Raw genomic sequence first — 72089 nt, 5'->3', positions numbered from 1 at the left:
TTAAATAATATTCCACGCGTGTTAAGCAGCTTGAAATTATCGATAACTTACTTTAAACTAATATTTGCACAAAATTGATTATCAAAAAATAATATATTTTATTATATTATATAAAAAATAATGATTGGTTTTTAATTCAAAATAGTTTTTGTATTTTTAGAAAAAAATAAATAAATAGAAACTATCCATTTTTTGTACCGAAAATCAACTTTTTTGTTTTTGTACCTATAAATAAATAAAATATCATTTTTGGAATCCAAAAATTGTGGCTGGAGAGTGTTTTTTTAAAGAAGGAAAACATAAAAAATTCAAAAATTGATGATTGTAAGGGTTGAACCAGCGCCCTTTTAGTAAACAAGCATGTCCCAATCCGCTGGGCTACACCATCAAATTTATAACTGTATGCTTCGTTGAATATATATACAGTATATATTTTAAATTTTATAAATATTACCAAGAGTATTTAAGTAATGTCATATTTTTGGGGGTGGGCCGTGGCCCTCCCCAGCCACCCCCTGGGTCCGCTAGGTATCCACTATCAAATTAATTCAAGGGTCAAGCTATTACCAATAAGATGTTAGTGTGGGAAATTGGTTAAGAAAATCAAAATACATAAAATTATATTAAAAATAGTGTTTTTTATAATTTAATTCCGAGCGTTTCTCTATTCTCTTTTATGAACTACCTCTGAGAAAAAAAATTGATTTGAGTCAATATTTTATTTGGTATGCTAATCCATCCTTCTTTTAAGCCTTCCTTTGATTTTAGTTGAACAATTTATGTTTATTATATTAATGTTAAAGTTATGATTTTTTTAAGTTCAAAAGATGTTTATGTTATGTCTATCTATTATATCAAACATCTCTATTTCATATTGTGTTTAAAAAATATACAAAGAAAATAATAATAATTATAAAAAATATGTCCATTAAGGAGAAAAAGATGAAATAGCAAATTTTTGGAGGACTAAAATCAAAATTCTTTATTTTTAGAGACCAAAAATCAAAATTCACACAAAACATCTTATTTTTATTTTTAGAGATTAAAATACAAATTCGATATGCTTTTAAATATTATAAACTTAGGTAACCCGAAATTATTTTATTATAAAAAAAACCATATATGTGAAAAAGAACAAGATAAAAATAGATGCTTTGTAAGGCCTCTATGTGATAGCAACTGGGTTGGAAGTCCTCTCATGAACAAATCTCTGAGCTATACGTTGCAACTTTGACTTTCATCATCAATTTAATCTGGTTCGGAGATCAGTTCAATTAAATTGCAACTTTGATAGAACAAAGGACTTACAAACCTCTTTGTGATGTGATTGGAGCAAGACTATGCTTATTAACTAACCATGATTTATCGATTATTTTAAATGTATATATGCGTTAATAATAACTTTCAACTTACTTTATTTTTGCATGAGAACTCTCACCTTACTTTATTTATGCATTGTCACAAAATATTGCACAAGATAAAAAATTATCCAATAATTTAACGGGTGTCAAGGGGAAAGGATTCCTTCCACTGCACTGTCCACCGGATTCTCTCCAATTTTAATGATAGCCATTAGATCATTCTGCCTCTTATTTTTATATTTTTAAATTTGTTTATTGGAAGGTGATGATTTGACTGGATGAATTGTTTATGGGAGACAATTCACTCCCGGGTGTCAAGTGTTGTTCTGTGATTCTGTCTATTACATATCTATTTGCAAATCAAACGAATCTTCAATAAAATAAGAGAAATGCAACTATAGACCAAATGACACATGTTATATGTCTAAAAAATCTTTCGTTCAATTTCTTAAAATTTAAAAAATTTCATTTTAATACATTTTTTTTTACTTTTAGATTGCTTAACATGTGCCATAAAATAATAAGATATTTTTCTCATTTTAATTGTGATTTAAAGTAGGATTTTAGTGGTGATCTGAGTAAGAAATTGTCAGTAGAGTTTAGTTTTTGAAATTTTCTAGTCACACCCAAAAAAAAATTAGTTACACCTAATTTTCATTAAAATTTAATTATATTACCAAAATTGTCCTTCTTTATTTAATTTTTTAAAAACCGTGTTTTCATCTTTTTTATGTCTCGCTTCAAAAACTCCATTAATGTGTTAACAAACTCACAAACTTTATTAATGTGTCATTAATCACAATGAAATATTGAATTTTTGAAAATATTCTGTTAAGACTTTATTGCATAGGTTAGTGAATTTATACTTTTTCAAAATTTAGGGCACTCCCTTTTTCATGCGATTTCATGTTTGTCATGCGATTTCATGTTTGTATGTGATTCAATCGTTAGTAAATGTTAGAAATAATATAAAACCATTGATATGGCTTTATCCTAATACCTTAAGGTTTTTGGATAATCGGTTATTTGACATGGTATCAGAGCCTCTGTGACTAAGTGGTCTAGAGTTCGATCCCCGCTCCCCTCACTTTCTAATTAAAAAGTGGAATTTAAGCATATGGTAGGTGGGTCTATGCATTATCCACGCTTCAAGCCCAAGTGGGCTCTTGCGTGAGGGGGCGTGTTAGAAATAATATAAAACCATTGATATGGCTCTATCCTAATACCTTAAGATTTTGGGATAATCGGTTATTTGATAGTAAATGTAATCTTCTAAGTTAAATGTTTACGTGAACTGCTAATGTAAATAAGATCATATACTAATAAAATAGTTTTCAAATCATACGTAAATTGAGTTTATATAACCTGAGTAAACTCAATTCACATAGCTTCCATAAATTCAGTTGACAAGTTGACATGAACTTAAGTAAACTCAGTTTTAAACTCAGTTTACATTTACATAAACTGTTTTTAAGGATATTTTTAGCAAATTTGGGATTTAACCAGGTTTTCTTGTATACATGTCATTCCGAAATGATCTATTAATCTGCTAATAAGTCGTTTAATTGCAATTCCACCTATCATGTTATTGTGAAAGACGATGAGGATTTTTGAATATATCGACACATGTATTTCTAAAAGGTCTTTAATACTTTCTATTCTCTTAACTTAGTAAAATATCTACTAGTATATATGATTTAAAATCAAATAACGCATCACATTTTTTTAATTCAAATTATTTCCAGAATTCTAAGCAAATCAAAGTTTATTCTAAAAATAATATACATGAAGCAGGAAGCACACCACAACACACCTACTGAAAAACTAGTATTACTATTTTCATTCATGTGTGTTTGGTTGGATGGAATAAATTGGGTTTTCACATGTCTGATTTTTACACTATCACATGTCACCGCATAGCTTTTTCACATGATGAAGTAACTCGATTTCATGCAAAACGTAACGTGTCATGTACAATACCTATATTGTACCACTCATAACAATCTACAGGGACTTAATTAGAGAACATGATCTAAGCCGTAAGTCCTCTTTCTCTTTTTCTGAATGATATTTAGATTCTATCTTATGTTTTGTCCTATCTGTGATTAATCCTTGTTTTTCTTATGTTTAAGGGTATTTTTCTTCTTATGGTGGTGCATTTTAGGGGTTCTAGTTTATTGGAGTGTGCATTTTTGTTCCTTGCAAGTTTATTTGTCTGTTTTTTTTTATATAAGTAAAATTTGAATTATAAGGAATACAAGGGGTACTCAACCCTTACAATTCAAGATTAATCACAGTAAATACAATCAAAGCAAGCTAACGAATTATTGCACCATTCTAAGAAAACAACATTAATATTACTACCTCGGCCTATGAACCAAAACCAAAAAATATAAATAATCTAGTTACCTATGGTACTCTTTGTTTGTTTGTTTATATTTCTTACCTTAATGTTCATTGAATTCTGGTGTAGTGTACCTATGGTACTCTTTGTTTGTTCTTTTAAATATTTTTATATTAATATATAATATATTTGTCATTAAAAAAATCATTTTTATTATAAAAAATAATTAAAAAAGAAGATTACTATAACTCAATCCGTTTTTTTCGTAAACAAAAAAAACAAAAGGCATATATATAAGATACATGAAGAACTACTCCCTCCACATACACCCACTATCCAAGAAAATTTTAAAATTTTTTGAACATAAATTATGGCAAATTTTATGGTACATGTAATAATTCTTAATGTACCAGTACATCAGGTAACTAAATTAATATGTAAATGAATATATTTTAAAGGAAATCATTTTTCTTATCATTAAAATGATTATAGTAACTAAATAATATTATTCATCAAAATTGTCAAAAATATTAAAATTGATATTTTTTGAATTTTTATTCATCATTATAGTCAATATTGAATTTTTTTTTTCTAAGAAAATATTAGAAAAATTAGTATCATGCTTATAAACAATATATTGTATTTTTTCTTATGATATTATCATTTTTAAAATATAATAATCGGTTAATAGTTTTTTAATTCATAAAAATAATCGTTAATTTATCAATTTACTGACTTGATGTACCGGTACATTCAAATTATTCGAATGTACCGTAGAAGCTCCCTAAAATTTCTCTTCTTACACCGGAGGGAGTATCAATTTTACAGTATCACATGTCTGCTTCTTTTCACATGATGAAGTAACTCGATCGATTTCATCACCAACTTTATTCAAACCGATGGAGACACATAACCACATAGTATAGTCATTATCACATAAAACAAAAAATAATTATAACACAGCATCATAATGAAGGTGCTGCACTGCACACGAAGAATAATTAATATGAAGGTGCTGCATGCATGCAAAACGTAACGTGGCAAAACTCATAAAATTTTTCATGCACTTAGAGAACACGACCTCCCATTACATGACATTTATATTATGAGAACTGCTAAGTGTCAAACTTTGACACACACCAACAAACACTTGCCCATATATTGATGCCATATAATTAAGACAACGTCTAACATATAATGGTAATGAAGCACAAGTAATAAATAATATTATAATAAATATGAATTTTATAAATTTCACCGTTGTATTAAAAATTTATGTTATATGCTAAACAGTGCCTTCGGGGCACTGTTTAAGGAACCAAATATAGTAATATCACATTGAAGTTTGTGCAGTCAACGCCTCGAAAGTGTAAACATTGTTATTTTTAATTTTAAAATTTCTTTTTTTGATTTCCTTAACCAGTGCCCCGGGGGCACTAGTTAGCATGACCCTATAAATTATTCATAATTTTTTTAAAAGAACTTATATGTTATATAGATTATTCATAATTTTTCAAAAAGAAATTGAAAATTATTTGATATGTTATGAAACTCATCAAAATTAACGATATTCAATAAAAAATCATAAACCTAGATTGGGTGCGGTCAAAAGCTTCCAAATCTGTTGAGATTTGCAGGATTCTTTTTATTGAGTCTCTTTTGGTTTTCAAATCTGCTGAGATTTGCAGATTTCTTTGTATTTGGTTTGACCTTTTTCACATCGGCGTTGATGGTTTGGAATCAGATTGCGAGCTAGCTAGAACTTATCTGCCTAGCTTTCTTTCTACCGTTGTCACATCAATTTTGGGCTCACAGAGATACTTTTTGGGTTCTGATGCGCCGATCACTTTTGATTCGAGATTGAGAGTTAAAGTTTCGTGGCATATCTATGAGTTGAGTTTGTGTCTTCTTTGCTAGTCTGGAGGCTGAGGAGTGTCTCTCTGAGAATGAGATTAGATGTAGACTTCTATTAAGTGGTGTCGGTTTTGATTTTCTTCATTGATATTCCGCTTATATACAGCGCCTTTGTTTTTGTAGTCCTGTTTCTCCCGGCTCTGTTCGTCTTGTACATAGACTGATTATTAATAATAGGCTTAAATGCAGTTTTGGCCCCTCAAGTTTCACAATTGCTTGATTTTGGCCCCCCACATTTCAATTGTTTGATTTTAACCCTTTAAGTTTCACAATTGCTTGATTTTAGCCCTCCAAGTTTCAATTGCTTGATTTTGGCCCTCCAAGTTTACCCCCTTTTGCATTTGCTAGCCCCCCGTTGACTTTTTTGACTATAAATTGCTTATGTGACATTTTAAAAAAATTAAAAATATGTTTTAATTAAAAAATAATAATATTTGCTTTTATAAAAATGTATTAAAAATTGTTTTTTTAATAAAAAGTTTAATAATTATTTTTTATTTAAAAAAAAGTTTACAAAGTTTTTAAAAAATAATTCATAAAATGTTTTTTTTACTTTTTTATATAACAAAATTATTTTACAAACTACATATAATAAAATAAAAATTATAATTTAGTTTGTAAAAAACAATTTGTAATTTATTTATTTAGTAAACTCAATTCACATAGCTTCCATAAATTCAGTTGACAAGTTGACATGAACTTAAGTAAACTCAGTTTTAAACTCAGTTTACATTTACATAAACTGTTTTTAAGGATATTTTTAGCAAATTTGGGATTTAACCAGGTTTTCTTGTATACATGTCATTCCGAAATGATCTATTAATCTGCTAATAAGTCGTTTAATTGCAGTTCCACCTATCACGTTATTGTGAAAGACGATGAGGATTTTTGAATATATCGACACATGTATTTCTAAAAGGTCTTTAATACTTACTATTCTCTTAACTTAGTAAAATATCTACTAATATATATGATTTAAAATCAAATAACGCATCACATTTTTTTAATTCATATTATTTCCAGAATTATCAAAGTTCATTCTAAAAATAATATACATGAAGCAGGAAGCACACCACAACACACCGACTGAAAAACTAGTATTTTCATTCATGTGTGTTTTGGTTGGATGGAATAAATTGGGTTTTCACATGTCTGATTTTTACACTATCACATGTCACCGCATAGCTTTTTCACATGATGAAGTAACTCGATTTCATCACCGCATAGTATAGTCATTGATGTCACATTAATTAATACAGCTCATAATGAATTGAAGGTGCTACTGCTGCATGCACTGCAAAAATATTGAAGATGCTGCATTGCATGCAAAACGTAACGTGTCAATTCAATATACAATACCTATACTGTACCACTCATAACAATCTTCAAGCACTTAATTAGAGAACATGACCTACCTTCCCATGACATTTATATCATCAGAACTGCAAAGTGCCAACCGATTTGACACACACAAACAAACACTTGCTCATATATATTGATGCCATATATATAATTAAGACAACATCTAACATGCATAAACCGTTGAAATTTTATATGGGTTATGCTAACCGGTGCCCCTGGGGCACTGGTTAAGGAAACCAAAAAAGAAAACTTTTAAATTGAAAATAATACATTTTAGACTTTCGAGGCGTTGACTGCACAAAGTTTAATGTCATATTACTATATTTGCTTCCTTAAACAGTGCCCCGGCTGTTTAGCATTTTCCATTTTATATATATATATATATATATATATATATATATATATATATATATATATATCCCCTTAAAATTATAAAAAATAGACAAATTTATTTTTTATTATTTTATTGGCAAATATTAGTTGTTAGTGTATTGTTAGAGAGTAGGGGGAATTGTTAGTAATTAGCAAGGTTGTGAAAACCGGACCGATAATCGAACCGGCGAGCTTACCGATTCAAGGTTCAATTGGTCGGACCGGGGTTCAATCGAGTCGGACCGTTTTTAATTAAATATATATTTTTTATTTTTAAATGATGTTTAAAATTATAATAACAAACTAGCCCTTAAGAGAAATGTTACGGTCATGTCATGATGTAGGAGGATTTCTTCTGTATATTATTATTTTAGTTAGATTTAGTTTTATTATATTTTAGGTTGATTTATTTTTTTTATATTTCACCTAGGTTAGTTATTTTTATATTTTAGGAAGATTTGTAATTTTTATTTAGCTAGGTTTGTTGTTTTTATTTTTACAATCTTTTAGGAGATTTGTTAATTTTATTTTTCACTCATATTTAAGCTAAATTATTGTAGCTTTGAAGGCAACCTTTTGATTTAATAAAATTCAGAGATTTTTCTCAAATTTGGTAGATTCCAAATTACTCCTTCTGGTGGATTCCGGAAGTCTAGTGGATTCTAGATTAGTTACTCTTTCTAGTGGATTCCGGAAATCTGGTGGATTCCAGAGCCTTATTTGACAGGTTTGTCACTTGCGAACCTGTGTTTTATTATAGGATTAGCGCTTGCTTTTCCTTCACGCTTCCGTACTGCGTCATGTCACCTCATTTATAACAATCACCCAACATGAGCTATGTTACCTCATTATTTTTAGGGTAGGTTCCATTCTTAAAATTTTTTGAATTAACTAATGAATGCAAACTGTGAACAAAAACTATAATATCATAAGAAAAATAATTGATTATGGTCTGGTACTCTGGTTTTTTTTTGTTTTCAATGAGTTGAGGATCGAACCCAGGATCTATAGCGTACTACTCAAATTCGTCACCACTAAACCAAACCTAGTGGCTTGTCTGGTACTCTGGTTGGCAATATGTTAACGAGAGAATATTAAAATTAACAACCGTTAAAGTAGGTTGGGTTTCATTTTTTTTATGATCGAAATTCAAACAAGATGACACACATATGAGGGAATTTCTTTGTGGGATTTTTAGTTTGAACGTGTTATCATTAGGATTTAGGATAATGAGATGTCAACTGCATATGAAATTGGGTTTGGAGAAGATGAATGGTTAGTAATTAATGAGAATGGGTAGAATAAGGAAAGACACGTGTGCTGTTTAAAATGAGTGTTATACGTCTCAACAATTAATTTTAATTTAAAGGTCAATAATTGTTCCTTTCATTCTCATATATAAAACTCATTCTCATGTGTTCAATGATTCCCTATGAATTGCTCAAAATACAATTGTTAACATTTTCGCCATTTTATACTTAGTTTGAGTATTTATTAATACAATCGCTCAAATATATTGAGATTAAATATGTGTGTGTAATTCTTGTGTTAAGCGTTCTTTTGCAAGAGTATTTATCACATATAACATATATGATAAATATTAGTAAAATTTAATATGTTGTTCGACATTAACGAAAAATATGATTAAAGTAGAAGTTTAATTTCAATCGAATGAAATTTATGAAAATAATAACTTTTTTTTTACCAAATGAAAATACAAGTTTTATTAATAAAACATATGTAAAATAATAATCACCAATACAAAATATGAGATCACACACATTTATTTTTGGATAAAATAGGTGCAAATAGTGAACCGTTTGATTATATACACATCACTTCAAGGCATACTTGAAGATACCAGGAATATGAATATTCATGAAATAATCTTCCCAATCAATAATTTGAGGTCAAAGTAAAACAAATCCATTTCTAAACCTCTTTGTTTTGTAGCTAATAGCAACTTTTTTGTATTCATATTATGTCTTATATATATACTCGTTCCCATGTTAAAATGCGTAAAATTTTCAATGATTCCCTATGTGTTCAATCAAAATACACTTGCTAAATTTTCTCCGTTTTATACTTAGTTTGAGTATCCATTAATACAATCGCTCAAATGCATTGAGATTATTAATAAAACATACGATAACAATAATCACACATTTATTTTTGGATAAAAAAAGGGTGCAAATAGTGAACTGTTTGATCATATAAACATCACTTCAAGGCATACTTGAAGATACCGGGAATATGGATATTCATAAAATAATCTTCCCAATCAATTATTTGAGAGTCAAAGTAAAATAAATCTATTTTTACATTTTCTTGTTTTGCAGCTGATAGCAACCTTTGTGTATTCATATCATCAAAGCTGTGTACAAAATAAGCATTTGTCTTAGTTAATTAATAAATACATTAAACATGTACTATAGTATTATATTTTAATTTAGATGTTAATTAGAATCAATCAACTTACATGCCATTGAAGAATAAGTATGGTAGATAAAGGTCGACCAGCCGCATAACAGTATTAATTTTCCTATTAAGATCGAGGCATATGCCTTGAAAATATTGGCACATAAGTTTATTGATCAGCTCTAATACCTGTTATATATGAAAACTTTGTTAGCACATTGTTGTTATGGAATGCATTACATTCACCATTTTTTTTAACAACAAAGAAATTGAGTACGACTAATTCAATTTAATCCATGTACAACATGGAAACATTACTAAAAAGCTTAGTAACCATTAATTCACATAAAGAGTTTGGTCCTCAATTAACTTTAGCGACTAAGGGTGAGCAAGAAACGAGTTCTAACCCACTCTAGTTCTTCCTTAAAATATGATTGGGTCAATTTGAACATCTTAACCTGTTCCTAAACTAGAACAAACCAAATAATATTTGTGCATTATAGATCTAGTTGATTTAAGACAAAATCGGGTTGACACGAAATATATGTTAAATATTTTTTACTCAGAAAAATAGTTCTTTTTTTATATTTTGCAATATCTTCAAGTTTCCAACCTTCTCAATTTTTGACTACCTTGAACTTAAAAAGAATACTCTTGACCTTTTAGTATAAAAAAAATACAAAACAATGAATATTCCCACTTCTCATTAGCATTTTATCACTTTGCCGCTTTTTATAAGTATTTTTATTAAAATTCCTCATTTTATAATTTATTTGTGTATACAACTATTACTAAATTTTTGTTTGTATTGTATTTATGTGTAAATTACACACATACACTTTTTCTTTAATAAGAAAATATTAGTTGTTATGTTAATGTTTTCTTCATAAATTATGAATACGAACAATTGAAATTAAGGATTTGAAATAAGTACCTTTAAAGGAAGCAAGTAACGTATGAATATGTATCTGCGGAAGCTAGCCAAGTTGTTAAACATAGTACCTCTGGCAACCTTAACCGGTTTTCCATCCCTGTTTATCCATGGTTTTACCGTGAAATATTTAAAGTTATATTCTCTAAAAGTACGGTATGTTATTGGATTTCTAACAGAGGAACCAACATGATATATCATATGATCATCACTAGGTTGATTTGCATGAGCCATCATAGTTACTATAATTGCATTTACCACCATGTCTGCTGGTATCTGTTCCAAATTAAACATAAATTAATGAATCAACATGTCAAATTGATGAAAATTAAGATATATTAATTTCATTTATGGTCTGCATATGACCATCTCTAAAATCTATGTATTTTCAATTTGAATGAATGAATACATATTTTTAGTGAAAAAAAAACCATCTCTGTAATGTTGAGTGCCATCTTCGAAATTTAAACTGTTTATGACCTTTTTTATTTTTATAATGTTAAATTGCACACCATAAATATTCCCAGGATTACCACTCGGTCTATAGTACTATCAATATTTTGCAACTCACCACATCAAAAACAGCATCGAGATCTGCCAAGAAGCTTGTCAATTTTCCTTTACCATAAGCAACGACTATACTGTCTATGGTCCTGAAGAAAAAACATGATAAATAATTAAGGTTCAAAACTATACATGAAAATTTGCAGGTAAATTTCGTAATTCTAGTAGTGTATATTAGAAAAAGTTGAAATATAGACTAAAATTAGAAATATAAATAAAAAAAAAAATTTATTTGTTTTACAAATTAGAAATACAAAAAAAGTTAGAGATTGACTTAATTTTTTATTTTTGTAACTAATTTAACTTTTTCTAATACAATACTCAATCTGATTTGGAATATAAACAATATTTAGTCATTTTTTATATGTATTTGGTAAAAAAATGAAAATCAAATACATCACCTTTCTTTTACCAATATATATATGGTAGTAATATTTAATCTGATGATTTACCTTATGCCTTCAACCCAACCACTGAGAGCTATCCAAAGTTTGAGCTTAGAAATTGAATCAGTACCCATTTCTTCGTGATTGAGCTTCGATTCGTGAATCAGCTTTAGGGTTTCAGTGAGAGCTTCGTGAGAGAGGGATTTTCAGTGAGGATTTTTGTGAGAGTTGCGTTTGAACTTCATGGAAAGAAAGGTTTCAGTGAGAGCTGCGCGAGAATGGGAGACGGCTTCAACGAGGGAATGAGTTCGTGAGAGAGGGAATGAATTTAGGGGTTCTGCGTGTTTTTCCAAATGTGTGTGAGAGAGACTTTATTCACTTGAATGACTTCTTACATCTGAGGATATTATGGTCAGATGAAATATTATTTTAGACAATTTTCAAAGTAATTACAGGATTGCCACCGCGTTGACTTTTCACTTTAGGTAAGGTCAAACCAGATGTAAACAGTAGTGGCTATGTATTCTTTACTTCAGGTAGAATTGAAACAAGATGTAAAAGGTACTCCATATTCCTTTTCACATCTGACATATGATCCACAGATGTAAAGCGCTTATGTAATATGTCATTTTTCTACTAGTGAAACTGTGAACAAAAACTATAATATCATAAGAAAAATAATTGATTATGGTCTGGTACTCTGGTTTTTTTTTGTTTTCAATGAGTTGAGGATCGAACCCGGGATCTATAGCGTACTACCCAAATTCCTCACCACTAAACCAAACCTAGTGGCTTGTCTGGTACTCTGGTTGGCAATATGTTAACGAGAGAATATTAAAATTAACAACCGTTAAAGTAGGTTGGGTTTCATTTTTTTTATGATCGAAATTCAAACAAGATGACACACATATGAGGGAATTTCTTTGTGGGATTTTTAGTTTGAACGTGTTATCATTAGGATTTAGGATAATGAGATTTCAACTGCATATGAAATTGGGTTTGGAAAAGATGAATGGTTAGTGATTAATGAGAATGGGTAGAATAAGGAAAGACACATGTGCTGTTTAAAATGAGTGTTATACGTCTCAACAATTAATTTTAATTTAAAGGTCAATAATTGTTCCTTTCATTCTCATATATAAAACTCATTCTCATGCGTTCAATGATTCCCTATGAATCGCTCAAAATACACTTGTTAACATTTTCGCCATTTTATACTTAATGTGAGTGTTCATTAATACAATCGCTCAAATATATTGAGATTATATATGTGTGTGTAATTCTTCTGTTTAAGCGATCTTTTGCAAGAGTATTTATCACATATAACTTATATGATAAATATTAGTAAAATTTAATTTCTTGTTCGACATTAACGAAATTTATGAAATAATAACTTTTCTTTTACCAAATGAGAATACAAGTTTTATTAATAAAACATATGTAAAATAATAATCACCAATACAAAATATGAGATCACACACATTTATTTTTGGATAAAATCGGTGCAAATAGTGAATCGTTTGATTATACACACATCACTTCAAGGCATACTTGAAGATACCAGGAATATGAATATTCATGAAATAATCTTCCTAATCAATAATTTGGGGACAAAGTAAAACAAATCTATTTCTACACCTCTTTGTTTTGCAGCTAATAGCAACTTTTTTGTATTCATATTATGTCTTATATATATACTCGTTCGCATGTTAAAATGCGTAAAATTTTCAATGATTCCCTATGTGTTCGATCAAAATACACTTGCTAAATTTTCTCCGTTTTATACCTAGTTTGAGTATCCATTAATACAATAAAACATACGTTAACAATAATCACACATTTATTTTTGGATAAAAAAATGGGTGTAAATAGTGAACTGTTTGATCATATACACATCACTTCAAGGCATACTTGAAGATACCGAGAATATGGATATTCATGAAATAATCTTCCCAATCAATGATTTGAGAGTCAAAGTAAAATAAATCAATTTCCACATCTTCTTGTTTTACGGCTGATAGCAACCTTTGCGTATTCATATCATCAAATATGTGTACAAAATAAGCATTTGTCTTAGTTAATTAATAAATACATTAAACAAATACTATAGTATTATATTTTAATTTTTATGCTAATTAGAATCAATCAACTTACATGCCATTGAAGAACAAGTAAGGTAGATAAAGATCGACCAGCCGCATAACAATATTAATTTTTCGATTTAGGTCGAGCCACATCCCCTGAAAATATTGGCATAGCAGTTTATTGACCAGCTCTAATACCTGTTATATATGAAAACTTTGTTAGCACGTTACTGTTATGGCATGAATTACATTCACCATTTTTTTAACAACAAAGAAATTGAGTATATGACTAATCCAATTTAATCCATGGACAATAAGGAAACATTACTAAAAAGCTTAGTAACCATTAATTCACATAAATATTAATGGTTGGAGAAATTAGGCTGACATGACGCTGTTCCATTAATTTGATTCTTGATTAATTTTAGATCACAACTTTAGCGACAAGGGTGAGCAAGAAACTATAGTTCTTCTAACCCGATAATATTTGGGTTGATTTAAGAGAAAATTGGGTTGACACGAAATTTATGTTAAATATTTTTTTAATGACCTCATTACTACAAAACATAGTTCTTTTACTCGGAAAAATATTTTAGATTTAATAATTAAATTCAATAGATACTTCCTTAATTTAATAAGCAATTTTGTTGAACTCTAAATATAGCAGATTCACAATCCTTTAGCTCTAACAAGAAGATAAAGTTTCTTTTCCACAAAAACTACAAAATCACACAAGTAAACAAACATATTGTATATAATTAAAGCATTACTTAGAAGATGACTCAAAAGAGAGTGAGAAATATACTTTTTTCCAAGGAAGCCAGTAACACCAGTTAATAGAATTGTTTTGCCATGAAGAAAATGTATAATGCTTTTGAATTCCATTGCAAATCGAAGTTTTCAAAGGAAAAAGGGAAAAAAGAAACTAGAAAGGAGCTGAAAATAGAACACATGATGCTGCTTATTAGAAGATGATACACTATATGTTTTTATACGCTCATGAGTCATGACAAATGTTACATGTATGCTATTATTATTATTATTATTATTATTATTATTATTATTATTATTATTATTATTATTATTATTATTATTATTATTATTAATTAGTGATTTTTAGATGAGAAAATAGTGAGTCAATTTGAAACTCTTTAAATGGGGGTTTTCTAGTTTTTAAAGGGTTTATGTAGCTGATTTGGTTAATTGGGCTGACGGTGGTTCTGCAAATGCACAGAGTCGCTATCAAGTAATAAAGTGATAAGTTTATCGTTCTCAACAGGAATTGTGCCAAAATTACTAGTTTCGCTTAGGAATATGGATAAATTAAATGACTGAAAATAAATGCATAAATGGTATCTTTGTCTTCACTTTGTTTGTTTAAAAATGTATCTTTGCGGGTACTTTAGTAAATGCAAGAAATAAATGCATAAATTAAATGACTAAAAATAAATAATGTGTGTGACCACACGGGGTGGTTAAGTGTGGTCGGATCCCTCTCTTACTCCTGCTTGATTGCTCTATTATTCCCCTCGATAAGGATTTAGACCGTTGAAAATAAGTTTGAAGCAATATCTGTTCCTATTTTTATTACAAGCTTTTATAGAGCCTAGTTAAAGGTTACCCTTACTTTATTTAGACACCATTGTCCAAAGCTCCACTTTTTCGTTTGAACTTTGGTCTCATCACCCTTGGGACCCCTAAATTATAAGTTGTCACGTGTGCCTAAAACTTGTCCCCTACCCACAGACATACTCTGCAAGGTAGAAATTATCGTTTTTTTCAATCCTATACTAAGACGGCAGATACTGAATTTAATGGTCTCATATAGGCCCTAGTATGTTGTCCTTTGGTCGGGATTACTAGCTTCGTTTCCTATGTGATATCCACTAGATCCTTAGATTTTATTCTAATGTGATCAATATTAAAATAACTAAAACCATACAACAAAAGAGTTTGAAATAGAAATAATTGAAATTTATAAATATTATAAATACTACTACCAAGTATTCGTAAGGGAGTTTCTCGACTCCACCTAACCTAGGAAAAATAAATTACAAAGACATAAAGAAAAGAACCTTATTGGCCTTGGAGTTCCTTGGTCTCCTTGCCTCCTCTTTAGAGTTCTCCTACTCTAGAGTGAATATTCAAAGTATTGAATATTTGGAATGTTTACGAATGAATAATAGTGAAAGAGGAAGGCTCTATTTATAGTTTTACAAATTACAGCTGGGTTTGGGCTTTTTCTATGCACCCATTGTGGTCACGATGGCGTGTATTTTTGCCTCATCGTGGCCACGATGGATCCTATCGTGGTGTGGTGGAAGATATTCTCATGATTTTTTGCGTATTTTTCAAGTCATAATCGTGGCACGATGACAAGCCATCGTGCCACGATGACAAGCCATCGTGCCACGATGGTAAAGATTTTATGCAAATTTTCTTCAATTTTATCCGTCTTCTCATCGCGCCACGCTGAGACACAACGTGGGTACGATGGTGCGCTACTTTATTATATTTTTGCCCTTTTTTTTTTGCTGTTTTTCCACTTTTATTGCTTCTGGTCCTTATGTCTTCATTTTTCCCTATATTTGCTTGCTTTTGGTCTTCAATTACTATAAAAACTACAATAATCTACTACAAAAAACATCATATAATTGGCTGTCATCATGTGTCTATATTTTTCTTGTGTTTGTTGGGACTCGAGTAATGTTTGTTGTTTACTTGATTTTTATTACTGCTTTGAGGTTTTCTCCTTCTTTGTAATCTTGGGAGGTAATTGGTTCCCCTTTTATTAATATATTAATATTATATATTATATTATATTATTTTAACCTATTTAAAAATAAATGTTTGAAACCCATCACTACAACAAAACAAAAAAAAAGTATGAAATGAGGTGAAAAATTTGCAAATTAATGAAGTACAAAATGAAGCACAAATGTATCACTCTTTATAGAACCAATAATATATAATGAACTTAAATAAATAAATAAAAATTATGTATATATATATATATATATATATATATATATATATATATATATATATATATAATGAATTTATTGCATCCTTTACTTCTTTTTTTCTTAATCAATATAGTTTTTTTTTTCTTTTTACCTTGGTACGAAGTTTCCACTACTGTTAATGATGACTAATATCTGTCGAGGAATTTGCGGAATATATAAGGTGGGTTGTCCCATCCAAATTTTATTCTGAGTCGGATATTGACCCATAACCATTTGCTTAAGTAATCAATATTTGTCATCACTTTCACCCTTTTCAGACATGGATTGGTGATAGTTTGTTAGGATATATTGATTAAGTTGTTTTTATTTGTGCTGATTTCCCAATTTATATTATTCTTTTGGATTGACCTGCATTTTTGTTAAGTTTTATTGAATCAAGTTATTCATTCCTCCAGTTTTTTTTTCTCTTGTAATTTTTAATTTTTATTATATATTATTATTATGAGAATATGCTAGATGATGAGGATTTTTAGACATATCGACACTGGTATTCCTAAAAGTTGTTTGATACCCACTATTTATATATATGATTTAAAATCAAATACACATCACATTTTTTTATTCATATTATTTCCAAAATTCTAAGCAAATCAAAGTTCTTTCCGAAAATAATATAGATGTAGTAAAGTGCATGGTCATGAAAATAAAACACAAGGTCGTAATTTTATGTAGAGGTACGTAGTAAAATACAAGGTCAAAAATTCCAATTTGTCATGTACTACTATTTTATTTTTGGATTGTGAGAATATGACTATCACTCGTTTTATTCGTTAATGCCCTCTTGTTGCTTTGTCATATCTATTGTAATCCCTGCCTTCTTCATTTTGAGGGGTATTTTTCTTCTCGTGGTGGTGCATTTGAGGAGTTCTAGTTTGTTGGGGTGTGCAATTGAGGGGTTCTAGTTTGTTGCTTTGTCATATCAGTTTATTTGTTTAGTTGTCTGTTTGTTTACCTGTCTTACCATAGAGCTCATTGGGTTCTAGTGGATTGTACTTCTGGTATTCTTTGTTTTCTGAACCTTCTCATGTACTTTTTTAATTTTCTATATTAATATATTTATATATTTTTCATTAAAAAAACATTTTTATTATAAACAAGATAATTAAGAAAGAAGATTATTATAACTCAATCCTTTTTTTTTTAGTAAAAAAAAAAAAAACCAAAGGCATATAAGATACATGAAGAACTCCTCCCTCCACATAAACCCATTATCTAAAAATTTTAAAAAAATTTGAACATAAACACAGATCAGATCATGTACTATTTTGTATTGATTCTATCAATTTCAAACATACTATTTATAAATACACAAAAGTTCAATTTTTAAAGTTAATTTATTAAATAATGTATCTAGTTAATATTATATCTCAAATATATTCCATAAGAAATGTATTTAGAAAATAAATTTTTTCCTTCGATCCTTAATATAAGAGACACTTTGCTTTTTAGATTCATTGCAAATCTAATGTATCTGGACTAGAAAATGAGCTTAAAGGTGAATAAGTGGATTGTCCGGGATTCGAACTCCGGCTCATGTACAACTATTTTGATACTTATTAAAAAAGAAAATTTATCTAGGTCGTCAGTTGCACCTTATACCTTTCATCAAATTCAAGTCTTCTTGTGAAATGTCTCTGGGTACTATAGTCACCTTTTCAGAGACAAAGGAGTTGAATTTTATACCTTGATTTTCCTTCAGCAATGTAAACAAGTCCTTTCCTATAATCTGCAGAACATACTCAGATTAAACTTATTTTATCTTCTTTTGGTCAAATAGCTATCATTGTACAATCATTATACTTAACTATCCAAAAAAAAAAAATTGTTATATTGGAGCCAATAAAATGTGAACCTAGAATATCTTGAATACTACTCAAAATTTTTACCGACTAAGGGTCCGCTTGCTTTAGTTCTTTTAACAAAAAAAATCTATTTTTTTGTTATAAAAATATATTTTATCATTTTTTTTGTACAAATCATTTTAATAGTGTTTTGTTATAGTTTTTTTTTTTTTGACAAACTTGTTATAGATTTTTTAGAAAATTATTTTCTCAAAAATAAAATGTAACCCCAAAATAAAATCCTAACCCTAAAAAACTAAGGAACCTAAATATAGGGAATTTTATGATAGTAAATAAATAGGAAATAGCTTTAGATTTTTTTTTAAAAAATCTCAAAAGGAATCTCTAAATTGTTTTCAAAACAATATTTTTTTTAAGTTTAAATAAAACACCCTAAATCTGATTCCCTGAAGAGAAAACATTAATTTTATGTACTTGATTGCATATAAAGCTTAAAAAAATAAAAATGCTAAAGAATTACAGTATCTAATATATGAATCAATTTTGGGAGGGGGGTGTATCTTCCAACCAGACACAGTCTCTAGCGCTAATTGGGCCAAAGTGTGGACTACATTGTTACATCGCTAATTTAGAGACATTGTTACAACAAAACTGTAACAAACCTTCCCTAATCTTCTCATCTACAGTTATTATCCTTTTTTTTTTTTTTGTACATGGTTTAGGGTATATATATTTTCTTTAAAGCACGCTTAAAAACATCTACATACAAAGAAACAAAGCAAGATCAAAGAAATATTTTTAGATACAAATCATTCTAAACTTGCAAAATACAAACATTCACCTCATAGTTGAAACGTTGGTTTGCAGATTCACAATCCTTAGCTCTCAAAAGAAGATACAGTTTCTTCACATTTGGCTGAACTCTGAGTATCTTTTCCACAAAAACTACAAAATCACACAAGTAAACAAATTAAACCATGATCTATAAGATGACTTAGAAGAGAGTGAGAGAGATACTTTTTCCAAGAAAGCCACCGGTGACTAGAATTGTTTTGACAATAAGATAACGTTTGACGCTCTTGGATTCCATTACAAGTAGAAAATTTTCCAAAGAAAAAGTATAAAGGAAGTGAGAACACAGAACAAAATGATGTTTGATAGTTATCTGGTATTTGTGAGTTATAAAGGACAGGACAGATTGAAGAATGCTGAGAACAGAATGCTGTTTGAAAAGGGGAAAAATAAACTAGAGGATGATATATATATTTCTTTAAATTGACATGACAGTGTATACTATATATAATATTATTATTAAGTGATTTTTAGATGAGAAAATTTGATGTAGGGTTAGTCAATATTTGAAACTCTTTAAGAGGGGAGTTTTATGATTTTAAGAGGGGTTTATTTAGCTGTTTCGGTTAATTAGGCCTATGTGTTTTCTTGTGTTGGTTAGGCCTTGAGTATTGTTTCTTGTTTTCTCCTTTGTAATCTTGGGAGGTAATTGGTTTACGCTTTTATTAATATATATTATTTTAGCCTCTTTAAAAATAAATGTTTGAAAGCTATTACTTCACGATTTTTCTCTGCAGGCTCAATATCCCGATAGGTGGCAGTAGCGGTCTCACACTGACTGAGGTTACTCAGTTTGTGGTGCTTATCAATTTTTGACTTGTCAACAGCTTATTGCTTTTCGCTTGGAGACTCTTACGCTACAGGTTGTCCACAAAAGTAAACATGGTGGCTCGAGACATCATCTCTCCAGACGCTCATTTTAGTGTATCCGGTTACGGCGGTGTTGAATCAGCTCAACACTTATTCATTTCTTGCAGTTTTTTCGGCTCCCTGTGGTCGTTGGTTCGGTATTGGATTGGATTCTCGTTGGCCGACACTCAGCAGTTATCTGACCATTTTATTCAGTTAATTTCTCTTCAGGCGGTCTCCGTGCGAGACGATCTTTCATGCAACTCATTTGGCTCGTAAGTGTGTCGGTTGTGTGGAATGAAAGAAATCAGAGACTATTCAGAAATTCTGAGTGTTCCCTACCTCAACTGTTGGACAAAATCTAACTTTATTCTTATCGATGATTGAAGACAATGAACTTTAATCTGATCTCAAACTACCATAGTTAGTGGTTGAGCCAGTGTATTTGTTTGGAAGTATATTTGTTTTCATATTGTTACTTGTTCTTGACATTGTGTAATCTTTTTCGGCACGTCTTGTGCTCAGGAGATTATTCGGTTAATATATATTTATTTTTGCCTTTTAAAAAAAATTATAATGAACTTGTTGCATCCTTTACTTTATTTTTCTTAACTATATAGTTTTATCATTTGATTTATTTATTTAATTGCTTCATTCTGTTTTGTCGGACATTATATTTGATTAGTTAGATTTTCATTTGATTTACATAAAATTAATTTTTGCTTCTATTTTATTAATGAAAATACAATGGGTAAGTCTAACCCACAAATAAAGGGACTACAAATTAAAGGGACTACATATGGTATTTTTTTTGGTACAAGAAAAAAAATAATAATTCAAAATAATTCAAGGGTCAAGTTATTACCAATAAGATGTTAGTGTGGGAAATTGGTTCAGAAAATCAAAATAAATAAAATTATATTAAAAATAGTGTTTTTATAATTTAATTCCGAGCGTTTCTCTATTCTCTTTTATGAACTACCTCTAAGGAAGAAAAAAATTGATTTGAGTCAATATTTTATTTGATATGCTAATCCATCCTTTCTCTATTCTCATATTCCACAAACACCAAATTTTAGCATCATTTCTTATTTTATGTAGTTCGCCTTCTTTGAAGCCTTCCTTTGATTTTAGTTGAACAATTTATGTTTATTATATTAATGTTGTTAAAGTTATGATTTTTTTAAGTTCAAAAGATGTTTATGTTTTGTCTATCTATTATATCAAACATCTCAATTTTCATAGTGTGTTTAAAAAATATACAAAGAAAATAATAATAATTATCAAATTTATGTCCATTAAGGAGAAAAAAAAATGAAATAGAAAATTTTAGGAGGACTAAAACCAAAATTCTTTATCTTTAGAGACCAAAAATTAAAATTCACACAAAACATCTTATTTTTATTTTTAGAGACTAAAATACAAATTCGCTATATTTTTAAATATTATAAACTTAGTTAACCCGAAATTATTTTATTATAAAAAAAAATCCATATATGTGAAAAAGAACAAGATAAAAATAGATGGTTTGTAAGTCCTCTCATGAACAAATCTTTGAGCTATACGTTGCAACTTTGATTTTCACCATCAATTTAATCTGATTCGATGATCAGTTCGATTAAATTGCAACTTTGATAGAACAAAGGACTTACAAACCTCTTTGTGATGTGATTGGAGCAAGACTATGCTTGCTAACTAACCATGATTTATCGATTATTTTAAATGTATATATGCATTCGTAAGAACTCTCACCTTACTTTATTTTTGGATAAGAACTCTCACCTTACTTTATTTATGCATTGTCACAAAATATTGTACAAGATAAAAAATTGTTCAATAATTTAAGGGGTGTCAAGTGTTCTTATGTGATTCTGTCTATTACATATCTATTTTGCAAAACAAATGAATCCTTAACAAAATAAGAGAAATGCAATTATGGACCTAATGACACATATTAAGAAACTTAATATATAAATATTGTCTAAAAAATCTTTCGTTCAATTTCTTAAAATTTAAAAAATTTCTTTTAAATACATTTTTTTTTTTACTTTTGGATTGCTTAACATGTGTCATAAAATAATAAAATATTTTTCTCATTTTAATTGTGATTTAAAGTAGGATTTTGGTGGTGATCTGAGTAAGAAATTGTCGGTAGAGTTTAGTTTTTGAAATTTTCTAGTCACACCCAAAAAAAATTAGTTACACCTAATTTTCATTAAAATTTAATTATAATATCAAAATTGTCCTTCTTTATTTAATTTTTTAAAAACCGTGTTTTCATCTTTTTATGTCTCTGCTTCAAAAACTCCATTAATGTGTTCTCTCTAACAAACTCACAAACTTTATTAATGTGTCATTAATCACAATGAAATATTGAATTTTTGAAAATATTCTGTTAAGACTTTATTGCATAGGTTAGTGAATTTATACTTTTTCAAAATTTAGGGCACTCATTTTTCATGCGATTTCATGTTTGTCTGTGATTCAATCGTTAGTAAATGTAATCTTCTAAGTTAAATGTTTACATGAACTGCTAATGTAAATAAGATCATGTACTAATAAAATCAATTTCAAATCGTATGTAAATTGAGTTTATATAACCTTAGTAAACTCAATTCACATAGTTTTCATAAACTCAGTTCACACTTACACTCAATTTAAGGGTGTTCAATTTAGCACATTTGGGATTTAACCAGGTTTTTCTAGTGTGTGATTAGAAAAAATCTAGGTTTTTTTTTTTTTATAAATTGATACGGACATCAACAAACATTCAAACACTCAATTATGTAGAGAAAAATCTTAGTTTTTTTAGTGTGTGATTAGAAAAAAAATCTTAGTGTATGATGAGTGAATTTATACTTTTTCAAAATGCACTCCTTTTTTTCTAGGGGTGAGTATGAATCCGAGACCCGACTCGAAACCGATATAACCGACAACATATTGAAGCATTCGGTCGGGTGCGGGTCGGGTCTCAGGTCAACAAATTGCGAAAAACCGTGCATGAACGGTTGCATACGGGCGGGTGCGGGTCTCTAAAATTCAATCTCTCCATAACCGAAACCGACCGAACAACCATTAGATGCAAATTAATTTTTTTCCTTCTCTCCCTCTCAATCTCATGTACTCTTCTCTTTGTTATTTTTATTCATCTTTGATATAAGATAAAAATGTTATATTTTACAAAACTTATAATTAATAATATGGTGATGAAGAAGGTGGGAAAAATATTCTAATATATATTCTAGATCTATTTTAATTTCTACGTCTCTTCTACTTGATATTTTATTGTGTTTAGATCTACATATTGAAAGAAAGTAACGACATCTAACCCTCTTTGTTTTTTAATTTACTTCGTCTATCTTTTGTTGCATTGTGACGAGGTATTAAATTATTTGAAAATTAGGAATTTTTGGAGAATGGATAAGTATTAGATGTAAACAAAGTTTCGATATAACCCGTAATAACCGATCCGTTCAACCCGCCACCCGTATGACCTGAACCCGAACAAACCGAAGATATAGACGGTCGGAATTGGGTTCAAATTAAATGGTTGCGGTTTTTATCGATTTATAGTGATTTTCGGCCCGAACCCGACCGAAACCGACCGATGCTCAAGCCTACTTTTTTCATGCGATTTCATGTTTGTCTGTGATTTCAATCAATAGTAAATGTAATCTTCTAAGTTAAATGTTTACGTGAACCGCTAATGTAAATAATTATTTACAACAAAAAATGTAATCTTATAAGATCATGTACTAATAAAATAGATTTCAACAATAGTTAAGTTAGGTGAAATAGATAGAAGTTGGATGAAATATATATGCAGGTATAACTTTCAGAAACTTATTCTCTATTATATTTATATCATCTATTTGTGTTGACCCGCACTTTTGTTAGGTTTTATTGGATCAGATTCTTTGTTCCCGAGTTTTTATCTCTCTTATAATTTTCTTATTTTGCTTTTTATTATATATTATTATGAGAATATGGTAGATGATGAGGATTTTTAAATATATCGACACATGTATTTCTAAAAGGTCTTTAATACTTACTATTCTCTTAACTTAGTAAAATATATACTTATATATATGATTTAAAATCAAATAACGCATCACATTTTTTTAATTCATATTATTTCCAGAATTCTAAGCAAATCAAAGTTCATTCTAAAAATAATATACATGAAGCAGGAAGCACACCACAACACACCGACTGAAAAACTAGTATTACTATTTTCATTCATGTGTGTTTGGTTGGATGGAATAAATTGGGTTTTCACATGTCTGATTTTTACACTATCACATGTCACCGCATAGCTTTTTCACATGATGAAGTAACTCGATTTCATGCAAAACGTAACGTGTCATATACAATACCTATACTGTACCACTCATAACAATCTACAGGGACTTAATTAGAGAACATGATCTAAGTCGTAAGTCCTCTTTCTCTTTATCTGAATGATGTTTAGATTCTATCTTATGTTTTGTCCTATCTGTGATTAATCCTTGTTTTTCTTATGTTTAAGGGTATTTTTCTTCTTGTGGTGGTGCATTTGAGGGGTTCTAGTTTATTGGAGTGTGCATTTTTGTTCCTTGCAAGTTTATTTGTCTGTTTTTTTTTTTTTTTTATATAAGTAAAATTTGAATTATAAGGAATACAAGGGGTACTCAACCCTTACAATTCAAGATTAATCACAGGAAATACAATCAAAGCAAGCTAACAAATTATTGCACCATTCTAAGAAAACAACATTAATATTACTACCTCGGCCTATGAACCAAAACCAAAAAATATAAATAATCTAGTTACCTATGGTACTCTTTGTTTGTTTGTTTATATTTCTTACCTTAAGGTTCATTGAATTCTGGTGTAGTGTACATATGGTACTCTTTGTTTGTTCTTTTAAATATTTTTATATTAATATATAATATATTTGTCATTAAAAAAATCATTTTTATTATAAAAAGTAATTAAAAAAGAAGATTACTATAACTCAATCCGTTTTTTTCGTAAACAAAAAAAACAAAAGGCATATATATAAGATACATGAAGAACTACTCCCTCCACATACACCCACTATCCAAGAAAATTTTAAAATTTTTTGAACATAAATTATGGCAAATTTTATGGTACATGTAATAATTCTTAATGTACCAGTACATCAGGTAACTAAATTAATATGTAAATGAATATATTTTAAAGGAAATCATTTTTCTTATCATTAAAATGATTATAGTAACTAAATAATATTATTCATCAAAATTGTCAAAAATATTAAAATTGATATTTTTTGAATTTTTATTCATCATTATAGTCAATATTGAATTTTTTTTCTAAGAAAATATTAGAAAAATTAGTATCATGCTTATAAACAATATATTGTATTTTTTCTTATGATATTATCATTTTTAAAATATAATAATCGGTTAATAGTTTTTTAATTCATAAAAATAATCGTTAATTTATCAATTTACTGACTTGATGTACCGGTACATTCAAATTATTCGAATGTACCGTAGAAGCTCCCTAATATTATATCTCAAATATATTCAATAAGAAATGTACTTACAGTATATAAGATCCAAGAGAGTAATAGATTATTTCCTCCGTTTCCTCCTATCCTTAATATATGAAAAAATTTACTTTTTAGATTAATTAAAACCGATGGAGATTTTAATTAGATACATTAATTAGATTTTAAACAATAAAATTTCTCTTCTTACACTGGAGGGAGTATCAATTTTACAGTATCACATGTCTGCTTTTTTTCACATGATGAAGTAACTCGATCGATTTCATCACCAACTTTATTCAAACCGATGGAGACACATAACCACATAGTATAGTCATTATCACATAAAACAAAAAATAATTATAACACAGCATCATAATGAAGGTGCTGCACTGCACACGAAGAATAATTAATATGAAGGTGCTGCATGCATGCAAAACGTAACGTGGCAAAACTCATAAAATTTTTCATGCACTTAGAGAACACGACCTCCCATTACATGACATTTATATTATGAGAACTGCTAAGTGTCAAACTTTGACACACACCAACAAACACTTGCCCATATATTGATGCCATATAATTAAGACAACGTCTAACATATAATGGTAATGAAGCACAAGTAATAAATAATATTATAATAAATATGAATTTTATAAATTTCACCGTTGTATTAAAAATTTATGTTATATAAATTAGAAGGAAAATGCTAAACAGTGTCTCCGGGGCACTGTTTAAGGAACCAAATATAGTAATATCACATTGAAGTTTGTGCAGTCAACGCCTCGAAAGTGTAAACATTATTATTTTTAATTTTAAAATTTCTTTTTTTGGTTTCCTTAACCAGTGCTCCGGGGGCACCGGTTAGCATGACCCTATAAATTATTCATAATTTTTTTAAAAGAACTTATATGTTATATAGATTATTCATAATTTTTCAAAAAGAAATTGAAAATTATTTGATATGTTATGAAACTCATCAAAATTAACGATATTCAATAAAAAATCATAAACCTAGATTGGGTGCGGTCAAAAGCTTCCAAATCTGTTGAGATTTGCAGGATTCTTTTTATTGAGTCTCTTTTGGTTTTCAAATCTGCTGAGATTTGCAGACTTCTTTGTATTTGGTTTGACCTTTTTCACATCGGCGTTGATGGTTTGGAAGCAGATTGCGAGCTAGCTAGAACTTATCTGCCTAGCTTTCTTTCTACCGTTGTCACATCAATTTTGGGCTCACGGAGATACTTTTTGGGTTCTGATGCACCGATCACTTTTGATTCGAGATTGAGAGTTAAAGTTTCGTGGCATATCTATGAGTTGAGTTTGTGTCTTCTTTGCTGGTCTGGAGGCTGAGGAGTGTCTCTCTGAGAATGAGATTAGATGTAGACTTCTATTAAGTGGTGTCGGTTTTGATTTTCTTCATTGATATTCCGCTTATATACAGCGCCTTTGTTTTTGTAGTCCTGTTTCTCCCGGCTCTGTTCGTCTTGTACATAGACTGATTATTAATAATAGGCTTAAATGCAGTTTTGGCCCCTCAAGTTTCACAATTGCTTGATTTTGGCCCCCCACATTTCAATTGCTTGATTTTAACCCTTTAAGTTTCACAATTGCTTGATTTTAGCCCTCCAAGTTTCAATTGCTTGATTTTGGCCCTCCAAGTTTACCCCCTTTTGTATTTGCTAGCCCCCCGTTGACTTTTTTGACTATAAATTGCTTATGTGACATTTTAAAAAAATTAAAAATATGTTTTAATTAAAAAATAATAATATTTGCTTTTATAAAAATGTATTAAAAATTGTTTTTTTAATAAAAAGTTTAATAATTATTTTTTATTTAAAAAAAAGTTTACAAAGTTTTTAAAAAATAATTCATAAAATGTTTTTTTTACTTTTTTATATAACAAAATTATTTTACAAACTACATATAATAAAATAAAAATTATAATTTAGTTTGTAAAAAACAATTTGTAATTTATTTATTTATTTATTTTTAAATACTTATTTGCAAATTTGGGATTTAACCAAGTTTTCTTGTATACATGTCATTCCGAAATGATCTATTAATCTGCTAATAAGTCGTTTAATTGCAGTTCCACCTATCACGTTATTGTGAAAGACGATGAGGATTTTTGAATATATCGACACATGTATTTCTAAAAGGTCTTTAATACTTACTATTCTCTTAACTTAGTAAAATATATACTTATATATATGATTTAAAATCAAATAACGCATCACATTTTTTTAATTCATATTATTTCCAAAATTCTAAGCAAATCAAAGTTCATTCTAAAAATAATATACATGAAGCAGGAAGCACACCACAACACACCGACTGAAAAACTAGTATTTTCATTCATGTGTGTTTGGTTGGATGGAATAAATTGGGTTTTCACATGTCTGATTTTTACACTATCACATGTCACCGCATAGCTTTTTCACATGATGAAGTAACTCGATTTCATCACCGCATAGTATAGTCATTGATGTCACATTAATTAATACAGCTCATAATGAATTGAAGGTGCTACTGCTGCATGCACTGCAAAAATATTGAAGATGCTGCATTGCATGCAAAACGTAACGTGTCAATTCAATATACAATACCTATACTGTACCACTCATAACAATCTTCAAGCACTTAATTAGAGAACATGACCTACCTTCCCATGACATTTATATCATCAGAACTGCAAAGTGCCAACCGATTTGACACACACAAACAAACACTTGCTCATATATATTGATGCCATATATATATAATTAAGACAACATCTAACATGCATAAACCGTTGAAATTTTATATGGGTTATGCTAACCGGTGTCCCTGGGGCACTGGTTAAGAAAACCAAAAAAGAAAACTTTTAAATTGAAAATAATACATTTTAGACTTTCGAGGTGTTGACTGCACAAAGTTCAATGTCATATTACTATATTTGCTTCCTTAAATAGTGCCCCGGCTGTTTAGCATTTTCCATTATATATATATATATATATATATATATATATATATATATATATATATATATATATATATATATATATATATCCCCTTAAAATTATAAAAAATAGACAAATTTATTTTTTATTATTTTATTGGCAAATTAGTTTTTAGTGTATTGTTAGAGAGTAGGGGGAATTGTTAGTAATTAGCAAGGTTGTGAAAACCGGACCGATAATCGAACCGGCGAGCTTACCGATTCAAGGTTCAATTGGTCGGACCGGGGTTCAATCGAGTCGGACCGTTTTTAATTAAATATATATTTTTTATTTTTAAATGATGTTTAAAATTATAATAACAAACTAGCCCTTAAGAGAAATGTTACGGTCATGTCATGATGTAGGAGGATTTCTTCTGTATATTATTATTTTAGTTAGATTTAGTTTTATTATATTTTAGGTTGATTTCTTATTTTTATATTTCACCTAGGTTAGTTATTTTTATATTTTAGGAAGATTTGTAATTTTTATTTAGCTAGGTTTGTTGTTTTTATTTTTACAATCTTTTAGGAGATTTGTTAATTTTATTTTTCACTCATATTTAAGCTAAATTATTGTAGCTTTGAAGGCAACCTTTTGATTTAATAAAATTCAGAGATTTTTCTCAAATTTGGTAGATTCCAAATTACTCCTTCTGGTGGATTCCGGAAGTCTAGTGGATTCTAGATTAGTTACTCTTTCTAGTGGATTCCGGAAATCTGGTGGATTCCAGAGCCTTATTTGACAGGTTTGTCACTTGCGAACCTGTGTTTTATTATAGGATTAGCGCTTGCTTTTCCTTCACGCTTCCGTACTGCGTCATGTCACCTCATTTATAACAATCACCCAACATGAGCTATGTTACCTCATTATTTTTAGGGTAGGTTCCATTCTTAAAATTTTTTGAATTAACTAATGAATGCAAACTGTGAACAAAAACTATAATATCATAAGAAAAATAATTGATTATGGTCTGGTACTCTGGTTTTTTTTTGTTTTCAATGAATTGAGGATCGAACCCGGGATCTATAGCGTACTACCCAAATTCCTCACCACTAAACCAAACCGAGTGGCTTGTCTGGTACTCTGGTTGGCAATACGTTAACGAGAGAATATTAAAATTAACAACCGTTAAAGTAGGTTGGGTTTCATTTTTTTTATGATCGAAATTCAAACAAGATGACACACATATGAGGGAATTTCTTTGTGGGATTTTTAGTTTGAACGTGTTATCATTAGGATTTAGGATAATGAGATTTCAACTGCATATGAAATTGGGTTTGGAAAAGATGAATGGTTAGTGATTAATGAGAATGGGTAGAATAAGGAAAGACACATGTGCTGTTTAAAATGAGTGTTATACGTCTCAACAATTAATTTTAATTTAAAGGTCAATAATTGTTCCTTTCATTCTCATATATAAAACTCATTCTCATGCGTTCAATGATTTCCTATGAATCGCTCAAAATACACTTGTTAACATTTTCGCCATTTTATACTTAATGTGAGTATTCATTAATACAATCGCTCAAATATATTGAGATTATATATGTGTGTGTAATTCTTCTGTTTAAGCGAACTTTTGCAAGAGTATTTATCACATATAACATATATGATAAATATTAGTAAAATTTAATTTCTTGTTCGACATTAACGAAATTTATGAAATAATAACTTTTCTTTTACCAAATGAGAATACAAGTTTTATTAATAAAACATATGTAAAATAATAATCACCAATACAAAATATGAGATCACACACATTTATTTTTGGATAAAATCGGTGCAAATAGTGAATCGTTTGATTATACACACATCACTTCAAGGCATACTTGAAGATACCAGGAATATGAATATTCATGAAATAATCTTCCAAATCAATAATTTGGGGACAAAGTAAAACAAATCTATTTCTACACCTCTTTGTTTTGCAGCTAATAGCAACTTTTTTGTATTCATATTATGTCTTATATATATACTCGTTCGCATGTTAAAATGCGTAAAATTTTCAATGATTCCCTATGTGTTCGATCAAAATACACTTGCTAAATTTTCTCCGTTTTATACCTAGTTTGAGTATCCATTAATACAATAAAACATACGTTAACAATAATCACACATTTATTTTTGGATAAAAAAATGGGTGCAAATAGTGAACTGTTTGATCATATACACATCACTTCAAGGCATACTTGAAGATACCGAGAATATGGATATTCATGAAATAATCTTCCCAATCAATGATTTGAGAGTCAAAGTAAAATAAATCCATTTCCACATCTTCTTGTTTTGCGGCCGATAGCAACCTTTGCGTATTCATATCATCAAATCTGTGTACAAAATAAGCATTTGTCTTAGTTAATTAATAAATACATTAAACAAATACTATAGTATTATATTTTAATTTTGATGCTAATTAGAATCAATCAACTTACATGCCATTGAAGAACAAGTAAGGTAGATAAAGATCGACCAGCCGCATAACAATATTAATTTTTCGATTTAGGTCGAGCCACATCCCCTAAAAATATTGGCATAGCAGTTTATTGACCAGCTCTAATACCTGTTATATATGAAAACTTTGTTAGCACGTTACTGTTATGGCATGAATTACATTCACCATTTTTTTAACAACAAAGAAATTGAGTATAATGACTAATCCAACTTAGGAAACATTACTAAAAAGCTTAGTAACCATTAATTCACATAAATATTAATGGTTGGAGAAATTAGGCTGACATGACGCTGTTCCATTAATTTGATTCTTGATTAATTTTAGATCACAACTTTAGCGACAAGGGTGAGCAAGAAACTATAGTTCTTCTAACCCGATAATATTTGGGTTGATTTAAGAGAAAATTGGGTTGACACGAAATTTATGTTAAATATTTTTTTAATGACCTCATTACTACAAAACATAGTTCTTTTACTCGGAAAAATATTTTAGATTTAATAATTAAATTCAATAGATACTTCCTTAATTTAATAAGCAATTTTGTTGAACTCTAAATATAGCAGATTCACAATCCTTTAGCTCTAACAAGAAGATAAAGTTTCTTTTCCACAAAAACTACAAAATCACACAAGTAAACAAACATATTGTATATAATTAAAGCATTACTTAGAAGATGACTCAAAAGAGAGTGAGAAATATACTTTTTTCCAAGGAAGCCAGTAACACCAGTTAATAGAATTGTTTTGCCATGAAGAAAATGTATAATGCTTTTGAATTCCATTGCAAATCGGGGTAGAGAAGTTTTCAAAGGAAAAAGGGAAAAAAGAAACTAGAAAGAAACTGAAAATAGAACACATGATGCTTATTATGCCAACTAGAAGATGATACACTATATGTTTTTATATGCTCATGAGTCATGACAATTGTATGCTATTATTATTATTATTAAGTGATTTTTAGATGAGAAAATAACGAGTCAATTTGAAACTCTTTAAATGGGAGTTTTCTAGTTTTTAAAGGGTTTATGTAGCTGTTTTGGTTAATTGGGCTACGGTGGTTATGCAAATGCATAGAGTCGCTATCAAGCAATAAAATGATAAGTTTATCGTTCTCAATAGGGATTGTGCCAAAATTACTAGTTTCGCTTAGGAATATGGATAAATTAAATGCCTGAAAATAAATGCATAAATGGTATCTTTGTCTTCGCTTTGTTTGTTTAAAAAGGTATCTAGTAAATGCAAGAAATAAATGCATAAATTAAATGACTAAAAATAAATAATGTGTGTGTGACCACACGAGGTGGTTAAGTGTGGTCGGATCCCTCTCTTATTCCTGCTTGATTGCTCTATTATTCCCCTCGATAAGGATTTAGACTGTTGAAAATAGGTTTGAAGCAATATCTGTTCCTATTTTTATTACAAGCTTTTACAGAGCCTAGTTTATTTAGACTGTTACCCTTACTTTATTTAGACACCATTGTCCAAAGCTCCATTTTTTCGTTTAAACTTTGGTCTCATCACCCTGGGGACCCCTAAATTATAAGCAGTCATGTGTGCCTAAAACTAGTCACCTACCCACAGACATACTCTGCAAGGTAGAAATTATCGTTTTTTCCAATCCTATACTAAGACGGCAGATACTGAATTTAATGGTCTCATATAGGCCCTAGTATGTTGTCCTTCGGTCGGGATTACTAGCTTCGTTTCCTATGTGATATCCACTGTCCTTAGATTTTATTCTAATGTGATCAATATTAAAATAACTAAAACCATACAACAAAAGAGTTTGAAATAGAAATAATTGAAATTTATAAATATTATAAATAGTACTACCAAGTATTCGTAAGGGAGTTTCTCGACTCCACCTAACCTAGGAAAAATAAATTACAAAGACATAAAGAAAAGAATTTTATTGGCCTTGGAGTTCCTTGGTCTCCTTGCCTCCTCTTTAGAGTTCTCCTACTCTAGAGTGAATATTCAAAGTATTGAATATTTGGAATGTTTGTGAATGAACACCACTAGAAAACTCGGCTTTAGCGACCGATTTAGAGACCGATTTTCATCAAAATCGGTCTCTAAATCCGCTATCGACCGATTTTGCGACCAGAAAAAATCAGTATCAACGGCCCTGGTCGCTACTCCATTGTGACCAACCCAGCGACCGATTTAGTAGCGACTGAAGTAATGACCGATTATAGAGACCAAAATAGCGACCGAACTTAGAGACTGGGTTAGAGACCGAGTTTACGACGATCTATGCGATGCAATGGCCGACGCTATAGAGACTGATTTAGAGACTAATACCAGCGACTGAGTTAGCCACTGATTATAGCGACTGAATTTGCGACCGACTTGTTTAATTTTAAAAAAAAACCAGTCACTAAATCGGTCACTAATTTTGATTTTTTTTTAAAAAAAAATGTAGTCCCCTATAATATATATAAATATAACTAAACATATTAGTAAATTAAATCCTTATAAAAATCAAGAATCACACAATTGGTAACATAGGAATCGTCAATACAATACAGACAAACATAAATTATATCTATATACAGCTTAGTTTTTTTCATTCTAATACACTAGGTAACTTTATAAGAGACTCCAGCTTATTTTTTTTCATTCTAATACACTTTGTAACTCTATAAGAGACTCCAACACCTCCTAGCTTCCTTTCATCCAGGAGAAAGTTTATCCATTATTGTATCATGTGGTGGAGACACTCCAAACAAGAAGGCTCTTTGACCAAATAAACCAAAAAGTACCTAGTACCTGCAGCAAAACAATTCCAACAAGTACCTGCAAACACTCCTCAGTTATGTAATGAAAACCGCAATATTAAATAGAAGTCATATGATATTGTAGATGAAGAAACCAAGTTATAGCTATCACCATTAAGGAATAATACGTTGAGCATATAATCAGGACAAGAATCTTCTAGTAAACAAAACATATTTACCATGAAATCTTCTAGTAACAAAACATAATCAGGACAAGAATCTTCTTAGCAACCGCTCCATGCTTCCTGCGACATAACATTCACAAGAAAACTCTGTCCTTCAAATTCTAATTCAAACATATAGAAAAAAGAAGGAAAAAAAAACTTGAGCACATCATTCTTTTAAACTATCAATTGCTTCAAATTCTAATTCAGCTATATGCTGCTACAACTGCAACTTTCCATTTAAACTTGGGGATAAGTAAACAGAAAGTGTGTTCTAGTTCAAAATAGAACAAAATTTCAAATACACCAAATCAGTGAATTGAACATACCTTTTCACTAAGCAGAATTCTCCTAGTCAATTTAAAGTACCAACAACAATTAATTAAGTTCTTATCAATCACAATCGTTAAAAATTGAAAGATCATTCTTACAGCTTGTTGAATAGTCTTGAGAAATCCTGGAGAATCACTAACACGTACTCAACTGCTCAGTTGAGGCTGCAACCTCATCAATTGCTGCCTCTGTCAAGAGTGATAAATTGATTGTAAGAACCCAAACAGTTAAGAACCATACAAAAAACAAAGCATCTAGAGTATAAAGCCTCACATTGAATGAAAGTGCAAGTGTTGAAAAACATATAAGTGATGAATGATCCAACAAAAATTACACTTAAAACTGACTCAGACCACATGTGAATAGATCAGATGAGCTAGTGAATTGATTCATTCTTCAAAATCTGCTTGAGTCGATTCGATGAATCAATTCATAGAGAACAAGTTTTTTCCTAACTTCCATGAATCATTTTGAGAATTTTGATGAATCAATAAACAGAAAAAACCACTTGTTATCATTCCAAGGTATTATGTAGTCTAGTGCTATCCAAAAGAAATTTAACGCATTTTCATCAAGTGATATATATTTGAGAGTTTTAAAAAAATTGATAGTAGCATGCATGATTCCAAACACAGCAAAATAGAACACAACCTATTCAATTTAGAAGCAGAATATTCAAACACATGACCTAGAAATTCTCCTCCAATACATTCACATGGGAATGGAATGTTGATTCTAAAATATGAAAAAAGTTATCATTACTGAATATACTATGTCACTATTATAGGTGAATTGTTAACAATTTTTATTGCATAAAGGATGTTATATTTGAGAGTTAAAGGCATGAAAACTTTGATTCTACTATGAAAATAACACAATGCAGAAACATAATGAACAATAGGAACCTATTTTTGAGCTTCATTGAATCAATAGGAACCACATGCTATACATTCTCGCTCCGTATCCACTGCACACGACTTTTCGTTTTCCATCTCTCAAAGACCTTCATGTCAATTATCTTCGTGTTCTGCAACTTCTCTCTTTCTGAAACTATTAACATCCACTTAATTTTTTACTTTTAATTTCATCTATAACACCAAATTGCTGTAATATTTCCGCCCCTTTTATCCAAACTGCGTTTTCTTTTAAAAATAGGAGCAATAGTAATTGTTTGAGTCTTGAGCAAGAACTATAACGGCGGTGGGTCTTGATAATACATGAGACCATGATTTGGGCAACCACAAATTTTCTAATTAAATCTGAAGCAACAAGTTTAAAACTACAAACCCATTTATAGTTGGTTATCTCAATCAAAGAACCATTTTTCTACAAACCCATTTAGAAGGTCATTCATACAATTATATACTTATTTTGATACACAATACAACACCAAATTTGGCCCCTCATAAAGTTTATTCATAATTCTCATTAAAAATAGAACAATCACTTAGACACATTATAACACTAATCAGCCAACGTACTGCCAATATTAAACTTAAATAAAACATAAATTTAAATACCATAAAAAGACAAGGAAACAAAGAAGCTTCATGCTTAAGTGTCTAAAGACTTAAAGTATCTAAATGTTCAAATTCAAATGAAATAGAGGGAAAAAAAATGAAGACAAATATCAAAATAGAAATAAACAAATCAGATGCGTTTTGGGGGTAAAATCAAGTTCAATTCGGTGGAAAAATTACATAAACAGAGATGAGAAAGGGTATATGAAAGCAAAACATGTTGATGGCGGGCGTTTACCGGGATGACGATGTTCTCTGCGACGGCGAAGTAATCTACGACTATGGCGATTACCCATCGCATCAAAAAGAAGAAGAAAGAAGATGAAGATGAAGAAATTAGGGATCATAGAAAAAAGAGATTTTTGCAGAAGATAGTGATGTCAACGTAGAAACCCTAAAGTAGGGTTACTTCTCTCACCTTGATTTGGGAAGGAAACTGAAAGCTGGAAACTCGATTGGATAACAAAACTGGAAGAAACGCTAGCTCGATTTGTGTATGGAGAACGAGAGCTGGAAGTGAAACTGGAACGAATAGGGTTTCTATGTTGCTTTCCTTTCTTGCGGTGGGTTTCAAAGTTTGGGAGGAATTTTCTAAAATATTACGCCTGATTTTTGAATTGACATAAAATAAAAATAAGTGCAATATTTTCACGTTTAAGTTAATCGTATTTTTTTTGTCAAAAAAAAAAGTTAATCGTATTTTAAATTTAGTGATTTATATAAAAAAAAAAAACAGTTGCGTCAGATCGGCTGTCGCTAATAATAATCGGTCTCCAATTCTGTCTCTATAATCACTTAGCGACCGATTTAGCGACCGGATATTTTTTGACTTTGGCGCTCAAAATTTTGGTCTCTAATTCGGTCTCTATAACTACTTAGCGACCGATTTTTTTTAAACTTTCGCACTCGAAATTTGGTCTCTAATTCGGTCTCTATAGCGACCAAATTATTTCGGTCGCTAAATCGGTCACTAAAAGCGAATTTTCTAGTAGTGGAATAATAGTGAAAGAGGAAGGCTCTATTATAGTTTTACAGTTGAGTTTGAGCTTTTTCTATGCACCCATCGTGGTCACGATGGCGTGTATTTTTGCCTCATCGTGGCCACGATGGATCCTATCGTGGTGTGATGGAAGATCTTCTCAGGATTGTTTGCGTATTTTTCAAGTCATTATCGTGCCACGATGACAAGCCATCGTGCCACGATGGTAAAGATTTTATGCAGATTTTCTTCAATTTTATCCATCTTCTCATCGCGCCACGCTGAGACACATCGTGGGTACGATGGTGCGCTGCTTTATTATATTTTTGCCCTTTTTTTGCTGTTTTTCCACTTTTATTGCTTTTGGTCCTTATGTCTTCATTTTTCCTGATATTTGCTTGCTTTTGGTCTTCAATTACTATAAAAACTACACTAATCTACTACAAAAAACATCATATAATTGGCTGTCATCATGTGCCTATATTTTTCTTGTGTTTGTTGGGACTCGAGTAATGTTTCTTGTTTACTTGATTTTTATTAGTGCTTTGAGGTTTTCTCCTTCTTTGTAATCTTGGGAGGTAATTGGTTCCCATTTTATTAATATATTATATTATATTATTTTAACCTCTTTAAAAATAAATGTTTACTCTATTTTTATTTATGTCTTGAAGTTTTCTCATTCTTTGTAATCTTGGGAGGTAATTGGTTTACGCTTTTATTAATATATATTATATTTTAGCCTCTTTAAAAATAAATGTTTGAAAGCTATTATTTCACGATTTCCCTTTGCAGGCTCAATATCCTAATAGGTGGCAGTAGCGGTCTCACACTGATCGAGGTTACTCAGTTCGTGGTGCTAATCAATTTTTGACTTGTCAACTGCTTATTGCTTTTCGCTTGGAGACTCTTACGCTACAGGTTGCCCACAAAAGTAAACATGGTGGCTTGAGACATCATCTCACCAGATGCTCATTTTAGTGTATTTGGTTGCGGCAGTGTTGAATCAGCTCAACACTTATTCATTTCTTGCAGTTTTTTCAGCTCCCTGTGGTCGTTGGTTCGGTCTTGGATTGAATTCTCGTTGGCTGACACTCAGCAGTTATCTGACCATTTTATTCAATTAATTTCTCTTCAGACGGTCTCCGTGCGAGACGATCTTTCATGCAGCTCATTTGGCTTTTAAGTGTGTCGGTTGTGGAATGAAAGAAATCAGAGACTATTCAAAAATTCAGAGTGCTCTCTACCTCAACTGTTGGACAAAATCAAACTTTATTCTTATCGATGGTTGAAGATAATGAACTTTAATCTAGTTTCAAACTACCATAGTTGGTGGTTGAGCCTGTGTATTTGTTTGGAAGTATATTAGTTTTCATATTGTTATTTGTTCTTGACATTGTGTAATCTTTTCGGTACGTCTTGTGCTCAGAAGATTATTCGGTTAATATATATTTATTTTTGCCTTTTAAAAAAATGTTATGATGAACTTATTGCATCCTTTACAACAATTATAGTTTTATCATTTGATTTATTTATTTAATTGCTTCATTCTGTTTTGTCGGATATTATATTTGATTAGTTAGATTCTCATTTGATTTACATAAAATTAATTTTTGCTTCTATTTTATTAATGAAAATACAATGGGTAAGTCTAACCCACAAACATAGGGACTACAAATTAAAGGGACTACATATGGTATGGTATCGACTATCAAAATAATTCAAGGGTCAAGCTATTACCAATAAGATGTTAGTGTGGGAAATTGGTTAAGAAAATCAAAATAAATAAAATTATATTAAAAATAGTGTTTTTATATTTTTAATAGATTAATTACACAAAATTTAATATTAATTTATTTTATTTAATTTTTTAACTAGTATTCCAGAAACGGTGACTAACAATTTTTATAATTTAATTCCGAGTGTCTCTATTCTCTTTTATGAACTACCCCTAAGAAAAAAAATTGATTTGAGTCAATATTTTATTTGAAACAAAATTGATTTGAGTCAATATTATATTTCTCATATTCCACAAACACTACTAGAAAAATCTTAAATACCGACGGACAAAATGTGTCTCTAAAATGCAAATATTCCGTCACTGAGAATGTTAGAGACAGAATTAGAGACAAATTTGATTCTGTTGTTAATTTCCTCGTCTCTAAACTATCAGAGACGGATTTTATATTCCGTCTCTGATTGGAGACCGAATTTATCCGTCACTAACAAATAAAAATTTGTTTCTAAACGTTGAATTCAAAACACAATAAATCCGTCTCTATTGGAGACAGAATTACCCGTCTCTAAATTCAAATAATTTTGTCTATTTACCTATAGAGACAAAACATATTTTCCGTCTCTAATAAGTTATTTTTTCTGTCTATTTAGCAATTAAATACATATACAATTTTTCAAATATTAATTTTTATTTACTTTATGTAATTTATATAATTCTAAAATATGAGAAAATCAATTTTGGATTGACACCAAATATATGTCATTCTTACAAAGTAACAATCAAGTACACCACTACGACGCTAAACAATATCAAACTTAAAGTTGTCCACTACACAAAAATACATATAATTGATTTAACAAAAATACTTCAAAGAAAGCAACTAAAGCTAAACTTCATCACCCATCAACAGCTAATGCTTCAATCTTAGCCTCCTTAGCAGCAACTTTATCTGTAGATACCACGTCAATAGAAATTGAAGGTCATGATTTCAAAGATTCTTTGACAGTGGAAGCTTGAGATTCTAATCCAAATGTGTCCCTTCTAAAATAACATTACATGAACTTCCTCACCACTTGGATGAATCTCCTGATGCATTTATAAGGAAAAAAATTGTTAAGTTCTTGTGAATGTCACAATTTATCCAATTAACACTTTCATTAATTAAAAAGTTTTAATGTAAGACAATTTTTAATGTAGATAACACATGCACCATGAACTGGTACGTGTTGAAAAATGTTTAAAAATCAATAATGACAACAAACTTTATACTCCATTTTGGAAGTAGATGTTAATATTCATCTTATCATTAATAGATATTGAATCAATAAAAATAAGGAAAAATTAAAATGTCAAGTGTTGTGATTTATTACTTCTAAAGAATATAGTAATAGTTGAAACATGGACATATATATGTATATATATACTAACCTGTTGAAACATGGACAACCACCTCTAGTTTAACACATTTTTTGGCAAAGTCCAAAACATTCTTGACTCCTAATGTATTTATATTCAATGCAACATCGTTTCTGCATTTAATATCAATTAATAAAGACTATAGTTATTGCAAAAAAATTTTTTGTTTATTATTAGCCTAATTAATGACTAAAAAATTCATCTTAAAAGTAAATAGGTGAATTGTTCGGGGTCCGAACTCCTGCTTCTATACAACTATTTTGATACTTATTAAAAAAGAAAATTTATCTAGGTCGTCAGTTGCACCATATACCTTTCAACAAATTTAGTTGATGCAGCCAAATTAACAATAATATTTGTTTGATTACAAATATCCTCCTCTAGAATTGATTCCTTCAAATTCAAGTCTTCTTGTGAAATGTCTCCGGGTACTATAGTCACCTTTTCAGAGACAAAGGAGTTGAATTTTATACCTTGATTTTCCTTCAGCAATGTAAACAAGTCTTTTCCTATAATCTGCATAACATACTCAGATTAAACTTATTTTATCTTCTTTTGGTCAAATAGCTATCATAGTACAATCGTTATACTTAACTATCCAAAAAAAAAAAAATTATTATATTGGAGTCAATAAAGTTTGAACCTAGAATATCATGAATACTACTCAAAATCTTTACCGACTAAGGGTCCGCTTGCTTTAGTTTTGTCATAGTTTTTTTTTTTTTTTGACAAACTTGTTGTAGATTTTTTAGAAATTTTTTTTCTTAAAAAAAAATGTCAAAAGGAATCTCTAAATTGTTTTCAAAACAATATTTTTTTTTTTAAGTTTAAATAAAACACCCTAAATCTGATTCCTTCAAGAGAAAACATTAATTATATGTACTTGATTGCATATAAAGCTTAAAAAAATAAAAATGCTAAAGAATTACAGTATCTTCCAACCAGACACAGTTAGGAATCTCTTGCGCTAATTGGGCCAAAGTGTGGACTATATTGTTACACCGCTAATTTAGAGTCATTGTTACAACCAAACTGCAACAAACCTTCCCTGATCTTCTCATCTACAGTTATTATTATTATTATTATCCTTTTTTTTTGTACATGATTTAGGGTATAATTTCTTTAAAGCACACTTAAAAACATCTACATACAAAGAAACAAAGCAAGATCAAAGAAATATTCTTAGATACAAATCATTCTAAACTTGCAAAATACAAACATTCACCTCATCGTTGAAACGTTGGTTTGCAGATTCACAATTCTTAGCTCTCAGAAGAAGATACAGCTTCTTCACATTTGGCTGAACTCTGAGTATCTTTTCCACAAAAACTACAAAATCACACAAGTAAACAAATTAAACCATGACCTATAAGATGACTTAGAAGAGAGTGAGAGAGATACTTTTTCCCAGGAAACCGGTTACACCGGTGACTAGAATTGTTTTGGCATTAAGAAAACATTTGACGCTCTTGGATTCCATTACAAGTAGAAAATTTTCCAAACAAAAAGTATAAAGGAATAGAGAACAGAGAACAAAATGATGTTTGATAGTTATCTGATATTTGTGTGTTATAAAGGACAGAAGAGAACAGAATGCTGTTTGAAAAGGGAAAAAATAAACTAGATGATGATATATATATTTCTTTAAGTTGACATGACAGTGTATACTATATATAATATTATTATTAAGTGATTTTTAGATGAGAAAATTTGATGTAGGGTTAGTCAATATTTTTTTTTTTTTGTCGAACGGGTTAGTCAATATTTGAAACTCTTTAAAAGGGGAGTTTTATGATTTTAAGAGGGGTTTATTTAGCTTTTTCGGTTAATTAGGCCTATGTGTTTTCTTGTGTTGGTTAGGCCTTGAGTATTGTTTCTTGTTTTCTCCGTCTTTGTAATCTTGGGAGGTAATTGGTTTATGCTTTTATTAATATATACTATACTATATTAGCCTCTTTAAAAATAAATGTTTGAAAGTTATTACTTCACTAATTCTCTCTACAGGCTCAGTATCCTGATAGGTGGAAGTAGCGGTCTCACACTGACTGAGTTGCTCAGTTTGTGGTGTTTATCAATTTTTGACTTGTCAACAGCTTATTGCTTTTCGATTGGAGACTCTTACGCTACAGGTTGTCCACAAAAGTAAACATGGTGGCTCGAGACATCATCTCTCCAGACGCTCATTTTAGTGTATCCGGTTACGGCGGTGTTGAATCAGCTCAACACTTATTCATTTCTTGCAGTTTTTTCGGCTCCCTGTGGTCGTTGGCTCGGTCTTGGATTGGATTCTCGTTGGCCGACACTCAGCAGTTATCTGACCATTTTATTCAGTTAATTTCTCTTCAAGCGGTCTCCGTGCAAGACGATCTTTCATGCAACTCATTTGGCTCGTAAGTGTGTCGGTTGTGTGGAATGAAAGAAATCAGAGACTATTCATAAATTCAGAGTGTTCCCTACCTCAACTGTTGGACAAAATCTAACTTTATTCTTATCGATGGTTGAAGACAATGAACTTTAATCTGGTCTCAAACTACCATAGTTGGTGGTTGAGCCGTGTATTTGTTTGGAAGTATATTAGTTTTCATATTGTTACTTGTTCTTGACATTGTGTAATCTTTTTGACACGTGTTGTGCTCAGGAAATTATTCGGTTAATATATATTTATTTTTGCCTTTTAAAAAAAAATTATAATGAACTTGTTGCATCCTTTACTTTATTTTTTTTAACAATATAGTTTTATCATTTGATTTATTTATTTAATTGCTTCATTCTGTTTTATCGGACATTATATTAGATTAGTTAGATTTTCATTTGATTTACATAAAATTAATTTTTGCTTCTATTTTATTAATGATAATACAATGGGTAAGTCTAACCCACAAACAAAGGGACTACAAATTAAAGGGACTACATATGGTATGGTATCCACTATCAAAATAATTCAAGGGTCAAGCTATTACCAATAAGATGTTAGTGTGGGAAATTGGTTACGAAAATCAAAATAAATAAAATTATATTAAAAATAGTGTTTTTATAATTTAGATCCTCTAAGAAGAAAAAAAAAATTGATTTGAGTCAATATTTTATTTGATATACTAATCCATCCTTGATGGCGACTATTATATTTGTCATATTCCACAAATTAACACCAAAATTTAGCATCATTTCTTATTTTATGTAGTTCGCCTTCTTTTTAAGTTTTTTAAATGTCACATAAGCAATTTATAGTAAAAAAAGTTAACGGGGGGCTAGCAAATGCAAAATGGGGTAAACTTGGAGGGCCAAATCGAGCAATTAAAACTTGGAGGGCTAAAATCAAGCAATTGTGAAACTTAGGGTTAAAATCAAGCAATTGAAATGTGGGGGGCCAAAATCAAGCAATTGTGAAACTTGAGGGGCCAAAATCAAGTTCATTTCTTGCAGTTTTTTCAGCTCCCTGTGGTCATTGGTTCGGTCTTGGATTGGATTCTCGTTGGCTGACACTCAGCAGTTATCTGACCATTTTATTCAATTAATTTCTCTTCAGACGGTCTCCGTGCGAGACGATCTTTCATGCAGCTCATTTGGCTTTTAAGTGTGTCGGTTGTGGAATGAAAGAAATCAGAGACTATTCAAAAATTCAGAGTGCTCTCTACCTCAACTGTTGGACAAAATCAAACTTTATTCTTATCGATGGTTGAAGATAATGAACTTTAATCTAGTTTCAAACTACCATAGTTGGTGGTTGAGCCTGTGTATTTGTTTGGAAGTATATTAGTTTTCATATTGTTATTTGTTCTTGACATTGTGTAATCTTTTCGGTACGTCTTGTGCTCAGAAGATTATTCGGTTAATATATATTTATTTTTGCCTTTTAAAAAAATATTATGATGAACTTATTGCATCCTTTACAACAATTATAGTTTTATCATTTGATTTATTTATTTAATTGCTTCATTCTGTTTTGTCGGATATTATATTTGATTAGTTAGATTTTCATTTGATTTACATAAAATTAATTTTTGCTTCTATTTTATTAATGAAAATTTAGCATCATTTCTTATTTTCTTTGAAGCCTTCCTTTGATTAATGTTAAGAAAATCAAAATAAATAAAATTATATTAGAAATAGTGTTTTTTATAATTTAATTCCGAGCGTTTCTCTATTCTCTTTTATGAACTACCTCTGAGAAAAAAAAAATTGATTTGAGTCAATATTTTATTTGGTATGCTAATCCATCCTTCTTTTAAGCCTTCCTTTGATTTTAGTTGAACAATTTATGTTTATTATATTAATGTTAAAGTTATGATTTTTTTAAGTTCAAAAGATGTTTATGTTATGTCTATCTATTATATCAAACATCTCTATTTTCATATTATGTTTAAAAAATATACAAAGAAAATAATAATAATTATCAAAAATATGTCCATCAAGGAGAAAAAAATGAAATAGAAAATTTTAGGAGGACTAAAATCAAAATTCTTTATTTTTAGAGACCAAAAATCAAAATTCACACAAAACATCTTATTTTTATTTTTAGAGATTAAAATACAAATTCGATATGCTTTTAAATATTATAAACTTAGGTAACCCGAAATTATTTTATTATAAAAAAATCCATATATGTGAAAAAGAACAAGATAAAAATAGATGGTTTGTAAGGCCTCTATGTGATAGCAACTGGGATGGAAGTCCTCTCATGAACAAATCTCTGAACTATATGTTGCAACTTTGACTTTCACCATCATTTTAATCTGATTTGAAGATCAGATCAATTAAATTGCAACTTTGATAGAACAAAGGACTTACGAACCTCTTTGTGATGTGATTGGAGCAAGACTATGCTTATTAACTAACCATGATTTATCGATTATTTTAAATGTATATATGCGTTCATAATAACTTTCAACTTACTTTATTTTTGCATGAGAACTCTCACCTTACTTTATTTATGCATTGTCACAAAATATTGCACAAGATAAAAAATTATCCAATAATTTAAGGGGTGTCAAGGGGAAAGGATTCCTTCCACTGCACTGTCCACCGGATTCTCTCCAATTTTAATGATAGCCATTAGATCATTCTGCCTCTTATTTTTATATTTTTAAATTTGTTTATTGGAAGGTGATGATTTGACTGGATAAATTGTTTATGGGAGACAATTCACTCCCGGGTGTCAAGTGTTGTTCTGTGATTCTGTCTATTACATATCTATTTGCAAATCAAACGAATCTTGAATAAAATAAGAGAAATGCAACTATAGACCAAATGACACATGTTAAGAAACTTAAAATATAAATATGTCTAAAAAATCTTTCGTTCAATTTCTTAAAATTTAAAAAATTTCATTTTAATACATTTTTTTTTACTTTTAGATTGCTTAACATGTGCCATAAAATAATAAGATATTTTTCTCATTTTAATTGTGATTTAAAGTAGGATTTTGGTGGTGATCTGAGTAAGAAATTGTCAGTAGAGTTTAGTTTTTGAAATTTTCTAGTCACACCCAAAAAAAAATTAGTTACACCTAATTTTCATTAAAATTTAATTATATTACCAAAATTGTCCTTCTTTATTTAATTTTTTAAAAACCGTGTTTTCATCTTTTTTATGTCTCGCTTCAAAAACTCCATTAATGTGTTAACAAACTCATAAACTTTATTAATGTGTCATTAATCACAATGAAATATTGAATTTTTGAAAATATTCTGTTAAGACTTTATTGCATAGGTTAGTGAATTTATACTTTTTCAAAATTTAGGGCACTCCCTTTTTCATGCGATTTCATGTTTGTATGTGATTCAATCGTTAGTAAATGTTAGAAATAATATAAAACCATTAATATGGCTCTATCCTAATACCTTAAAGTTTTGGGATAATCGGTTATTTGACATAGTATCAGAGCCTCTGTGACTAAGTGGTCTAGAGTTCGATCCCCGCTCCCCTCACTTTCTAATTAAAAAGTGGAATTTAAGCATATGGTAGGTGGGTCTATGCATTATCCACGCTTCAAGCCCAAGTGGGCTCTTGCGTGAGGGGGCGTGTTAGAAATAATATAAAACAATTGATATGGCTCTATCCTAATACCTTAAGGTTTTGGGATAATCGGTTATTTGACAGTAAATGTAATCTTCTAAGTTAAATGTTTACGTGAACTGCTAATGTAAATAAGATCATATACTAATAAAATAGATTTCAAATCATACGTAAATTGAGTTTATATAACCTGAGTAAACTCAATTCACATAGCTTCCATAAATTCAGTTGACAAGTTGACATGAACTTAAGTAAACTCAGTTTTAAACTCAGTATACATTTACATAAACTGTTTTTAAGGATATTTTTAGCAAATTTGGGATTTAACCAGGTTTTCTTGTATACATGTCATTCCGAAATGATCTATTAATCTGCTAATAAGTCGTTTAATTGCAGTTCCACCTATCTCGTTATTGTGAAAGACGATGAGGATTTTTGAATATATCGACACATGTATTTCTAAAAGGTCTTTAATACTTACTATTCTCTTAACTTAGTAAAATATCTACTAGTATATATGATTTAAAATCAAATAACGCATCGCATTTTTTTAATTCATATTATTTCCAGAATTCTAAGCAAATCAAAGTTCATTCTAAAAATAATATACATGAAGCAGGAAGCACACCACAACACACCGACTGAAAAACTAGTATTACTATTTTCATTCATGTGTGTTTGGTTGGATGGAATAAATTGGGTTTTCACATGTCTGATTTTTACACTATCACATGTCACCGCATAGCTTTTTCACATGATGAAGTAACTCGATTTCATGCAAAACGTAACGTGTCATATACAATACCTATACTGTACCACTCATAACAATCTACAGGGACTTAATTAGAGAACATGATCTAAGCCGTAAGTCCTCTTTCTCTTTTTCTGAATGATGTTTAGATTCTATCTTATGTTTTGTCCTATATGTGATTAATCCTTGTTTTTCTTATGTTTAAGGGTATTTTTCTTCTTGTGGTGGTGCATTTGAGGGGTTCTAGTTTATTGGAGTGTGCATTTTTGTTCCTTGCAAGTTTATTTGTCTGTTTTTTTTTTTTTTTATATAAGTAAAATTTGAATTATAAGGAATACAAGGGGTACTCAACCCTTACAATTCAAGATTAATCACAGTAAATACAATCAAAGCAAGCTAACAAATTATTGCACCATTCTAAGAAAACAACATTAATATTACTACCTCGGCCTATGAACCAAAACCAAAAAATATAAATAATCTAGTTACCTATGGTACTCTTTGTTTGTTTGTTTATATTTCTTACCTTAAGGTTCATTGAATTCTGGTGTAGTGTACATATGGTACTCTTTGTTTGTTCTTTTAAATATTTTTATATTAATATATAATATATTTGTCATTAAAAAAATCATTTTTATTATAAAAAAATAATTAAAAAAGAAGATTACTATAACTCAATCCGTTTTTTTCGTAAACAAAAAAAACAAAAGGCATATATATAAGATACATGAAGAACTACTCCCTCCACATACACCCACTATCAGTGGCGGAGCCAGGATTATAGCGGAGCTTGGGCACAATTTTAACCACAATATTTTTTTGGATAGCATGAGTTAAAACAAAAAAAAAACTAGAAAAAACCAACAAAACATGAGTCAAATAAGAGGGATAAAATATAACATACCAATAGTATACTACATAAAATTAGGAGGTAAATGCCCTTTCCGAGACTTCTTTGCGGTGAAGGGTCGGATAATATCAATATCATCAAGTGACTTGAATATCTCCCGCTCGGTATAACATATCATCAAGTCATTGAACCACTCATCATTGATCTTGTTGCAGAAATCTTAAACTTTGAAGTGAACAATCAAAATATAATAACAGAGTTACAGAACCAGAAACTGAATTTAAAAATTCAGCTTAACAATCAAAATAGCTTAACAGAAACAACTTAACGAATTTAAAATTCAAAACAAAACAACAGAAAATAGAAACATTTAAAATTCAAAACAAAACAACTTAACAATCTTTAAACTTCAAAGTATACAATCACAGAAAATAGAGCAACAGCTTAACAATTATTCATATAATCACTTAAAATTCAAAACAACTTAATAGGTAACAAAAACATAAACAGAAAATAGAGCAAGGAAACAGAGACAGAAACATAAACACCATCAAGTTTAGTTAGGATTTGAGAAGGAACAAACAGAGCAAGGAAGAAAATAAGGTTTTAGGGTTTGCTTACCTCAAACAGAGGCTAGGCTGCGATTCTGCGAAAGCGAGAGAGAGTGAGAGCGGTGGCAGTCGGCAGAGATTGAGCGGCGAGAGATTGAAGGAAACGAAGACTAGCCGAGAGAGAAAGAACGAGAGCGGTTGATTTCTTTGGTTACAGAGCGGTGGAGTGGAAGTCGTACGCGTATCTTCTTTCTTTATTTTTTTAGTGTATCTTTTTCTGGTTTCTATTCATATAAAAAAAAAAAATTAGTTTGGGCAGCTCGGGCACGTGCCCGAGCATGCTGTATGGTGTCTCCGCCACTGCCCACTATCCAAGAAAATTTTAAAATTTTTTGAACATAAATTATGGCAAATTTTATGGTACATGTAATAATTCTTAATGTACCAGTACATCAGGTAACTAAATTAATATGTAAATGAATATATTTTAAAGGAAATCATTTTTCTTATCATTAAAATGATTATAGTAACTAAATAATATTATTCATCAAAATTGTCAAAAATATTAAAATTGATATTTTTTGAATTTTTATTCATCATTATAGTCAATATTGAATTTTTTTTTTCTAAGAAAATATTAGAAAAATTAGTATCATGCTTATAAACAATATATTGTATTTTTTCTTATGATATTATCATTTTTAAAATATAATAATCGGTTAATAGTTTTTTAATTCATAAAAATAATCGTTAATTTATCAATTTACTGACTTGATGTACCGGTACATTCAAATTATTCGAATGTACCGTAGAAGCTCCCATTATTATATCTCAAATATATTCAATAAGAAATGTACTTACAGTATATAAGATCCAAGAGAGTAATAGATTATTTCCTCCGTTTCCTCCTATCCTTAATATATGAGAAATTTTACTTTTTAGATTAATTAAAAATTTAATGTATTTAGTCAATAATATAGACTAGATACATTAATTAGATTTTAAACAATAAAATTTCTCTTCTTACACCGGAGTCGGCATGGCAATGGGGCGGGGTAGGGACGGGTTTTGCCCTCCCCAAACCCAAACCCATAAAGTTCGGGTATTCCCCAAACCCATCCCAAATTCGAGCGGGGATAAAAAGGACAACCTCAAACCCATACCCAACGGGGATCGGGTATCCCCAACGGGTTTCGGGCATCCCCGTTACGCTTCTTTCCACATGAATTTAGATTGTATTTTAGCTTTTTTATTTTAAAAAAAAGTTAAATATCCAAAATTATTTTCTCTCAACAATATTTTTTTTAAATAAAGAAAAAAAATAGAGAAAATAGTTTGTTTAATACTCAAATAAAAAATATATGAATGTAATTTAAGAGATTGTTTAACCGTTTCTAATTTAAAAAATGTGTAATATATTTTTTAGTATAAATGGGACGGGTTCGGGGATGGGTTCGGGTGGGTATCAATGTACCCATTACCCGCCCCAACCCCATCTTTTGAAATCGGGGAAAACCCAAACCCAGTCAACTCGGGTTTTCCCCGTCAAAGTGGGTATGATTTGGGCGGATACCCACGGGTATGGGTTTTATTGTCATGCCTACACCGGAGGGAGTATCAATTTTACAGTATCACATGTCTGCTTTTTTTCACATGATGAAGTAACTCGATCGATTTCATCACCAACTTTATTCAAACCGATGGAGACACATAACCACATAGTATAGTCATTATCACATAAAACAAAAAATAATTATAACACAGCATCATAATGAAGGTGCTGCACTGCACACGAAGAATAATTAATATGAAGGTGCTGCATGCATGCAAAACGTAACGTGGCAAAACTCATAAAATTTTTCATGCACTTAGAGAACACGACCTCCCATTACATGACATTTATATTATGAGAACTGCTAAGTGTCAAACTTTGACACACACCAACAAACACTTGCCCATATATTGATGCCATATAATTAAGACAACGTCTAACATATAATGGTAATGATGCACAAGTAATAAATAATATTATAATAAATACGAATTTTATAAATTTCACCGTTGTATTAAAAATTTATGTTATATGCTAAACAGTGAAGGCACTGTTTAAGGAACCAAATATAGTAATATCACATTGAAGTTTGTGCAGTCAACGCCTCGAAAGTGTAAACATTGTTATTTTTAATTTTAAAATTTCTTTTTTTGGTTTCCTTAACCAGTGCCCCGGGGGCACCAGTTAGCATGACCCTATAAATTATTCATAATTTTTTTAAAAGAACTTATATGTTATATAGATTATTCATAATTTTTCAAAAAGAAATTGAAAATTATTTGATATGTTATGAAACTCATCAAAATTAACGATATTCAATAAAAAATCATAAACCTAGATTGGGTGCGGTCAAAAGCTTCCAAATCTGTTGAGATTTGCAGGATTCTTTTTATTGAGTCTCTTTTGGTTTTCAAATCTGCTGAGATTTGCAGGCTTCTTTGTATTTGGTTTGACCTTTTTCACATCGGCGTTGATGGTTTGGAAGCAGATTGCGAGCTAGCTAGAACTTATCTGCCTAGCTTTCTTTCTACCGTTGTCACATCAATTTTGGGCTCACAGAGATACTTTTTGGGTTCTGATGCGCCGATCACTTTTGATTCGAGATTGAGAGTTAAAGTTTCGTGGCATATCTATGAGTTGAGTTTGTGTCTTCTTTGCTGGTCTGGAGGCTGAGGAGTGTCTCTCTGAGAATGAGATTAGATGTAGACTTCTATTAAGTGGTGTCGGTTTTGATTTTCTTCATTGATATTCCGCTTATATACAGCGCCTTTGTTTTTGTAGTCCTGTTTCTCCCGGCTCTGTTCGTCTTGTACATAGACTGATTATTAATAATAGGCTTAAATGCAGTTTTGGCCCCTCAAGTTTCACAATTGCTTGATTTTGGCCCCCAACATTTCAATTGCTTGATTTTAACCCTTTAAGTTTCACAATTGCTTGATTTTAGCCCTCCAAGTTTCAATTGCTTGATTTTGGCCCTCCAAGTTTACCCCCTTTTGTATTTGCTAGCCCCCCGTTGACTTTTTTGACTATAAATTGCTTATGTGACATTTTAAAAAAATTAAAAATATGTTTTAATTAAAAAATAATAATATTTGCTTTTATAAAAATGTATTAAAAATTGTTTTTTTAATAAAAAGTTTAATAATTATTTTTTATTTAAAAAAAAGTTTACAAAGTTTTTAAAAAATAATTCATAAAATGTTTTTTTTACTTTTTTATATAACAAAATTATTTTACAAACTACATATAATAAAATAAAAATTATAATTTAGTTTGTAAAAAACAATTTGTAATTTATTTATTTATTTATTTTTAAATACTTATTTGCAAATTTGGGATTTAACCAGGTTTTCTTGTATACATGTCATTCCGAAATGATCTATTAATCTGCTAATAAGTCGTTTAATTGCAGTTCCACCTATCACGTTATTGTGAAAGACGATGAGGATTTTTGAATATATCGACACATGTATTTCTAAAAGGTCTTTAATACTTACTATTCTCTTAACTTAGTAAAATATCTACTAATATATATGATTTAAAATCAAATAACGCATCACATTTTTTTAATTCATATTATTTCCAGAATTATCAAAGTTCATTCTAAAAATAATATACATGAAGCAGGAAGCACACCACAACACACCGACTGAAAAACTAGTATTTTCATTCATGTGTGTTTTGGTTGGATGGAATAAATTGGGTTTTCACATGTCTGATTTTTACACTATCACATGTCACCGCATAGCTTTTTCACATGATGAAGTAACTCGATTTCATCACCGCATAGTATAGTCATTGATGTCACATTAATTAATACAGCTCATAATGAATTGAAGGTGCTACTGCTGCATGCACTGCAAAAATATTGAAGATGCTGCATTGCATGCAAAACGTAACGTGTCAATTCAATATACAATACCTATACTGTACCACTCATAACAATCTTCAAGCACTTAATTAGAGAACATGACCTACCTTCCCATGAGATTTATATCATCAGAACTGCAAAGTGCCAACCGATTTGACACACACAAACAAACACTTGCTCATATATATTGATGCCATATATATAATTAAGACAACATCTAACATGCATAAACCGTTGAAATTTTATACGGGTTATGCTAACCGGTGTCTCTGGGGCACTGGTTAAGGAAACCAAAAAAGAAAACTTTTAAATTGAAAATAATACATTTTAGACTTTCGAGGCGTTGACTGCACAAAGTTCAATGTTATATTACTATATTTGCTTCCTTAAACAGTGCCCCGGCTGTTTAGCATTTTCCATTTTATATATATATATATATATATATATATATATATATATATATATATATATATATATATATCCCCTTAAAATTATAAAAAATAGACAAATTTATTTTTTATTATTTTATTGCCAAATATTAGTTGTTAGTGTATTGTTAGAGAGTAGGGGGAATTGTTAGTAATTAGCAAGGTTGTGAAAATCGGACCGATAATCGAACCGGCGAGCTTACCGATTCAAGGTTCAATTGGTCGGACCGGGGTTCAATCGAGTCGGACCGTTTTTAATTAAATATATATTTTTTATTTTTAAATGATGTTTAAAATTATAATAACAAACTAGCCCTTAAGAGAAATGTTACGGTCATGTCAATATGTAGGAGGATTTCTTCTGTATATTATTATTTTAGTTAGATTTAGTTTTATTATATTTTAGGTTGATTTCTTATTTTTATATTTCACCTAGGTTAGTTATTTTTATATTTTAGGAAGATTTGTAATTTTTATTTAGCTAGGTTTGTTGTTTTTATTTTTACAATCTTTTAGGAGATTTGTTAATTTTATTTTTCACTCATATTTAAGCTAAATTATTGTAGCTTTGAAGGCAACCTTTTGATTTAATAAAATTAAGAGATTTTTCTCAAATTTGGTAGATTCCAAATTACTTCTTCTGGTGGATTCCGGAAGTCTAGTGGATTCTAGATTAGTTACTCTTTCTAGTGGATTCCGGAAATCTGGTGGATTCCAGAGCCTTATTTGACAGGTTTGTCACTTGCGAACCTGTGTTTTATTATAGGATTAGCGCTTGCTTTTCCTTCACGCGTCCGTACTGCGTCATGTCACCTCATTTATAACAATCACCCAACATGAGCTATGTTACCTCATTGTTTTTAGGGTAGGTTCCATTCTTAAATTTTTTTGAATTAACTAATGAATGCAAACTGTGAACAAAAACTATAATATCATAAGAAAAATAATTGATTATGGTCTGGTACTCTGGTTTTTTTTGTTTTCAATGAGTTGAGGATCGAACCCAGTGGCTTGTCTGGTACTCTGGTTGGCAATACGTTAACGAGAGAATATTAAAATTAACAACCGTTAAAGTAGGTTGGGTTTCATTTTTTTTATGATCGAAATTCAAACAAGATGACACACATATGAGGGAATTTCTTTGTGGGATTTTTAGTTTGAACGTGTTATCATTATTTAGGATAATAAGATTTCAACTGCATATGAAATTGGGTTTGGAGAAGATGAATGGTTAGTAATTAATGAGAATGGGTAGAATAAGGAAAGACACGTGTGCTGTTTAAAATGAGTGTTATACGTCTCAACAATTAATTTTAATTTAAAGGTCAATAATTGTTCCTTTCATTCTCATATATAAAACTCATTCTCATGTGTTCAATGATTCCCTATGAATTGCTCAAAATACAATTGTTAACATTTTCGCCATTTTATACTTAGTTTGAGTATTTATTAATACAATCGCTCAAATATATTGAGATTAAATATGTGTGTGTAATTCTTGTGTTAAGCGTTCTTTTGCAAGAGTATTTATCACATATAACATATAAGATAAATATTAGTAAAATTTAATATGTTGTTCGACATTAACGAAAAATATGATTAAAGTAGAAGTTTAATTTCAATCGAATGAAATTTATGAAAATAATAACTTTTCTTTTACCAAATGAAAATACAAGTTTTATTATTATTTTTTATTTTTATTTTTTTATTTTTTATTTTTTTAAAAGTACAAGTTTTATTAATAAAACATATGTAAAATAATAATCACCAATACAAAATATGAGATCACACACATTTATTTTTGGATAAAATAGGTGCAAATAGTGAACCGTTTGATTATACACACATCACTTCAAGGCATACTTGAAGATACCAGGAATATGAATATTCATGAAATAATCTTCCCAATCAATAATTTGGGGTCAAAGTAAAACAAATCCATTTCTAAACCTCTTTGTTTTGTAGCTAATAGCAACTTTTTTGTATTCATATTATGTCTTATATATATACTCGTTCGCATGTTAAAATGCGTAAAATTTTCAATGATTCCCTATGTGTTCAATCAAAATACACTTGCTAAATTTTCTCCGTTTTATACTTAGTTTGAGTATCCATTAATACAATCGCTCAAATGCATTGAGATTATTAATAAAACATACGATAACAATAATCACACATTTATTTTTGGATAAAAAAAGGGTGCAAATAGTGAACTGTTTGATCATATAAACATCACTTCAAGGCATACTTGAAGATACCGGGAATATGGATATTCATAAAATAATCTTCCCAATCAATTATTTGAGAGTCAAAGTAAAATAAATCTATTTTTACATTTTCTTGTTTTGCAGCTGATAGCAACCTTTGTGTATTCATATCATCAAAGCTGTGTACAAAATAAGCATTTGTCTTAGTTAATTAATAAATACATTAAACATGTACTATAGTATTATATTTTAATTTAGATGTTAATTAGAATCAATCAACTTACATGCCATTGAAGAATAAGTATGGTAGATAAAGGTCGACCAGCCGCATAACAGTATTAATTTTCCTATTAAGATCGAGGCATATGCCTTGAAAATATTGGCACATAAGTTTATTGATCAGCTCTAATATCTGTTATATATGAAAACTTTGTTAGCACATTGTTGTTATGGAATGCATTACATTCACCATTTTTTTTAACAACAAAGAAATTGAGTACGACTAATTCAATTTAATCCATGTACAACATGGAAACATTACTAAAAAGCTTAGTAACCATTAATTCACATAAAGAGTTTGGTCCTCAATTAACTTTAGCGACTAAGGGTGAGCAAGAAACGAGTTCTAACCCACTCTAGTTCTTCCTTAAAATATGATTGGGTCAATTTGAACATCTTAACCTGTTCCTAAACTAGAACAAACCAATTAATATTTGTGCATTATAGATCTAGTTGATTTAAGACAAAATCGGGTTGACACGAAATATATGTTAAATATTTTTTACTCAGAAAAATAGTTCTTTTTTTATATTTTGCAATATCTTCAAGTTTCCAACCTTCTCAATTTTTGACTACCTTGAACTTAAAAATAATACTCTTGACCTTTTAGTATAAAAAAAATACAAAACAATGAATATTCCCACTTCTCATTAGCATTTTATCACTTTGCCGCTTTTTATAAGTATTTTTATTAAAATTCCTCATTTTATAATTTATTTGTGTATACAACTATTACTAAATTTTTGTTTGTATTGTATTTATGTGTAAATTACACACATACACTTTTTCTTTAATAAGAAAATATTAGTTGTTATGTTAATGTTTTCTTCATAAATTATGAATACGAACAATTGAAATTAAGGATTTGAAATAAGTACCTTTAAAGGAAGCAAGTAACGTATGAATATGTATCTGCGGAAGCTAGCCAAGTTGTTAAACATAGTACCTCTGGCAACCTTAACCGGTTTTCCATCCCTGTTTATCCATGGTTTTACCGTGAAATATTTAAAGTTATATTCTCTAAAAGTACGGTATGTTATTGGATTTCTAACAGAGGAACCAACATGATATATCATATGATCATCACTAGGTTGATTTGCATGAGCCATCATAGTTACTATAAATCAAGGTTGTCAGAACCGGACCGGTCATCGAACCGGTGAACTTACCGGTTCAAGGTTCAACTGGTCGGACCGTGGTTTAACCGGGTCAGACCGTTTTTAATTAAATATATATTTTATAATATATAAAACAATATTTAATAAAAAATTAAATAATATTCATAGTTTTATACCATTAAAATCATATTATTAATTTCAATTTGACACTATACTTACAAAAAAAAATCACATTATTAAATATTTTATATTTTTTAATATGTTGTTTGGTATTTTTAATATTTATACAATAGAATAATGCTAGCAACACACTCTTTAACAAACACACTACAACACACTCTTTTTTATTGGTTGAAATTCACATGGGTCCCATAAAAAAATGTGGACCCATATAACTTTTATGGGATTCATATAAATTTTAACCAATTGAAGAAAGTGTGTTAGAGTGTGTTTGTTATTGGAGTGTGTTGCTAGCACTCCTCTTATACAATAATATTACATGCAATCAAGTTACTAGTATATATATAGATAGATAAGTGGTTTTAAGTGGCCCAAGCCCACTATCAACCTAACCCTAATTTTGCTATGTCAAACCAAAAAAAAGAAGCAGCCGTATTTTCACCAAATGAAAAGGCAGTAGCGCAACATTCATCCACTCAAAAGTATTCATCAGCCATTTTCAACTTTTCTTCTTTTCTTCCTTCTTCTAGCAACATCAACCTCTATTTTCTTATTATGAATTCAATTTCATGTTACCTCTATATTGTGATCTTTACTTTTCTTCTTCTCTATGTCTTTCTTCTATTTTATTTTTTTTCTTTCTTTTCTTCTAAATAACTTTGAAGGTGTGTGAATATGTAAACAAAATCAATCAAAATTGATTTTGTTTTTGATCTGTTAAAATAAAACATCAAAACATTTTGAATGGTTGAAGAAAACATCAAAACACTTTTGGAGTGCTTTGATTTTATTTTACTTTTTTTAAAAAAACCTGAAACGTTTGACCAGATTGGGAAAAAAGTCTAGACCGCCAAACCGTATAAACCGGTCGGTTCACCGGTTTTTACCGATTTTTACCGGTTCAACGCCGGTTTATACGGTTTTTTTCCGGTTCGTTTTCGCAACGGTTTTAAGCACTAACCGGACCGGATTCAGGTCCGGTTCCCGGTTCAACCGGTTCGACCGGCCGGTCCGGTCCGGTTTTAACAACCTTGCTATAAATGCATTTACCACCATGTCTGCTGGTATCTGTTCCAAATTAAACATAAATTAATGAATCAACATGTCAAATTGATGAAAATTAAGATATATTAATTTCATTTATGGTCTGCATATGACCATCTCTAAAATCTATGTATTTTCAATTTGAATGAATGAATACATATTTTTAGTGAAAAAAAAACCATCTCTGTAATGTTGAGTGCCATCTTCGAAATTTAAACTGTTTATGACCTTTTTTATTTTTATAATGTTAAATTGCACACCATAAATATTCCCAGGATTACCACTCGGTCTATAGTACTATCAATATTTTGCAACTCACCACATCAAAAACAGCATCGAGATCTGCCAAGAAGCTTGTCAATTTTCCTTTACCATAAGCAACGACTATACTGTCTATGGTCCTGAAGAAAAAACATGATAAATAATTAAGGTTCAAAACTATACATGAAAATTTGCAGGTAAATTTCGTAATTCTAGTAGTGTATATTAGAAAAAGTTGAAATATAGACTAAAATTAGAAATATAAATAAAAAAAATATTTTATTTGTTTTACAAATTAGAAATACAAAAAAAGTTAGAGATTGACTTAATTTTTTATTTTTGTAACTAATTTAACTTTTTCTAATACAATACTCAATCTGATTTGGAATATAAACAATATTTAGTCATTTTTTATATGTATTTGGTAAAAAAATGAAAATCAAATACATCACCTTTCTTTTACCAATATATATATGGTAGTAATATTTAATCTGATGATTTACCTTATGCCTTCAACCCAACCACTGAGAGCTATCCAAAGTTTGAGCTTAGAAATTGAATCAGTACCCATTTCTTCGTGATTGAGCTTCGATTCGTGAATCAGCTTTAGGGTTTCAGTGAGAGCTTCGTGAGAGAGGGATTTTCAGTGAGGACTTTTGTGAGAGTTGCGTTTGAACTTCATGGAAAGAAAGGTTTCAGTGAGAGCTGCGCGAGAATGGGAGACGGCTTCAACGAGGGAATGAGTTCGTGAGAGAGGGAATGAATTTAGGGGTTCTGCGTGTTTTTCCAAATGTGTGTGAGAGAGACTTTATTCACTTGAATGACTTCTTACATCTGAGGATATTATGGTCAGATGAAATATTATTTTAGACAATTTTCAAAGTAATTACAGGATTGCCACCGCGTTGACTTTTCACTTTAGGTAAGGTCAAACCAGATGTAAATAGTAGTGGCTATGTATTCTTTACTTCAGGTAGAATTGAAACAAGATGTAGAAGGTACTCCATATTCCTTTTCACATCTGACATATGATCCACAGATGTAAAGCGCTTATGTAATATGTCATTTTTCTACTAGTGAAACTGTGAACAAAAACTATAATATCATAAGAAAAATAATTGATTATGGTCTGGTACTCTGGTTTTTTTTTGTTTTCAATGAGTTGAGGATCGAACCCGGGATCTATAGCGTACTACCCAAATTCCTCACCACTAAACCAAACCTAGTGGCTTGTCTGGTACTCTGGTTGGCAATATGTTAACGAGAGAATATTAAAATTAACAACCGTTAAAGTAGGTTGGGTTTCATTTTTTTTATGATCGAAATTCAAACAAGATGACACACATATGAGGGAATTTCTTTGTGGGATTTTTAGTTTGAACGTGTTATCATTAGGATTTAGGATAATGAGATTTCAACTGCATATGAAATTGGGTTTGGAAATGATGAATGGTTAGTGATTAATGAGAATGGGTAGAATAAGGAAAGACACATGTGCTGTTTAAAATGAGTGTTATACGTCTCAACAATTAATTTTAATTTAAAGGTCAATAATTGTTCCTTTCATTCTCATATATAAAACTCATTCTCATGCGTTCAATGATTCCCTATGAATCACTCAAAATACACTTGTTAACATTTTCGCCATTTTATACTTAATGTGAGTATTCATTAATACAATCGCTCAAATATATTGAGATTATATATGTGTGTGTAATTCTTCTGTTTAAGCGATCTTTTGCAAGAGTATTTATCACATATAACTTATATGATAAATATTAGTAAAATTTAATTTCTTGTTCGACATTAACGAAATTTATGAAATAATAACTTTTCTTTTACCAAATGAGAATACAAGTTTTATTAATAAAACATATGTAAAATAATAATCACCAATACAAAATATGAGATCACACACATTTATTTTTGGATAAAATCGGTGCAAATAGTGAATCGTTTGATTATACACACATCACTTCAAGGCATACTTGAAGATACCAGGAATATGAATATTCATGAAATAATCTTCCTAATCAATAATTTGGGGACAAAGTAAAACAAATCTATTTCTACACCTCTTTGTTTTGCAGCTAATAGCAACTTTTTTGTATTCATATTATGTCTTATATATATACTCGTTCGCATGTTAAAATGCGTAAAATTTTCAATGATTCCCTATGTGTTCGATCAAAATACACTTGCTAAATTTTCTCCGTTTTATACCTAGTTTGAGTATCCATTAATACAATAAAACATACGTTAACAATAATCACACATTTATTTTTGGATAAAAAAATGGGTGTAAATAGTGAACTGTTTGATCATATACACATCACTTCAAGGCATACTTGAAGATACCGAGAATATGGATATTCATGAAATAATCTTCCCAATCAATGATTTGAGAGTCAAAGTAAAATAAATCAATTTCCACATCTTCTTGTTTTACGGCTGATAGCAACCTTTGCGTATTCATATCATCAAATATGTGTACAAAATAAGCATTTGTCTTAGTTAATTAATAAATACATTAAACAAATACTATAGTATTATATTTTAATTTTTATGCTAATTAGAATCAATCAACTTACATGCCATTGAAGAACAAGTAAGGTAGATAAAGATCGACCAGCCGCATAACAATATTAATTTTTCGATTTAGGTCGAGGCACATCCCCTGAAAATATTGGCATAGCAGTTTATTGACCAGCTCTAATACCTGTTATATATGAAAACTTTGTTAGCACGTTACTGTTATGGCATGAATTACATTCACCATTTTTTTAACAACAAAGAAATTGAGTATATGACTAATCCAATTTAATCCATGGACAATAAGGAAACATTACTAAAAAGCTTAGTAACCATTAATTCACATAAATATTAATGGTTGGAGAAATTAGGCTGACATGACGCTGTTCCATTAATTTGATTCTTGATTAATTTTAGATCACAACTTTAGCGACAAGGGTGAGCAAGAAACTATAGTTCTTCTAACCCGATAATATTTGGGTTGATTTAAGAGAAAATTGGGTTGACACGAAATTTATGTTAAATATTTTTTTAATGACCTCATTACTACAAAACATAGTTCTTTTACTCGGAAAAATATTTTAGATTTAATAATTAAATTCAATAGATACTTCCTTAATTTAATAAGCAATTTTGTTGAACTCTAAATATAGCAGATTCACAATCCTTTAGCTCTAACAAGAAGATAAAGTTTCTTTTCCACAAAAACTACAAAATCACACAAGTAAACAAACATATTGTATATAATTAAAGCATTACTTAGAAGATGACTCAAAAGAGAGTGAGAAATATACTTTTTTCCAAGGAAGCCAGTAACACCGGTTAATAGAATTGTTTTGCCATGAAGAAAATGTATAATGCTTTTGAATTCCATTGCAAATCGAGGTAGAGAAGTTTTCAAAGGAAAAAGGGAAAAAAGAAACTAGAAAGGAGCTGAAAATAGAACACATGATGCTGCTTATTAGAAGATGATACACTATATGTTTTTATACGCTCATGAGTCATGACAAATGTTACATGTATGCTATTATTATTATTATTATTATTATTATTATTATTATTATTATTATTATTATTATTATTATTATTATTATTATTATTATTAATTAGTGATTTTTAGATGAGAAAATAGTGAGTCAATTTGAAACTCTTTAAATGGGGGTTTTCTAGTTTTTAAAGGGTTTATGTAGCTGATTTGGTTAATTGGGCTGACGGTGGTTCTGCAAATGCACAGAGTCGCTATCAAGTAATAAAGTGATAAGTTTATCGTTCTCAACAGGAATTGTGCCAAAATTACTAGTTTCGCTTAGGAATATGGATAAATTAAATGACTGAAAATAAATGCATAAATGGTATCTTTGTCTTCACTTTGTTTGTTTAAAAATGTATCTTTGCGGGTACTTTAGTAAATGCAAGAAATAAATGCATAAATTAAATGACTAAAAATAAATAATGTGTGTGACCACACGGGGTGGTTAAGTGTGGTCGGATCCCTCTCTTACTCCTGCTTGATTGCTCTATTATTCCCCTCGATAAGGATTTAGACCGTTGAAAATAAGTTTGAAGCAATATCTGTTCCTATTTTTATTACAAGCTTTTATAGAGCCTAGTTAAAGGTTACCCTTACTTTATTTAGACACCATTGTCCAAAGCTCCACTTTTTCGTTTGAACTTTGGTCTCATCACCCTGGGGACCCCTAAATTATAAGTTGTCACGTGTGCCTAAAACTTGTCCCCTACCCACAGACATACTCTGCAAGGTAGAAATTATCGTTTTTTTCAATCCTATACTAAGACGGCAGATACTGAATTTAATGGTCTCATATAGGCCCTAGTATGTTGTCCTTTGGTCGGGATTACTAGCTTCGTTTCCTATGTGATATCCACTAGATCCTTAGATTTTATTCTAATGTGATCAATATTAAAATAACTAAAACCATACAACAAAAGAGTTTGAAATAGAAATAATTGAAATTTATAAATATTATAAATCCTACTACCAAGTATTCGTAAGGGAGTTTCTCGACTCCACCTAACCTAGGAAAAATAAATTACAAAGACATAAAGAAAAGAACCTTATTGGCCTTGGAGTTCCTTGGTCTCCTTGCCTCCTCTTTAGAGTTCTCCTACTCTAGAGTGAATATTCAAAGTATTGAATATTTGGAATGTTTGTGAATGAATAATAGTGAAAGAGGAAGACTCTATTTATAGTTTTACAAATTACAGCTGGGTTTGGGCTTTTTCTATGCACCCATTGTGGTCACGATGGCGTGTATTTTTGCCTCATCGTGGCCACGATGGATCCTATCGTGGTGTGGTGGAAGATATTCTCATGATTTTTTGCGTATTTTTCAAGTCATAATCGTGGCACGATGACAAGCCATCGTGCCACGATGACAAGCCATCGTGCCACGATGGTAAAGATTTTATGCAAATTTTCTTCAATTTTATCCGTCTTCTCATCGCGCCACGCTGAGACACAACGTGGGTACGATGGTGCGCTACTTTATTATATTTTTGCCCTTTTTTTTTGCTGTTTTTCCACTTTTATTGCTTCTGGTCCTTATGTCTTCATTTTTCCCTATATTTGCTTGCTTTTGGTCTTCAATTACTATAAAAACTACAATAATCTACTACAAAAAACATCATATAATTGGCTGTCATCATGTGTCTATATTTTTCTTGTGTTTGTTGGGACTCGAGTAATGTTTGTTGTTTACTTGATTTTTATTACTGCTTTGAGGTTTTCTCCTTCTTTGTAATCTTGGGAGGTAATTGGTTCCCCTTTTATTAATATATTAATATTATATATTATATTATATTATTTTAAGCTATTTAAAAATAAATGTTTGAAACCCATCACTACAACAAAACAAAAAAAAAGTATGAAATGAGGTGAAAAATTTGCAAATTAATGAAGTACAAAATGAAGCACAAATGTATCACTCTTTATAGAACCAATAATATATAATGAACTTAAATAAATAAATAAAAATTATGTATATATATATATATATATATATATATATATATAATGAATTTATTGCATCCTTTACTTCTTTTTTTCTTAATCAATATAGTTTTTTTTTTCTTTTTACCTTGGTACGAAGTTTCCACTACTGTTAATGATGACTAATATCTGTCGAGGAATTTGCGGAATATATAAGGTGGGTTGTCCCATCCAAATTTTATTCTGAGTCGGATATTGACCCATAACCATTTGCTTAAGTAATCAATATTTGTCATCACTTTCACCCTTTTCAGACATGGATTGGTGATAGTTTGTTAGGATATATTGATTAAGTTGTTTTTATTTGTGCTGATTTCCCAATTTATATTATTCTTTTGGATTGACCTGCATTTTTGTTAAGTTTTATTGAATCAAGTTATTCATTCCTCCAGTTTTTTTTTCTCTTGTAATTTTTAATTTTTATTATATATTATTATTATGAGAATATGCTAGATGATGAGGATTTTTAGACATATCGACACTGGTATTCCTAAAAGTTGTTTGATACCCACTATTTATATATATGATTTAAAATCAAATACACATCACATTTTTTTATTCATATTATTTCCAAAATTCTAAGCAAATCAAAGTTCATTCCGAAAATAATATAGATGTAGTAAAGTGCATGGTTATGAAAATAAAACACAAGGTCGTAATTTTATGTAGAGGTACGTAGTAAAATACAAGGTCAAAAATTCCAATTTGTCATGTACTACTATTTTATTTTTGGATTGTGAGAATATGACTATCACTCGTTTTATTCGTTAATGCCCTCTTGTTGCTTTGTCATATCTATTGTAATCCCTGCCTTCTTCATTTTGAGGGGTATTTTTCTTCTCGTGGTGGTGCATTTGAGGGGTTCTAGTTTGTTGGGGTGTGCATTTGAGGGGTTCTAGTTTGTTGCTTTGTCATATCAGTTTATTTGTTTAGTTGTCTGTTTGTTTACCTGTCTTACCATAGAGCTCATTGGGTTCTAGTGGATTGTACTTCTGGTATTCTTTGTTTTCTGAACCTTCTCATGTACTTTTTTAATTTTCTATATTAATATATTTATATATTTTTCATTAAAAAAACATTTTTATTATAAACAAGATAATTAAGAAAGAAGATTATTATAACTCAATCCTTTTTTTTTAGTAAAAAAAAAAAACCAAAGGCATATAAGATACATGAAGAACTCCTCCCTCCACATAAACCCATTATCTAAAAATTTTAAAAAAATTTGAACATAAACACAGATCAGATCATGTACTATTTTGTATTGATTCTATCAATTTCAAACATACTATTTATAAATACACAAAAGTTCAATTTTTAAAGTTAATTTATTAAATAATGTATCTAGTTAATATTATATCTCAAATATATTCCATAAGAAATGTATTTAGAAAATAATTTTTTTCCTTCGATCCTTAATATAAGAGACACTTTGCTTTTTAGATTCATTGCAAATCTAATGTATCTGGACTAGAAAATGAGCTTAAAGGTGAATAAGTGGATTGTCCGGGATCCGAACTCCGGCTCATGTACAACTATTTTGATACTTATTAAAAAAGAAAATTTATCTAGGTCGTCAGTTGCACCTTATACCTTTCATCAAATTCAAGTCTTCTTGTGAAATGTCTCTGGGTACTATAGTCACCTTTTCAGAGACAAAGGAGTTGAATTTTATACCTTGATTTTCCTTCAGCAATGTAAACAAGTCCTTTCCTATAATCTGCAGAACATACTCAGATTAAACTTATTTTATCTTCTTTTGGTCAAATAGCTATCATTGTACAATCATTATACTTAACTATCCAAAAAAAAAAAATTGTTATATTGGAGCCAATAAAATGTGAACCTAGAATATCTTGAATACTACTCAAAATTTTTACCGACTAAGGGTCCGCTTGCTTTAGTTCTTTTAACAAAAAAAATCTATTTTTTTGTTATAAAAATATATTTTATCATTTTTTTTGTACAAATCATTTTAATAGTGTTTTGTTATAGTTTTTTTTTTTGACAAACTTGTTATAGATTTTTTAGAAAATTATTTTCTCAAAAATAAAATGTAACCCCAAAATAAAAACCTAACCCTAAAAAACTAAGGAACCTAAATATAGGGAATTTTATGATAGTAAATAAATAGGAAATAGCTTTAGATTTTTTTAAAAAAAATCTCAAAAGGAATCTCTAAATTGTTTTCAAAACAATATTTTTTTTAAGTTTAAATAAAACACCCTAAATCTGATTCCCTGAAGAGAAAACATTAATTTTATGTACTTGATTGCATATAAAGCTTAAAAAAATAAAAATGCTAAAGAATTACAGTATCTAATATATGAATCAATTTTGGGAGGGGGGTGTATCTTCCAACCAGACACAGTCTCTAGCGCTAATTGGGCCAAACTGTAACAAACCTTCCCTAATCTTCTCATCTACAGTTATTATCCTTTTTTTTTTTTTTGTACATGGTTTAGGGTATATTTTCTTTAAAGCACGCTTAAAAACATCTACATACAAAGAAACAAAGCAAGATCAAAGAAATATTTTTAGATACAAATCATTCTAAACTTGCAAAATACAAACATTCACCTCATAGTTGAAACGTTGGTTTGCAGATTCACAATCCTTAGCTCTCAAAAGAAGATACAGTTTCTTCACATTTGGCTGAACTCTGAGTATCTTTTCCACAAAAACTACAAAATCACACAAGTAAACAAATTAAACCATGATCTATAAGATGACTTAGAAGAGAGTGAGAGAGATACTTTTTCCAAGAAAGCCACCGGTGACTAGAATTGTTTTGACATTAAGAAAACGTTTGACGCTCTTGGATTCCATTACAAGTAGAAAATTTTCCAAAGAAAAAGTATAAAGGAAGTGAGAACACAGAACAAAATGATGTTTGATAGTTATCTGGTATTTGTGAGTTATAAAGGACAGGACAGATTGAAGAATGCTGAGAACAGAATGCTGTTTGAAAAGGGGAAAAATAAACTAGAGGATGATATATATATTTCTTTAAATTGACATGACAGTGTATACTATATATAATATTATTATTAAGTGATTTTTAGATGAGAAAATTTGATGTAGGGTTAGTCAATATTTGAAACTCTTTAAGAGGGGAGTTTTATGATTTTAAGAGGGGTTTATTTAGCTGTTTCGGTTAATTAGGCCTATGTGTTTTCTTGTGTTGGTTAGGCCTTGAGTATTGTTTCTTGTTTTCTCCTTTGTAATCTTGGGAGGTAATTGGTTTACGCTTTTATTAATATATATTATTTTAGCCTCTTTAAAAATAAATGTTTGAAAGCTATTACTTCACGATTTTTCTCTGCAGGCTCAATATCCCGATAGGTGGCAGTAGCGGTCTCACACTGACTGAGGTTACTCAGTTTGTGGTGCTTATCAATTTTTGACTTGTCAACAGCTTATTGCTTTTCGATTGGAGACTCTTACGCTACAGGTTGTCCACAAAAGTAAACATGGTGGCTCGAGACATCATCTCTCCAGACGCTCATTTTAGTGTATCCGGTTACGGCGGTGTTGAATCAGCTCAACACTTATTCATTTCTTGCAGTTTTTTCGGCTCCCTGTGGTCGTTGGTTCGGTCTTGGATTGGATTCTCGTTGGCCGACACTCAGCAGTTATCTGACCATTTTATTCAGTTAATTTCTCTTCAGGCGGTCTCCGTGCGAGACAATCTTTCATGCAACTCATTTGGCTCGTAAGTGTGTCGGTTGTGTGGAATGAAAGAAATCAGAGACTATTCAGAAATTCTGAGTGTTCCCTACCTCAACTGTTGGACAAAATCTAACTTTATTCTTATCGATGATTGAAGACAATGAACTTTAATCTGATCTCAAACTACCATAGTTAGTGGTTGAGCCAGTGTATTTGTTTGGAAGTATATTTGTTTTCATATTGTTACTTGTTCTTGACATTGTGTAATCTTTTTCGGCACGTCTTGTGCTCAGCAGATTATTCGGTTAATATATATTTATTTTTGCCTTTTAAAAAAAATTATAATGAACTTGTTGCATCCTTTACTTTATTTTTCTTAACAATATAGTTTTATCATTTGATTTATTTATTTAATTGCTTCATTCTGTTTTGTCGGACATTATATTTGATTAGTTAGATTTTCATTTGATTTACATAAAATTAATTTTTGCTTCTATTTTATTAATGAAAATACAATGGGTAAGTCTAACCCACAAATAAAGGGACTACAAATTAAAGGGACTACATATGGTATTTTTTTTGGTACAAGAAAAAAAATAATAATTCAAAATAATTCAAGGGTCAAGTTATTACCAATAAGATGTTAGTGTGGGAAATTGGTTCAGAAAATCAAAATAAATAAAATTATATTAAAAATAGTGTTTTTATAATTTAATTCCGAGCGTTTCTCTATTCTCTTTTATGAACTACCTCTATGGAAGAAAAAAATTGATTTGAGTCAATATTTTATTTGATATGCTAATCCATCCTTTCTCTATTCTCATATTCCACAAACACCAAATTTTAGCATCATTTCTTATTTTATGTAGTTCGCCTTCTTTGAAGCCTTCCTTTGATTTTAGTTGAACAATTTATGTTTATTATATTAATGTTGTTAAAGTTATGATTTTTTTAAGTTCAAAAGATGTTTATGTTTTGTCTATCTATTATATCAAACATCTCAATTTTCATAGTGTGTTTAAAAAATATACAAAGAAAATAATAATAATTATCAAATTTATGTCCATTAAGGAGAAAAAAAAATGAAATAGAAAATTTTAGGAGGACTAAAACCAAAATTCTTTATCTTTAGAGACCAAAAATTAAAATTCACACAAAACATCTTATTTTTATTTTTAGAGACTAAAATACAAATTCGCTATATTTTTAAATATTATAAACTTAGTTAACCCGAAATTATTTTATTATAAAAAAAAATCCATATATGTGAAAAAGAACAAGATAAAAATAGATGGTTTGTAAGTCCTCTCATGAACAAATCTTTGAGCTATACGTTGCAACTTTGATTTTCACCATCAATTTAATCTGATTCGATGATCAGTTCGATTAAATTGCAACTTTGATAGAACAAAGGACTTACAAACCTCTTTGTGATGTGATTGGAGCAAGACTATGCTTGCTAACTAACCATGATTTATCGATTATTTTAAATGTATATATGCATTCGTAAGAACTCTCACCTTACTTTATTTTTGGATAAGAACTCTCACCTTACTTTATTTATGCATTGTCACAAAATATTGTACAAGATAAAAAATTGTTCAATAATTTAAGGGGTGTCAAGTGTTCTTATGTGATTCTGTCTATTACATATCTATTTTGCAAAACAAATGAATCCTTAACAAAATAAGAGAAATGCAATTATGGACCTAATGACACATATTAAGAAACTTAATATATAAATATTGTCTAAAAAATCTTTCGTTCAATTTCTTAAAATTTAAAAAATTTCTTTTAAATACATTTTTTTTTTACTTTTGGATTGCTTAACATGTGTCATAAAATAATAAAATATTTTTCTCATTTTAATTGTGATTTAAAGTAGGATTTTGGTGGTGATCTGAGTAAGAAATTGTCGGTAGAGTTTAGTTTTTGAAATTTTCTAGTCACACCCAAAAAAAATTAGTTACACCTAATTTTCATTAAAATTTAATTATAATATCAAAATTGTCCTTCTTTATTTAATTTTTTAAAAACCGTGTTTTCATCTTTTTATGTCTCTGCTTCAAAAACTCCATTAATGTGTTCTCTCTAACAAACTCACAAACTTTATTAATGTGTCATTAATCACAATGAAATATTGAATTTTTGAAAATATTCTGTTAAGACTTTATTGCATAGGTTAGTGAATTTATACTTTTTCAAAATTTAGGGCACTCATTTTTCATGCGATTTCATGTTTGTCTGTGATTCAATCGTTAGTAAATGTAATCTTCTAAGTTAAATGTTTACATGAACTGCTAATGTAAATAAGATCATGTACTAATAAAATCAATTTCAAATCGTATGTAAATTGAGTTTATATAACCTTAGTAAACTCAATTCACATAGTTTCCATAAACTCAGTTCACACTTACACTCAATTTAAGGGTGTTCAATTTAGCACATTTGGGATTTAACCAGGTTTTTCTAGTGTGTGATTAGAAAAAATCTAGGTTTTTTTTTTTTTATAAATTGATACGGACATCAACAAACATTCAAACACTCAATTATGTAGAGAAAAATCTTAGTTTTTTTAGTGTGTGATTAGAAAAAAAATCTTAGTGTATGATGAGTGAATTTATACTTTTTCAAAATGCACTCCTTTTTTTTTAGGGGTGAGTATGAATCCGAGACCCGACTCGAAACCGATATAACCGACAACATATTGAAGCATTCGGTCGGGTGCGGGTCGGGTCTCAGGTCAACAAATTGCGAAAAACCGTGCATGAACGGTTGCATACGGGCGGGTGCGGGTCTCTAAAAGTCAATCTCTCCATAACCGAAACCGACCGAACAACCATTAGATGCAAATTAATTTTTTTCCTTCTCTCCCTCTCAATCTCATGTACTCTTCTCTTTGTTATTTTTATTCATCTTTGATATAAGATAAAAATGTTATATTTTACAAAACTTATAATTAATAATATGGTGATGAAGAAGGTGGGAAAAATATTCTAATATATATTCTAGATCTATTTTAATTTCTACGTCTCTTCTACTTGATATTTTATTGTGTTTAGATCTACATATTGAAAGAAAGTAACGACATCTAACCCTCTTTGTTTTTTAATTTACTTCGTCTATCTTTTGTTGCATTGTGACGAGGTATTAAATTATTTGAAAATTAGGAATTTTTGGAGAATGGATAAGTTTTAGATGTAAACAAAGTTTCGATATAACCCGTAATAACCGATCCGTTCAACCCGCCACCCGTATGACCTGAACCCGAACAAACCGAAGATATAGACGGTCGGAATTGGGTTCAAATTAAATGGTTGCGGTTTTTATCGATTTATAGTGATTTTCGGCCCGAACCCGACCGAAACCGACCGATGCTCAAGCCTACTTTTTTCATGCGATTTCATGTTTGTCTGTGATTTCAATCAATAGTAAATGTAATCTTCTAAGTTAAATGTTTACGTGAACCGCTAATGTAAATAATTATTTACAACAAAAAATGTAATCTTATAAGATCATGTACTAATAAAATAGATTTCAACAATAGTTAAGTTAGGTGAAATAGATAGAAGTTGGATGAAATATATATGCAGGTATAACTTTCAGAAACTTATTCTCTATTATATTTATATCATCTATTTGTGTTGACCCGCACTTTTGTTAGGTTTTATTGGATCAGATTCTTTGTTCCCGAGTTTTTATCTCTCTTATAATTTTCTTATTTTGCTTTTTATTATATATTATTATGAGAATATGGTAGATGATGAGGATTTTTAAATATATCGACACATGTATTTCTAAAAGGTCTTTAATACTTACTATTCTCTTAACTTAGTAAAATATATACTTATATATATGATTTAAAATCAAATAACGCATCACATTTTTTTAATTCATATTATTTCCAGAATTCTAAGCAAATCAAAGTTCATTCTAAAAATAATATACATGAAGCAGGAAGCACACCACAACACACCGACTGAAAAACTAGTATTACTATTTTCATTCATGTGTGTTTGGTTGGATGGAATAAATTGGGTTTTCACATGTCTGATTTTTACACTATCACATGTCACCGCATAGCTTTTTCACATGATGAAGTAACTCGATTTCATGCAAAACGTAACGTGTCATATACAATACCTATACTGTACCACTCATAACAATCTACAGGGACTTAATTAGAGAACATGATCTAAGTCGTAAGTCCTCTTTCTCTTTATCTGAATGATGTTTAGATTCTATCTTATGTTTTGTCCTATCTGTGATTAATCCTTGTTTTTCTTATGTTTAAGGGTATTTTTCTTCTTGTGGTGGTGCATTTGAGGGGTTCTAGTTTATTGGAGTGTGCATTTTTGTTCCTTGCAAGTTTATTTGTCTGTTTTTTTTTTTTTTATATAAGTAAAATTTGAATTATAAGGAATACAAGGGGTACTCAACCCTTACAATTCAAGATTAATCACAGGAAATACAATCAAAGCAAGCTAACAAATTATTGCACCATTCTAAGAAAACAACATTAATATTACTACCTCGGCCTATGAACCAAAACCAAAAAATATAAATAATCTAGTTACCTATGGTACTCTTTGTTTGTTTGTTTATATTTCTTACCTTAAGGTTCATTGAATTCTGGTGTAGTGTACATATGGTACTCTTTGTTTGTTCTTTTAAATATTTTTATATTAATATATAATATATTTGTCATTAAAAAAATCATTTTTATTATAAAAAGTAATTAAAAAAGAAGATTACTATAACTCAATCCGTTTTTTTCGTAAACAAAAAAAAACAAAAGGCATATATATAAGATACATGAAGAACTACTCCCTCCACATACACCCACTATCCAAGAAAATTTTAAAATTTTTTGAACATAAATTATGGCAAATTTTATGGTACATGTAATAATTCTTAATGTACCAGTACATCAGGTAACTAAATTAATATGTAAATGAATATATTTTAAAGGAAATCATTTTCCTTATCATTAAAATGATTATAGTAACTAAATAATATTATTCATCAAAATTGTCAAAAATATTAAAATTGATATTTTTTGAATTTTTATTCATCATTATAGTCAATATTGAATTTTTTTTCTAAGAAAATATTAGAAAAATTAG

The 72089-nt window shown here is 29.8% G+C and overlaps 2 protein-coding genes and 3 long non-coding RNA genes across 11 annotated transcripts; all 5 read right to left on the bottom strand.

Moving 5' to 3' along the window:
- Window positions 1–9516: 9516 nt before the first annotated feature.
- Window positions 9517–12156, bottom strand: LOC123898651 (fatty acyl-CoA reductase 3-like). Its single transcript, XM_045949667.1, has 5 exons — window positions 11719–12156; window positions 11274–11355; window positions 10706–10978; window positions 9833–9960; window positions 9517–9727 (listed from the first exon to the last, which is right to left on the bottom strand). Exons 1-5 carry the CDS (start codon window positions 11784–11786, stop codon window positions 9574–9576), a joined length of 705 nt encoding a protein of 234 aa, XP_045805623.1. The 5' UTR covers window positions 11787–12156; the 3' UTR covers window positions 9517–9573.
- Window positions 12157–30719: 18563 nt separating this feature from the next.
- LOC123898656 lies at window positions 30720–32062 on the bottom strand. The gene is made up of 3 exons (XR_006805395.1): window positions 31918–32062; window positions 31197–31324; window positions 30720–31091 (listed from the first exon to the last, which is right to left on the bottom strand). It is a non-coding gene; the product is annotated as an uncharacterized LOC123898656 (long non-coding RNA).
- Window positions 32063–33718: 1656 nt separating this feature from the next.
- Window positions 33719–36606, bottom strand: LOC123898654. 7 transcript variants are annotated; one of them, XR_006805391.1, is made up of 6 exons: window positions 36431–36606; window positions 36251–36291; window positions 35398–35542; window positions 34591–34680; window positions 34175–34240; window positions 33719–34014 (listed from the first exon to the last, which is right to left on the bottom strand). It is a non-coding gene; the product is annotated as an uncharacterized LOC123898654 (long non-coding RNA). The 7 variants fall into 7 exon arrangements; XR_006805390.1 differs by having other exon boundaries at window positions 35398–35536; XR_006805392.1 differs by lacking the exon at window positions 36251–36291 and having other exon boundaries at window positions 35398–35536.
- Window positions 36607–39792: 3186 nt separating this feature from the next.
- LOC123896529 (fatty acyl-CoA reductase 3-like) lies at window positions 39793–41622 on the bottom strand. Its single transcript, XM_045946905.1, has 5 exons — window positions 41544–41622; window positions 41368–41471; window positions 40456–40658; window positions 40155–40255; window positions 39793–39812 (listed from the first exon to the last, which is right to left on the bottom strand). The coding sequence occupies exons 1-5, from the start codon at window positions 41620–41622 to the stop codon at window positions 39793–39795; spliced, it is 507 nt and encodes a 168-aa protein (XP_045802861.1).
- Window positions 41623–57485: 15863 nt separating this feature from the next.
- Window positions 57486–61172, bottom strand: LOC123895499. The gene is made up of 4 exons (XR_006804395.1): window positions 61076–61172; window positions 60341–60468; window positions 57808–57889; window positions 57486–57512 (listed from the first exon to the last, which is right to left on the bottom strand). It is a non-coding gene; the product is annotated as an uncharacterized LOC123895499 (long non-coding RNA).
- Between the last annotated feature and the right edge of the window lie 10917 nt (window positions 61173–72089).

The sequence above is a fragment of the Trifolium pratense genome, linkage group LG7 (assembly GCF_020283565.1).
Source record: "Trifolium pratense cultivar HEN17-A07 linkage group LG7, ARS_RC_1.1, whole genome shotgun sequence".
Lineage (NCBI taxonomy): Eukaryota > Viridiplantae > Streptophyta > Magnoliopsida > Fabales > Fabaceae > Trifolium > Trifolium pratense.
The sequence above is the reverse complement of the archived record's forward strand: the minus strand, read 5'-3'. Positions and strand labels throughout refer to the sequence as shown.

Excerpts from the sequence above, each read along its gene's own strand:
- LOC123898651 (XM_045949667.1), bottom strand. The coding sequence starts at position 11,786 with ATGGGTACTGATTCAATTTCTAAGCTCAAACTTTGGATAGCTCTCAGT. Across the intron at positions 9,961-10,705 it reads GTTACTTGCTTCCTTTAAAG|GTATTAGAGCTGATCAATAA; the intron begins GTACTTATTTCA and ends CATATATAACAG. Across the intron at positions 9,728-9,832 it reads TACTTATTCTTCAATGGCAT|CTTTGATGATATGAATACAC; the intron begins GTAAGTTGATTG and ends TTTTGTACACAG.
- LOC123896529 (XM_045946905.1), bottom strand. The coding sequence starts at position 41,622 with ATGGAATCCAAGAGCGTCAAATGTTTTCTTAATGCCAAAACAATTCTA. Across the intron at positions 40,659-41,367 it reads ACCAACGTTTCAACGATGAG|ATTATAGGAAAAGACTTGTT; the intron begins GTGAATGTTTGT and ends TATGTTATGCAG. Across the intron at positions 39,813-40,154 it reads GGTTGTCCATGTTTCAACAG|GAGATTCATCCAAGTGGTGA; the intron begins GTTAGTATATAT and ends TAAATGCATCAG.